Here is a 61,047-nt window from a genome sequence, read left to right as displayed (position 1 = left end):
GTCCATTAGAGTAGAAAAATGCTTGAAAATTTCCAGTGTTGTCTTCTGGACACAGATCTGCACTGAACGTTACATGCAGTAACAGAGGTAAACTAGCAGCAATACGAAGTTTAAAAACCTATCTACCAGTATTATCTAAACATCCCATATATGCTGCCAGCTAAAATCCAGCACTTGTGCACTTTTTGGAACTGACTCTCCATATTTTGCATCCTTAGAGAACTTCAAATTTTTAAATTATTTGTTTTACACAATAAGGCTTTGACTAAAAAGGCATCAGCCTTAGATTTCTAATGAGCAGAACGAACTATTGCGTCCCTTGCTGTCAAAATCTAGCTCTTCTATATGTTTTGTCCATGTAGATTTTACTTTTGTGCCAATACAAAGAGTACAATTTTTGGGGTAATGGTGTTCCCAACTGCCTTGTGCTCACAGCCCTATGAAGAAGAAAGGCTCATCCATCTTATCCTCATCCACCATAAGCAATCTCTCAAATCCCATTGGATCGTATCTCTCACACTGGAACAGATTGTCCAGAGAGGTTGTGGAGTCTCCCTCACCTGAAATAATCAAGAGCCGTCTGGAGCAAACCCGTGCAATATGCTCTGAGATGATCCTGCTTGAGCAGGGAGATTGGACGAGGTGACCTGCTGCAGTGTCTTCCAACCTAACCCATTCTGTGGTTCTGCAACTATGACATTTATTCATCAAAAAAAGAACCAGAGATTACTTGGCCCTATTTAACTGGAGAAAAAAGGGCCAGAATTTAAAATCCATTTTGACAACACTATTGATATTAAATGTCACAGTTACAGCTTCGTTTCCCCAGAAAGCTCTTCATATGGGATAGCTGCAAACTCCAGCCTTGGTGGATTCACATGGGTGAAAATCTGAACAATGCTTAAGCAGCACATGTGCCTTCCCATTTCCAAACCATTTTAGTATAGCCTCAATTAGATGTTTGGACCACATTCTTTATTTGCTTCTTTCCTGAGACATAGATCATGAGTTAAAATCCATTAAAAAAAAGAGTGATGGCCTAATATAAATACTTCGTCTTTCAATACTGATTTTGTAAAGTCTTTTCAACTCCACTAGTTTTCATCTCTGGATGGGAGAAACAGAATTCTCTGCTGCATGTTTGCTATGTTCTCTGCATACACAGAAAAGCAGCCTTCCTTCTTCACAGTTTTTTTTTTTTCATTTACTTTACCATCATCTTGTAGCTATAACGGGAAAGAACTGACTCATTTTTGTTGACAATAAGTTTCTTAAGAAAAAGGTGTCATCTTCCAAGTTCTATCAATTTGTCCTTTCCCAACTCACCTTGGCAAAAGTAATTGATTTCTATTTCTCCATAGCACCATGTACACCTCAAGTAACTCATTGCTCCTGACACTCTGGAGCAAGAGTGGCCCTTTTTAGACATACTTCAGTGTTAGATTTGATTCTGCAGTTGTTTGCAGGAGGAATTTTAGGATGGTTATCTGGAAGCTATAAAAAATAAAAACCTAAAAACTGCTTCAGAATTTGCATTAAAACAAAAAATCATATGGTAAGTGTGACTATTCCCTGACATTAATATCCTGCAGAGAAATCCTTGCAAGGATGAAAAGGTGTCAGGTGTCTATCTTGTATAAATTACTCCTATTTCTCTGTCTCCAGGAAACTCAACCTGAACATTTTTGGTATCAACACATTTAAGAAGCTTGTATTTCTTACATTCATAATTCCCAGGATATGCAGCCCACATGATCTTCACTTCCTGGATTTTGGACCCAACAACAATTTCAGTCAACTCCCCATTCAAACCTTCTGCCATTGAACACAATTCATGCACCACTTCTTATAATGGATAAGAAGTTTTATGCTTTTATATCACTGTTATTGCTGCTCTGCTTCTCTGAATCACTGCTCACATTTTCCCAGTACCTGATTCTTTTGTCTGCAAAATCTGCCCTTTCATGACACAGACAAGTTCAGGCTGAGTTTACACAATTTTCCTGGAATTATTGTTGGAGGCTGTGTATACATACTGGGAAAATTAACTCATACTTGATCTATTTCTTAATTCTTTCTACTAAGCATTGTCTACTGGCCACTACAGTGAGTGAAACACCCAGTCCAAGGTGCAGCTAATACAAGGACAGGTCTGCTGCACCAGCCACATGACTTGCATTTCATGTGCCTAAGGAAGAAATTCACTTTCAGACATGGGCTCTCTTTTAAAAACACATTGGTTTTCCATGAATTTCTTATGCCATAGAGGAGGCAAATACTTCAGACAGGCCTCTCCCACTTTTTGTTCTTCTATGATCACATTGCAAAAAGCTCTCTACTGGCAAGAACAATATTTTGAAGGCATAATATAGTTGAACAGTAAAATATTGTTCAGACAAGCCTCATACAAACCACTGTAATTTTAGTATTGATGTGTTGCTAATATGAATTGTCAATGTTCTTTAAAAATAGATGTATGCAATTCTTTCTTCGCAGTAGTAAAATTTTATTATAATACTAAAAATACCAGCTTTTTATATTGTGTACCTAGAATCCATCACAATACTACTCTTCCTTTATTATAATGAAGATGTCCTGTAGCTACATAGTAATACACAGTCACTAATTCCTCTCTGTTATTCAATTTCACTGCCACATGTGATTAAAAAAAAGAATGAGCAATGATTCTATAAATAACAGCATGTTATGAGGCAGATCTCAATGTATATGCTGGTACCAGATGGCAACGACCTATTGACAGGCAAAATAGTCAGATTTTATACTTATTTATTCATTCTTGTGTATTTATACTTGAGATAGAAATATGAGCAAATAATTAAATAAGTATATTGTCTTCTTTTTATTACATCGCATTGAAAAGCAAAGTTCTAAAGCCTGAAGACAATCACAAAAATCACAGTTGTTTCTTTACTATCTTACTTCCCTTTGCTATTTAATTTTTATAAATGCTATTGTCAATGCTCCTCACATTCTTGAAAATAACTGCATTTTCCAAATATTTTCTTCATTGTAAAAAGTGAGAATAGGGGAAGATAAAGCAGTAATCTAGGTGTCTAACCTTTAGTTATGGATGGGATCTGGAAGGAGTCAGGGGACCATGGATTCTATTCCCAGTTCCTCCATGTTGCTATGAGAACTCAGAACTTCAATGTCTTCATCTGCAAAAGGTCAGAAGTCATACTTATGCACATTTTAATAGACGTTCTGTGCAACAAACAATTTCAAAAAATATTATAAGCAATAAATTACATTTTCTTTGCATTACCTTTACAAACCATTTTTATTTAATGTGCTTAGTTCAGCTAAGATTGTAATAAAAGATACTGTAAGAACACCAAATTTCTGAAGAACTTCTGGACCAGTCACATATGAAAAAATGAACTATCCTGGTTTCCAAGATTACTCACGACATTCAGGTGTGATTACTGACTAGACAATTCCACATTTTGAGAAAATAGGAAAACAGACTAAGATTTATCAAGATTTTTAAGTTTGCTTTTTTGCCACTGTAGTTTCAAGGAAACATTTTTACAATAACATTGTACTTTGTCATATTTACACTGTGGCTTCTTCAAGAACTAAAAAATCCTTATCTGGATGCCCATCTGTATAAAATGACCATATACAGATTCTATCTTGTATCCTATGTACAAAAACAATGAGATTTAAAAAGGATCATGTAGAAAATCATTACAGCAGTTTGTCCTTTTACGTCTTCAAGAGACATAAAACCAAGCAAAAATAGGAACAGAGTGCCAGACTTTCAGTGGTTTTAATAACCTGGTTTAAAGATCATGTCTTTACAGCTAAAATATTCTGTAAGTGGTACAGATTTATTGGATTAATTAAGTTGACACTGATGTCAAGTTGGTTTACAATTCATATTTCTATGAAAAAGTTAGTAAAAGGCTAAATAATAGTCAGAAACCAACCCACAAAAACACTGAAATAATTATTATAAAAGAAAAATCATCTACACACTGCTGAATAGCTCATACGATCTTTAGAACAAGCACTCTTCTGACACCACATCTCAAAGTTATAATAAAATTGAAAAGGTATACACAGAAATGACAGCAACTGATTACTTCCATGAAAGAAATAATTGAATTAATGATTTCTCTTTATTCTAGAAAAGAGACAACCAACATGGCAAAGGTCTACATAAGCCATATGGAAAAATAGCAAAGAGCAAAGGCTTTTTGTATCTTACAATATAAATATTTGCATCAAATGAAACTAGCAGGTGCCAGGTTTGAAAACCAGAAAGGAGATTTATTTACAAACTCTTTACCGCTGGATGCTGTGAATGGTAATAGTCTTTTTACATACTTCCATGAATTCTTGAAAGGATTGGTGTATCTCATCAAGAGAAATACATTGAAAGGTATGAAATTTAAAAAAAAAAAAAAAATCACAGCTGTGTGAGGAATACTCTGGCTCACAGATAAGTGGATATTAAAAGTGTATTCAGACCTGGTTTTTTGGTCTTTTGGAATGCTACTGGTGAGTGCTTCAAGAGACTAGGTGATGCTAGGATCCATGGCCATCACAATAGGATAGTTGGATCTTAAGTCTGATACAGCATTATTAATCTTATATTTCTTATTATTTTGAGTCAGTGAACGCATTTGAGGTGCAGCTTACAGACAGCAGTCTGCAAAAAGAGTTAAGTTTTTGTGAGCACCTCTGGCCGTGGTCAGAGTCCTTAAAGGAAACACTCCTTAAACATTACAACATTCATGCTTCAATAAAAATTATTAATTTACTTTAAAATTAATTTGGGCTACTAAAGTTCTGCACTACCACAAAGTATAAGCAAAACCAACTATGAACCACACACACTGTGGCAGCTATGAATGCCCTACAAATGCTAGCTTTTAGTAATTTTCTGACCTACTCCCATGAGACATACTAGTTTCTGTTCACTCACCAGGAGAATTTTTGCTTCCCTTTTCACATTAAACCCTTTGCTATGTCACACAGTGAAATCAGCACAGATTTGACGTGGCAGAAACACTTGATTTGAATAGGTACTTCTATGACCCCTAAATATCACGTCAAATATCATTGCTTCCAGGGTGGCAGAATCCCTATGAGAAAATGGCAGCACACACATGGGGGTTTGAAAAGTGAAGCAATATTAATGTAATTTTCTACTCATAGCAAAGCAAAATCATATGCAGAACATGTCCATTCAGGAAAATAAAAGGATATAATTTAGAATATTCAAAGTCATTAGTAAACCTAGAATTTTGCATGTAATGTAGTGTGTGAATATTGTATATAGTATCAGAGGGTGTCCAAAAGCAAGGCATTTTACAAGCTCTGAAATGCTGAACATGTTTTCTTAAAAGGCTGATTTATATATCTATGTTTATATGTTTCATTAGATGTCTTTTTAACTTCAAGTCGAGATGCAGGCAGTTCTGCTTTTTCATTGTGTCTGTGAATATAATCTACTTTTTTACAGCTCTTTTTGTGCTGGTAACACTATTCATCTGGTGGAGTGCAAAAGGTACATAGCAAATTGTCAATAGGTAATTAGGTTCATTTGAAAAAAAGCCATGTCTCCGACTGACATTCATACTATCAGAGAAGAGTATTGAGAACAGGAATTTTATTCACAAAAATTACTAAAATTTGGTTTTACATAATGAATGTTGCAAGCCCATTACATAATAGTCTCAAGTCTTTCTCCAGTAGGATTTGGAATGTGAACATGTGTCTGAGAATAAAAATCCATGAAAACTGTAATCAAACTTACCAAACTTTTCATGTAAAGTTTATGTCTGACAAATTATAAAATATTTATGAAAATCATAAAATATTGCCATATTAATTCAGAGAATTTCTTGGAAATCATTCAAGCAAGTTACTTGAGTCCTGAGTTCCTAAATTCAGCTTTTCTAACTTTTCTCTTTATTAGAATTATAGCATAAATCTTTGTATTACATTAGCACACAGAAAAATGCCATGCAAGAATTTTATCTCCATCAAGAACAACTTCAATACTAGAACCTAGTCTTGAGCTTTCCAAAAATGTAGACAACTCACTCTACAGTAAACATAAATTAGAACAAAGGAAAAAACAATCATTGCAAGAAAAGAGAAAAATCCAAAAAAGTGAGTCCCAAGGTTCAACCAGTGAAACAGAAACAAAATGAGTTGCTGGTACATATGGGTTTTGGGTATGTAAAATGTCCATGAAGAAACTGCCATTCTCTGCCATCTCCCTCTGCTAGAAAAGTCACCTGCAGCTGTAAAATGCAGTCAGACTTAAAAATCCTTAGTACTGTAAACTCTACAAGGGCATGCAGACATCCTTAGTACTGGTGTCTTCAAAATCAATCACAAAACACCTTCCATGAGAAGCAGAAAAATCATAGCAGGTAGCTTTTTCTGAATTTAAACAAACCTTTCATTCCGAAACTGACAGCTTCCATCTTTCCCAGCCCTGAGGTAAGATGGAGATTTCTGATCCAGAAAGATGAAATTCCCCAATGAAATTCTTTTAATTAGTGCAAAAGGAAAGGTCCCTATGGAAGGTGCAAGCCTTTGTTCCCCACAGTTTCCCAGAACTTCAGCTAAATAGCTATCCAGGTCACTTTTCAGAACAATTTAAAGAGCAGCTGACAGAGACAGTAAGATATGGTCCTGTTCTTCAACTCAACATCTGAACTGCAAAACTGTGTACAGCAAAAGGGGAAGGGAAGTAGAAAATTCAACAGGATGAAAAAAAAGGTTGAAGCTTCATTTTTATGAAACTCAGTCTACAAACACTGCTAAATACAGATATGTAAGCTTTTATCCCCTTTGTCAAAGCTATTTAAAAGGCAACTATCATTCATAAACTCTTCTGAAATCCTCCCTTCTAATTTCTAAAAAAAACCCAAACCAACAAACTCCACAAAAAATCCAACACGTACAAAGACAACAATTCTAAAACCACCATCTTCTATAAGATGGGCACCATTTCTCTATATGCAAAATCACAAAAGATATAAAAAACTTATCTCCATGAGCACTACAGCAGGCAGCTGTGAACTCAGCAGATCTGCAGAAAATAACCCAAAGTTTTTATCAGATCAAATGCTGAAACTAAGCCAATAAATACTGAATATACTGTATAAAAAGCGAAGGTTAATGCAATATGTAAATTATCCCCATTCAAAGTACTAATAAAGCTTCTTTTAATCTTTTGTGATGTTTTAGTACTTTCCTTCCAGATAGACATTTATAACCTAAAGAAAACATACAGAGCTAGAAAGCATGACCAGTGAAAAATTGGGTAGTTGTTATGGCTAGATGGAAGTTTAGTGAGTGACCTTGTTACAGTTACCAGATAATATGGAAATACATACAAGGGTGTAAAACAGAGAACAATGAATTGTTCAACAGATCATTGAGCTTTAAGACAAAGCATGGCAGTCTTTAAGAGCAATCAGTGTGACTTAGACTGGTGTATAGGAAGCCATGTGTAGCCTTACCATTTCACTGCAGTTATTTAGGCAACATAACCAAACATCCATATTAAGAATGGATGAAGTATGAGTTATCCTGCCCTATATCATGAGGAACAATAAGGAGGCCTTCCTTCCAAATCCTGTCACATCACGTGAAATGTAAAATCAGAGAACAGAAGAGATTAAATAATTTCATTTTACCATACACCAAAAGAAAGATATGTATGTATGTATGTATGTATTCTCCCATGGTGTAACAGATATACATATTTTTAACTACTGCCAACACAAAGCAGTACAGCAACTTGATTTATTACATGCAGATTCTTCTGCATTGTTGCTAAACAGTACACTGGTCCAAAGTTACTAAAATACTTAAAAAACTATACATTATGTAAACAAAACATAAATAAGACAGCATAGTTCTTTGTACATATTATTTAGTACAGGTTTTTAGGAGCTCAGGAATATGTACAGTTCTATACTGTAGATTGCATTTTTACAATGCTTTTTTTTTTTTAAAGAAACAAGTCAAAATTTAATTTAACAAATAAAAAGGAGATATATACTGTCATAAACACACTGGCAAACAGTCTGTAGTGTAAGATGGAACATGTGCAAATGGTGAGAGTCCTCCAAATTGTTAAATGAATTAATTGGTCATCTCTAAGCCTTTTACTAGAGAACTTTCTGAAAACTTCTGACAAACTAAAATTTTTCTTTCTCCACATCCCCACAGGTAAACACGTAAGAACTGTAACCTTGTTAATACTGAGTAAATCAATTGCTTAAAACATTGCAAGAAATTATTCAATAGTTAACAACTTCCAAAGTTTGAAGAATGCCCCAGAATTTCAAAGTGGCTCATTTGCAGTAAATTCAGGGTGCAGCTTTGTCAGGTTTATCAAGGCAAGATGTCTGAGATGCAGGGAAGACTGCAGTAGAACTTCTGCTTGTGGAATTAACAACAGGAAGCAGTGATGAAGACAGGGAAGGAACTTTGGGTGCTGAAGTATTTAGAGAATTCAGTATGGCTCCCTCTGGACTGACCAACAGTTTTTTGATAGAACCATCTAGCTGAAACACTGATGCGTTGCTTGGTAAATGAGAGCTTGGAGGATGAACAGCAGAAACAGAAGATGTAGCTACATTCATGGGAGACTTTGTCACTGAAGATACAGACAGAGTTACTGCAGACAGTGAAGTACATGAGCTAGCTGGAGTACTAAATATCTGGGGTGTTGCATGTACGATGGGTAAAGCATCTGCAGCTCCAAAAGAGTTCACAATTTTTGTAGAGCTTTTCAAAGGATGTTTTGGTACTTGCCAACTTAATGAATGACTTGGTGCTAGGATGATTTTTGAGGTTATTGGATTAACAGCTGGTACACCTTGAGGCTCTTGACCATGGTTAATTGTTAAAGGAGTCTGTTTTGCATTACCGGAGAGAAGAAGAACATGGCTGCCTGCTCCAAGGCCTTGTAGTGGAACAACAAAACGAATACCATTAATCATTATATGAGTTCCAGGTGCCAAAGGCATACAAGTGTTAATGACTATTTTTTGTAGAGTGGAAGGTTCATTCAATGGAATTCCTCCTGTTTTGCTTGTTACAGGGGGTGAAGCTTCAGACATCTGAACGGCAGAAGCACAAGCATAATCATGATTTTGTTTCTCATATGTACTGGGAGGCACCTGCTGGCATTGTAGGGTGGAAAGAGTGGGAAAACTAATTACTTCACCTGTATTTGGTGATGGAGGGGGCAGCACATTCTGAGGTTTGTGAATACATGCATGACTTGACACAGCAGCTGAAATTCCTGGTGACTGAAACTGAACCAGTGTAGGCAACTGTCTTTTTGGTACTGGAAGAGGAGCTGGAACTGCTGCCAACTGAGGAACTGTATGTAACACCTTGTGAGGGGTGGCTGCAGGTCCAGGCAAGCTAATGACTGGAAATTGCAGAGCAGATGTGAAGTTCTGTGGAGATACTGTTGGCTGTGTTGAAATCAGCACAGATGAAGCAAGATGTCCTGTCTTCACAGTTGATATACCCACAGTATTTCCAATAGTTGATGTACAAAGTTGATTACCCAGAACTGGCCTTATTCTTGAGGGATCATTGCAACCAATCAAGACAGTAGGTTGCACCCCAGAGGAAGTTCCACTTGATGTTACTGAAACAGATTCAATTTGTGCATTTGCTGTTGTCATTGTAAAGGCATTTTCAGCTTTTGTTGCAACATCTACAGTTTCATTAGCTGACACAGCAAAACTTGGAACAGGAACCACAGTACTACTTGCCAAGGATGGGGCTAAGGCTGATCTCTTCTTGTCTTCTCCTTTAGAAATGCCAGAGTGCAATATATTAACTGGTACAGCCTCCTGTGCATTGCCTTTAGTATTTACAATGGTCTGACCTATATTTAGTCCAATTTTCACATCTTTTACTTGAGCAATAGTTGGTGATGAGTTTATTCTTATTGGTGCTCCTAGTGTAGATGGGATCAAAACCAACTGTGGTTGCTCTGTGGCATTAACAAAGGTTTTGGTCAGGGAAGAAGGAAGGTTCTGTTTCAATGATTCTGCAACTAGATTGGTAGTTGATGGGCCATTGGCAATTTGTGTGTTAATGAAAACCAGCTTCTGAGCATTAACAGCAGTGGATGCTGGACAGGGTATAATATTGACCCCTGATGCCCCAGGGGGAGACAAAATTGGTGGATTTGTGATTAATGTAAATTTCTGGACTGGAGTACCACTGATTAACTCTCCATTTGTTGCAGAATTTGACTCAGATTGTGTAAAAGATTTTGTTTTCACTTTAGTATCCCCTTGATGCTGCACAGAAGAATTTGGAGTTTTGACAATATTACTTTGTCCAAAGCTAGTCATACTAATAAGGCTGTTTGGAGTTGCTGACACCAAATTGCTAGCTAATGGAATGGAGGATAAAGAAGAAGACACATGGCAGGAGTCCTCTCTTACTCCACACAAAGAGTCCCAAACAGCTGGCTGCTGTAGTGTCAATTTGGTATTTTTCTCCATTGCCTGGGTAAAATCAGCAGAGGAAGCTGGAATGTTAACAAAAGAAGTTGTTGAGGGGGCAAACCCAGAAGGAGATGATTGTTCAACATGTGGGAGACCAGATGTGGCTGCTGCTACAAATGGAAGACTAGAGCATGATACTGCTGTGGTTTTTGGCACAAGAAAGGCCTGAAGTTGAGACACACAAGTAAAATCTGAACTAGGACATAAACTACTAGATGAAATCTGGTCTGGGTTCGTTTGCACTTTAACAATTCCAGTGTTTCCACCTCGTGTTGTGACCAGGATAGATTGTGATTCTCTTACACACACTGTCTTTAGCTCTTGCTTAGTTTCAAGGGAGTCAGTTTGCTGCTGTGATGCTAAACTGTGAGAGGCAGAAGGAGTGTTTGTAGATGCACTTAATGCTGTTGGTGTCAAGGATTGGCTAGCTGTGGAAAGAGTAGGTGAAGCCAAACACACAGGCAATGTAGTAGTCGAAACTGTAGTCTTGAATTTGTCACTTTCACTTTGGCTTACCTTAATTATTGATAAATTATCTGCTGAAGTTACACTAGACAATGGTTGTGTAGTGTTCACGGGACCAGTCACTTGTGATGAGTGGGTAGTATTCTTATTAAAAAATGTAGTGGGTGACTGGATGTCATTTGCAGGGCTTGTCACCAGAACAGGTGTTAAAGAAACACTGACATTTGGCATTTTTGGTAAAGATGTACAGTGCATCTCAAATGACTTTTCTTGTAGTGACTGAATATCCTTGGACACAATTTTTTCCTCCTTCTGCTGAAGAAGAAAATTCTTAGGTAAAATAAGAACTTGTTGCATGACTTTTTCTCCATTTTTAGGGTCAATCATAGCTTGCATTTGAATTTTCACTGAGCTGTTGGGAACATCTATTGGTACGCAGTGGCCATTTGGCATTTTGTATATCATTTGTAAAGGAGTCTTTGAACTGGCCTGGCAGGGCAATGCTGGTTTGATCAGAGATGATTCCAAAGCTGGTAAAGCTGACTTTTCCGAAGTAGATACGTTCATGCCTGCAGGAGGCAACAGTTGATTTGTTAAGGTCACTTTGTTCCCAGTATTCTTGGCAAGCAAGGCCTGGATAGGTTTGGTCCCTTTCAGAAAGTTTGATACTGATGTTGCAGGATCTGTCAAGGAAAGCAACTCTAGAGTTGACCCTTCAAATTGTTTCAGCTCAGTCAAGCAACTATCCAACTGCAGGCTACTTTCTGAACTCTGGACCACAGTCTCATTAGTGCTCAGTTTAACTTTCTTCCTTGGAGAAAGTTCATTAGTGCTTTGATCCAGACAACTATTTTGCTTGAACTGTCGTTTAATGCATTTAGGCAGTGTCTTCTGTATCTCTTTAGAAGCTGATTCTTTTTTCAGAATTCTGTTTTTTCCTGCAGGTAAATTCATCTCTAATAGTTTCATTTCATCTGCAAGGACATTAAAACAGAAACTGTGTTTTACATGTTTGCAACTGATACCCCTATAAAACAGTTTTACAGCGTCTCACTAAAGGCAATACACTAGTTTGCAAGAGTAAAGTTATGTGGAAGGAAATGTCTGATTTTTTTAAGGCATTTAAAAAATGCCTTTGCATTTTGTATAGCAAAGGTTCAAGGACCTTTGCTATACAAAAAGGGGGTAATAAGGAAAGGAGGAAGTAATAAACAAGAACACACATGAACAGAAACCTGACCAGCAATGGGGGACAGTGAGGAAAACCAAGCCTGGTCAGTTAGATTAATTGAATACAGTATGTGAAAGCTTGAAAATGTATATTTTGGCAAGGTTATCTTGAGGGCGAAAAAGGGAAAAGCCAGGAAAAAAATATACAGAGACACAAATCCAACCAAACCAAAATGGAGACAATGTTAAGAAACAACTTCACCAACCACACCAATGAATGGGCTATTAGGAAACTGTAGAGGCCTCTTGCAGGAAGATAATTTTCTGAACCTCATAAAATTATAAAACAGGGTAGATCCTGGAGACGGAGCCAGGATGGGTAAGGGAATTGGTACAGCTGTACAACCCATATAAGCAATGTGTACAGGTAAGGGGAGCTGCAAGGACAGCTGCAAGAGGTTACAGCCTGTGGACCTAGTGCCAGCTGCTGGGGGGTGAGTGTCTGTATCCTCCCCAAATCCAGTGAGTGTGTATTCACTGATAAACTTCAAACTAGACTAGCTGGTGAGTAGGAGGGCCTAACAGGTGGATGTGTGAGTGGGGGATGCCTGTGCGACAAAGATGTGAATGATGTGTTTCATACTGAGCATCAAGCTGGACTAGCCAGTGAGCAGGGGATGCAGGAAGTGGTAAGAGGGCTGAGGAGGGCCAGGTGGACAGAAGGGCCATGTGCTGAGGTTTTCATTGTATGGGGCTGCAGGGGGTCCTCTCTGACGGGGAGAGGCCAGGAACTGCCTTGTGCCAGACACAGCTGGCTCCAAAACAAATCCACTGAAGAACATGGCGGAGTCTGTCAGTCAAGCTGGTGATGTCTCATGGACAATGCTTTGCAGAAGCATGTGACAGAATGGACTGAGGAAAAAATGTAGAAACACAATTCTCTAGACACCAAGGTCAGCAAAGAAGGAGTGGTAAGAGATGCCTTCCAGGCACAGGAATGGATTCCCCTGTAACCCAGTAAGACCCCTAACCTGCTCCCATGGAGAACCATGCTGCAACAGGTATGTACACTGCAGATGCTAGAGGACCCCATTCTACTGCAGGTGAGTAGAATGCCTTGAAGGAAGCTGCAGCCCATGAAGAGCCCACACTGAAGCAGCTTCCTGACAAGAACTGCGGCAAATGGGAGATCCACACTAGTATAGTCTTATGCTGAAAAACTCTAGCCTATGGAGAGGACCCACAATGGTGCAGTTTGCAAAGCCCTGAATTCCTTAGGGGGGACCTCACACTGGAGCAGGGATGAAGAAGGAGCAGAAGGGACTGTTACGAACTGACCTCAATCCCCAGATTCCATCCTTCCTATGATATTTGACAAAGTATGAGGTGGAAGAATTGGGAATGAAGATAAGCCTTGGAAGAAAGTGGATAAGTGAAAGGGAGGGGTTTAGGTTTCGTATTTGTTTCTCACTATTCTACTTTGTTCTTAATTGACAACAAATTAAATTAATTCTCTTGAAGTGAGTCTATTTTGACTGTGACAGCAACTGGTGAGTGATCTCCCTTATCTCTATCTTGTCTGTTAAGCTTTTCCATATTGTTTTCTCTCCCTAGCCTCTTAAGAAAGGGGGAGTGACAGCAGTAGGGCAGGCATCTGGCAGCCAGCCAAGGTCAGAGTAAATTCCCACATAAAAGTAAATTCCACACAGATCTACTATGTTATCACAGATATAGTTAAGCACAAAAAATGGCAAACACTTCAATAAAGCACAATTTTCATCTTGGTCATATTTGCCCTCTTTAAGTCTACATCTGACAGATATGCACCATAAGCCATTTTCATATTATCAGTGGTAGAGTTAAGGTAAAAAGTAGGACTCAAAGTCACATGGAAAAATTAGGTTCCCAAATGAACTCGATTCAGCTCCTGAATCAAGTTCAAGCTACTCAATTCCAGTATATGCTTACCATTGTCAGAGAGATCTTTTTTGGGAACTTCTATATGTTCTGCAGACTCTGATGATTTACCGCATACTACCGCAAAAGATTCTTTGCCAGAATCAACTTCACTTTCATCATTACTCCACAATTCTCTGGAAAATTTATCATGGTCTGGATGTCTTTTAAAGTCATCATAGTCCTTCTTCAATCTAGACCTTAAAAATAACAAAACTAACTTTACTAAAAAAACCACACTTTGAAACATTTTTATTTGTATTTGCTGCCAAACAAAAAGTTGGTGTAGATTGCCTAATTACAGTGTAGCCCTGTCTGCAAGTCTCCAGAAAATGTGAAATGAGAGCAATGTCCCTTTACCAAAGCTGAATTCTATTTCATTAAGTCCTCTAACAATAGCAAAAAGATTTAGTCAAATGACTATCACTGCTTTACTGCATCCATTTGCCTTTCCCTCCTTCATCTTTCATGTGACAAATATACCTGTATGGACTTGAGTGTTAACTGTAAAGTTTGAAGGCAACCCCAAGGAAAGAATTAAGTAAATATAGTTTTTCTTAAAGACATCATGCCTCTGGCTCAGCTATGGGACTGCAACGTAACTTTCTCCTTAAGAACGCTTTCTTATCTCTGGCCCATTAGAACAGCTGTTGCTATCAGTTCCATAGGTTCACACTCCACTAAAGAATGTACGTATGACAGAAATACATAGGTACCTCATTCATTTGAACACCATTTATAAACACATCCACTTACCTTGATAATGCTAACCTGTACATGTTTTCATTGTCTCTTCTTCTAAACCATTGTTTACATAGGATGTAGTGGCTATTTTAGTGTACAAATACATTGAACTTCAGGACTCAGCTGGTGCTAACCAACACAATGCCCAGAAGGATTATTTAGGAAATGAATAAATAGATTATAGCAATTAACACCTTGTGTGGAATAGAATCTAGACTATTCTGGACCTAACCCTTTTGACAGTAACAGTAAGATCTTAAATTTACTCACTGTTCTGCATTAGTATAACAGTTTGCACTGAATGCAGCAATGCTCTCTATGAGATGTAGAGGGAGGAGCCATGAATGATGTCACAGCTGGTAGGGCATGAGCCTCACCAGTCAGCAAGCTATTCCACTCCCCCTGAATGTGGCCACAAGGCAGGTAGGCCTAGGGATAGTAATGGCCTCAAACAAGAGCCCAGATCCACAAGCAAGTTCCTGGTGCTGAGGCAGGTTTGAGATCAAACTGGAAAGTCAATTCAAAGTTTAAGATCAGGATCAGGTGCAGTGATTGCTGCCAGGATCAGGACCCAGCTGAGTGATTTCTGGACAGCTCCAGTGATGCAGGTAGAGGGCAGTCCAGATGAGTAGGCTCCACGGCCAGGAACAGTAACTGCTGGAGTAGAGCTGGAAACTGGCACACCCCCAGCAGAGACTGAAGACTGCAGAATGACCTGAAATGGGATCCTGGGCCCATGGACAGGTGGCATAGATAGAGAGCCAGGTGGGGGTTCTAAGGGTCAGTGAAATCTAGTAATTTACTCCCAGCTTTGACACTCTCACTGAGAGCAGACATTGAAGCCTGTATGAAGATGTAGGGTGGACAATACTTCAACTCTGTCATCAGGATTTTGAGCTTGAAGTCTAGGTGTGGAACAACTATAGGAGCACACTAGGGAACTACTACTGTTTGTGGATGTAATTTCCTTTTTCCTTTGAGGACCTTCTGCTGTAAGAGCAGTGAACAATTGTAATCAGTGGGCACAAGTAACTTTTTCTTTTAAACCTTGCTGCTATTCAAATACAATTCAACATTACACTCTGTCATAATCTTGAAAAGACCAGAAGACCTTTCAGAAGGGAAAGAAAAGGATTTTTATCATAAAGTTTGCTCCTACTAGTTAAAGACAATTACGGAGGAAGGAAGCAAAAGTCCAGACTCTTATTCAATACTGTGGCATCTGGAGGAAGAAGTGTTGCCCAGCCCTTCACAGCTTCGAAATCAAACACTATAATTCAACTAGTAGATGTTAGTACCTCGCCGAGACACCCTGTAGACAGAGCAGCTGCAGTGAGACTTATGGGGGATCTGATGTTTACACCATTGTAGCAAATTTTGCTCAACTGCTTTTTCCCTCCTACATGACACCTTTCTTCACCACCGTCACTGGGTGCTACACAACTGCCTAGCAGCTGCATAATGAATCAGACCAAGACAGTGACCTAGAATCCCCCATCCATCTTTCTTTTCTCCCCCTGATTTGTAAACATCATTCTTCAGATGCACCTGGTCCCTGATATGCTATGTGTATGTCCGAACAGTTATGTCACGGAAATACTTAGGCTTTTCTCATTGAATAAACTAGGGTTACAGACTAAAACATTCATACTAAAAACATGAGTTGAATTCAGTTAATTTCCGAAGTTATCTTGTACTCCAAGTGCATGCTTCTCTAGCTACCAGCACTCACGTACATAAGATCTCAACTACTCTGTTTCAGACTAAAATTTACTCCTATCAATCACAGCTCATATATAGCACTTAACACACTTTGTATGACTGCTCTGTGTTCTATAACCACATTGATGCAACACTGGCAACAAACAGAGGATGGAAGCCACTGTGCTCCTAGAAAGTTATGATCTTTATAAATAAGGGTGGAAACTGGTAACAATGAATGAGGAGAAGGCTGAGGCAATATCGCTTTGCTTCAGTCTTCAAGGGCAACATTTCTTCCCATATCTTCTGAGAGGATGGACAGCAGGATAAGGATTGGGAGAATAAAGTCCTTCCCACTCTTAAGTAAAGATCAGGTTCATCATCACCTGAAGTACGTCAATGTACTGAAGAGAGGGAATTGGCTGATGTATTTGCAAAGCCACTCTCCATGATATTTGAAAAATCTTGGCAGTCAGGTGAAGTCCCAGGTGGCAAGAAAAAGTAAAACATTGTACACATCTTAAAAAAAGGTTGAAAGGAGTACCCTGGGAGCTACTGACCTGTCAGCCTTACCTCTAGTGAGGAAGATCACAGAACAGACCCTTCTAGAACCTGTGCTAAGGCACAGGGAGGTGATTTGGTACAGCCAGTATAGCTGCACCAATGGCAAGTCCTGCCTGACAAATTTAGTGTTCTCCTAGGATGGACTGGGTTCATCAGTGTACAAGGGAATGGCTTCAGTTGTCATTTATCTGGATTTCTGTACAGCCTTTGACATGGTCCCCTACAAGATCCTTGTCTCTTAAATTGGAGAGATTGGGATTTGATAAGCGGACTGTTAGTGGATAAGAAATCGGTTGGATGGTGGCATCCAGAGCATAGTGGTCAATGGACATCAGTGACAAATGTTGTCCCTCAGAGGTCCATACTCAGACCAGAGTTATTTAGTATCATCACTAGTGACACAGACAGAGGGACTGAGGGCCCTCTCAGCAAATCTGCAGATCCACCAAGCTGAGTGGTGTAGCTGACATACTTAGAGGATGGGAAGCCACCCAGAGGGACCTGGGCAAGCCTGAAAAATGGGTCCATGGGAAAATGTCATGTGTTTTATTTAACAAGGCCAAGTGCAAGGTGCTGCATCCAGAGCAGGGTGGGCAGCAGGACCAGGGAGGGGATTCTTCCCCTCTGCTCTGCTGAGACCCCACCTGCAGGGCTGCAGCAGCTCTGGGGTCCCAGTACAGGAAGGACATGGACCTGTTGGAGTGAGTCCAGAGGAGGCCACCAAGCCGATCAGAGGGATGGAGCACCTCACCAGTGCAGAAAGACTGAGAGAGATTGGTCAGCCTGGAAAAGAGACAGCTTTGGGGAAACCTAATTGCAGCCTTCTAGTATGTGAAGGAAGCCTTCAGAAAAGGAAGGGAGAGAGACTTGTTCAAGAACTTATAGTGAGAAGAGGGGCAATGGCTTCAAATTCAAAGAGAGTAGGTTTGGATTAGAAATTGGGAAGAAATTCTGAATGGTGAGGCACTGGAACATGTTGTCCAGAAAAGTTGTTGAAGCCTCATCCCTGGAAGGCCAGATTAGTTGGGGTTTTGTGGAACTTCATTTACAAAAGGTACCCTCACCCAGGGGGATTGGAACTGGATGACCTTTAAGGTCCCTTCTAGTCCAAACCATTCTATGATTCTGTAATTTGACAGACAAGAATACTGAACACCAAACCATTCCACAAAAGAATTTACAAAAAGGGTATAATGGTAAACTTCACATACTGCAAAACTAAATTCTTACTGACAGTAATACTATCTGCCATGTCTCCAGAAGGATTCTAAATTGTGAAAGACAGGAAGAAATTAACAGTTAGACAAAATGAACAGAAAATAGAAGAGAAAGGAATAGGAAAAACCCAAAACTTGTATTTGGGTCCATTACTGAAAATAAAATATTTAACAATATCCCAAATTTCCAAATAAGAATTTTAATTCATAGAAGATATTCAAAAATGAGCTACTGAAGAAGCAATGTAATATCTTTGGTGTTAGGTTTTTGTGTTTTTTTAAACATAACACCTTTTACACTTTCCAGCATAAACTCTGCATCACAATACAGCGTAACTTGCTTCCTTCACACTCAACATTTAAGAAGCCTCTTTTCCTATCCTTTGTCACAGAGTTCAAGCCTCTAATCATTCCTTGCTTTTTAATTGTCTACATGACAAAACTAAGGTACAATTATAGCAACAGCTGTATGGTTAAGAGGTAAGAATGGCACCGAGCTTCAAGACAGTATCTAATCTCTCCATGATTTATAATCAAAGTAGTACCTTCACTGCTACTAGTGCTTGCACTTTACTAGATTTAAACCTGTCACTACTTCACTCATATTCCTCTGACATACTTCTTTCCAGATGCATTTCTGATTTACTGCGTTACAACAACCTCAAAACAATGCTTCAAGAATTGCTCTGTGGAGAATTCATTAATAGTTAATTTAGGTAGTCAGAGTATTCTAAGAAGCCCAATATAAGTTCTCTAGAGAAAGGTTTTCAGCATTTCTTAACCAAATAAGCAGAAACAGAAATCCTAGCTGTCTTTCAATATACTATTGATCAGCATGCTTAAGGATTCTAGAGTGTTTTAGAGGAAAAAAAACACTACCGGGTTAAGCTCAAATTTTTTTGGAGACAGTAAATCTGGAATATAAGATACTTCTTCCAACTAAAGTATTGCCAGGCCTCACTCCTCTCCTCAAAGTATTTTAATTTTATTTATTTAAGAAGCTAACTTATTGATCAGTATTTAGAAGGTAGAATTCGTTCTGTTTTTCATCCCATGCACCACTGTTGAAAAAAAAAGAGCAGGTAATTACCTGTTTCTTTGAAATGCTTTAATTAGCTTTGGTTCCCATGGTAACAGTTCATTAAGCAGTCGTAACAACGTACCATGCAATTCCTTTACTGCTTGCTTCCGGTGGAACCATCTTCCCTGAAAACATAAATTCCATTTATTTATCATTGCATTACACCTAAATTTTGTTATATTGTACTAGTACTACAATAATACTGGTATATGGATATAGCATATGAGGAAAACAACTGGAAGAAAAGATTAGAAACTTCCAGAGTTATATCTACCCTTCCAGAGTTACATCTATCTAGGACATTATTACTATTATTTTAATACTACAGAGAGATAATGTCCTAGTTGGAAAAGTCATACTGCAAGGATGCTCACTTTTTACAGATCAAAATTAAAATTGAAACAGGATTCTACAAATACACCATGTGCTTAAAATTACTTAAATGAGTAATTAACATGGGTAGTAATCCACTCAGTTCAGGGAAATCAACCATCAAGATTTTCAAGGATAAAAATCCCAACGTTTTTCTGCTAGATTTTATTTAAAGTTCTAGAAAAAAGCTTTTTTTAAAAGAGAAGTTTAGCAAATTTGCTTTATGAAGCAAAGCTTTATTCAGCAAAGCCCAATTTTCCAACACAAAATCCTTTAAGCTTTTAATTCAAACATATAAATAAAAGTTTTATTTTTCAAAACTGATATATGTAATCTTATATTCATGTTTTCATAAATCTAGAAAGTCTGAATAAGGAGAGAAGACATTGGGAAATGACAACCATGCTGGCCATGGTGCTGCAGAACACACCTCTTAACACTCACCAATACCCCTTGTACATATTTCTTCCCAAAACTTTATTCTGTAGTTCATTGCATAAAAGACTGAACAATGCATATATATGTAACTGTTATAAAAGAGACGTGGCATAGTACTGCCACTCTACTAACTCTGTGCATTTTGTATAAATGAAGATTTTAGCTCTTGGCTGCTCACAGAAGATGTAAAACAATAAAGATACTATAGTTCTGCAAGAAAAAGAAGCAAGACTTGAGAACTTACTTATTTCACATACATATTTAGCTTTTGATAGTGAACATATCCTTCCCAGCTTGTGGTCTAGCACACCAAGAAAGGCAAGACAGGAAAATCTGGATAAAGCTTGTCACAGCTGCGTTTCAGCAGTCTACAAGCATGATCTTCCTAAGGCCTTTGGACAATTTCTCTCTACAATTTCAGGAGATCTCTCTAATGTACAGTAAGATCACTCAGCTTGCATGCTTGTTTGAAGACAAGGTATCTATTTTTTTTATGGATAATCATTTACATGTTACATAACAAAACAAACAGTTATCTTCACTCTTCAATTACAATGGCAAAGATTTTGTAGGATCATTATGCAACATTACTACATAATGACCGGTGTTGAACACACAGACAGCCAGTAAACTGAATAATTTCCTTCACTTGTGGCCAGTCACATGCATAAAACCTGTCACTAATCACTACAATAAAAAACAGACCTTGTGCATACTGTAGTCTACCAGAACATTTGGTATCATCTCTTAAAGTCAGCAATCAACAGAATTAATTGTTAACATACAAAAGAAGATTGCATGCACAGATTTGTTTTTCTTGTAAGGTAAACAAAACATTTTGCAGAATGTTTTAAAATAATGTATTTATATACTACAGAGCATTAGTGCATTGTCTCAAAACAAAAATCAAATAGCAAAAATAAACAATGCTACTATTATAGTGAAATAGAAATGCAGAATTACTGTACATGCAGTTGATATAGCAAAGAAAATGTGTGAAAATGTAACATTAAAAAGATATGAAAAATCACTGCAAAGTAAAAACCCCAAGAAATTATTAATTTCTGAGCCTAATTTGCTTTAAATAAGGCTAAGATCTTGCCTTAAGCAGGAGAAAAAGAATATTTATGAGAAAGATAAGTATCAGTTGATCACTAAATAAATTTGAAGCAATAACTGCTAGGCAGCCAGCACATGCACAATGTTTAATCAAGAACAGACTTCAACACTTTACTGACTTCATTAATACTTCACAGAAAAACAAATATATTACTTTTCTCTCTGCTTACAAAAACAAACAACATCAGCCAATTCCTGCCCCCTAATTCTACAGGATTAGCAGCTCTAGTTGGAGACCCGTCTCTAGTGGTGTCCCCAAGGGTTCACTACTGGTTCAGTATGGTTTAACTTGTTTATCAGTGACTTGGATGAAGGGGAAGATGCCTCCTCAGTGAGTTCACCAATGACACAAAGCTGTGAGCAGTGGCCAATACCCCAGGGAGCTGTGCTATCCTTCAGAATGACCTCAACAGGGTGGAGAAACAGGCAAAGAGGAACGATATTTCCAAGTAATTTCATTGTTTAAAAAACAGAGATTAATTATTTCCCTTTGTCCCAATTACTTATTTTTCTCAGTGAGGTTTTAGAATTGACAATAAACCTGTTAATGGACACATGAACAAATTTTAGTCATGAGAAGATTTTTTTTTCCTCAGAAGTAGTCACAACATCAGAGTATGGACAAAGAAGGCTGGAACAAAAAAAAAACCAAAACCCTTCTCTTTTAAATTATTGTGGTTTAGTTGATTTTCTGTGCAAACACATAAATGCTAGATGTTATTATACCTTAAATATTAAACAGTAAAAAGAGACATTAAAAACATTTATATAATCTTAAGATCCATCACAACAAAATTTAACATTTCTTTTTGTGTGCAATTTGATTCTCTAACACAGTTTGTCTTTTATTCAGAGGGGAAAGGCAAACCAATAACTGATAAAGCTATGACTTAACTCCCTATTACATAGCTGCCCACTAATTTCTATAGATAATACACTTGTTTTCACAAATATGTGTGTTCTAAATTCTCAAATATACCATATTATATATTATGAGAGTTTAGCTACAAACTGAGGCTTAGGAGGTTCAGGCTGGACCTCCAAAGGCATGTTCATCAGAAACATACAGCACTTGTTCCCTGGGAAAAGACGCCAACCCCCACCCGGCTACACACTCCTTTCAGGCATCTGCGGTCCCTCCTGAGCCTCCTTTTCTTCAGGCTCAACGCCCCCAGCTCCCTCAACTGCTTCTTATAAGATTTATGTTTCAGACATTTCACCAGCTCCACTGCCTTCTGTGGTCTCACTTCAGCACCAAAATGTCCTTCTTGTAGTGAGAGGCCCAGAACTGAACACAGAACTTGAGGTGCACCATTGGCCTTCTTGGCCACCTGGGCCCTGCTGGCTCATGTTCAGCTGCTGTCAGCAGCACCCCCAGCTCCTTTTCCTGTGGGCAGCTTTGCAGCCACTCTGCCCCAGCCTGTGGCACTGCCTGGGGTTGCTGTGACCCCAGGGCAGGAGCCAGCACTGGCCTTGTTGAACCTCACACCCCTGGCCTTGGCCCATGGATCCAGCCTGTCCAGATCCCTCTGCAGAGCCTTCCTGATCTCCAGCAGATCAGCACTCCCATCCAGCTTTGTGCTGTTTGTGAGCTGACTGAGGGTGCCCTTGATCCCTTTGTCCAGATCATGAAAATGATATTAAATAGAATTTAGCCACCATCTTCTTCCAATTACTGACAAACAAGACACTATTTTTTTTTTCTGGAAACAAAATATAAGGTATTAACACAGGAAAATAACAGAAGAATAAAAGGACTAGACAGAGAAGTACAAAATGTGACTTTAGGCTATGCCAAGTTACAAGTAAATTTCAAAAATGCAAACACAATAACAATACATTTTACAAATGGGCTGAATGTTTCCGTTTAAATGCAGAGAGACATTCAACGCATTCAACTGAAAACTTACCTTTTAAAATAAGGTTTCTGACATCCAGAGCAGCCAGGAAATGCTGACTCCACTCTCTGTGATTGATGTCCCAACATACACTACTCTGGCATACTTATAATGGAACCCCAAAGCAGACTGGAGCCAGGATATTGATACATGGGGTAAGGACTGAATTTTTATATGAGTTTTTGTTTTGCTTTTAAATAAACACACACGCACAACACCACAATATTATGCAGTTTTATAAGACTGTCTGTTATCTTTACATTATATCCCAGGGACATAAAGTAAAGAAAATTACCAATCTTATAAAACCATGCAATATTGTTGAAAAGGGGTGGTGGTGGAGGGAGAAAACTTACCCTTAATAGGCCTGCTCCATTTTGCTGCGGGGTTCTGTGGTATGTGTAACATCACCAGTCTAGTGTTTTTTAGTGATGTCACACAGAGAGGGAGTTGGTGATCTCCAGCTGCTTTGGACAACAGATACCTAAAGAAAAGAGACCAGTAACTTTTTCAAATCATATATGGATTAATGTTGAACGTTCTTAATTTATGGGCCAAATACTACAATTTCAGGCACTTCCAATTTTGATTGAATAAGAATGCATTACAAAATCATGTATTCCTACTATGCAAACTCATTATTGAAAGTGTTTTAATTTTGAAAATGCTTAGAGTTATCTTCTACAGTAGAAGCTCCTGAGTCAGTATCTTACATTTTACTTTCAGCAACATCATTCACTATAAACATATAAACATTATGAATGAACATTATAAATATATATCAATAGCTAACCAATCTCTGACATTCTTTGAAGACTGGGATTAAGCAGAGTCAGGAAGAATGACTTGTAGTAAATTATAAAACAAATTCACTTATAACATACCTAAATCAATTTTACCTTTGAGCATTTACCAGCAACTAATGAGAAGTCCTGACTCCAGCATGCACTTCCATGACCTATATATCTGATCATACCAATTATATCCAAAAATGATCTCATACTCTCTTCTTTCTACTATAAGCAAATGAAGTAGAACAAACAAAAAACAACAGCACCAAAACAAAGTGTAAAAAATTTCTTGCTACCAAGACTGTCTTTGTCTCCTGATTTAGTTCATTACCATGAAACGGTTTTTATTCAGATGTTTAGCTACGTTCTATTATTCTTTTGGCAAAATTACTACACAATCATCACAATGTTGATCAATATACCACATTTTGTAGAAAAAATATAAATACACATAAAATCTATAAACCACAAAAACACAAGAGAAAGTTTATTATTAGCATGTGCTTACTGTTGAACCCAGTATAGTGAAATTATCCATCACTGAACTGTCATGTTTTATTCCTCTATTGGAAAAATTTCAAAGTTATCAACTAATACCTCTAGAACTTACAAAGAAAATGAATGTATGTAGTACCTTAAAGTGTTCACAAAACATCTGTGGTTTTTAAGTTGTACTTAACTCCCTCTCATATACCTAAGTATTTTTCTCTTTTTAACTCTGGATATACAAGTGTTTCTGTATTCTTCAGTCAAGTGTCTTAAAAGCAGCTGTTTTGCTAGTACTGTGTGCTGACAGGAATGCCTTGAATTATTTCTTCAAAACAATATACTAACTGACCAAAATCCAAGGCATTGTGAAATGATCTGAATACATAGTAGTATTTCTATGACAAAAATGTATGAGTACACATTCATCTCTGATGCAGAACCCACACTTTCACATTTGGAATTGTAGAAAGGGATGTGGCAAAAGCGGTTTAAAGAAAGCTTCTCCAATAGAATACATTTATTGGAGGTTTAGTCAGTCACACACGGAAAGGCATGAAAGATCAAGAGAAAATAGTTGCGAAAAAAGTAGACAATAAAGACAGAAAACTGGGGAAGCTAAGAAAAACTGAAGACTGTGGAAAAAAATTGAATGCTAGTGAGATAAGCCCAAATTAAAAATATCAGAGAAGACAATCAATTATTGTGGAGAAGATTTCAAAAACTGAAGCTTGAAATTTGCTTTATTCATTTATACTGTACAACTAAATATTACAAATGCTCCATATTTTCAATCTGCCCTCAAAAGTACAAGAAGCTGCATGGATGCAAATGTGTAAATCTCTGTCTCAAAATTCAGTATTTTGGGCTCATTCAAGAGATGCAGGCAATATGTAGAGAAGCAATAACAGTATTTGGAAGTGACGAAAGTACAAATCAAGAGTTCAGGATAAGGATGTAAAAAGAGAGGATGTAAGATACATAACAGATGAAGACACATGCTAACAGATAAACTAAGCTTAAAGTAAAAGAAAATGTTTCCGCTGCAAGACTTGAAGTGTATCTATTAATACCCTTGAACACAAGTATTTATTGGTTTCTCTTTTATTGTAGCTCAATTTACTTGCAGTTAAAACCTGCAAATGGGTGTGCATACACAGATTTCTCAGATTATAGTATTACTGTGTGTACATCTATGTAAATACAGTAATGTTGATGAAAACAAGTAAAACTGAAAACCCTTTACATGCAAAAGTCCCAAGCATGGCACATATTTCATTGGGGAGGAAGGCAGGAATGGGGAGAGGAAGTCAACCTCTGAATAAAATTTAACCCAGTAATAAAAATATTTCCCTAGTCCACAAATGAGAAGACACAGTAGGTTTTTCCACTTCATTGCTTGCAAAGTTGAGGTCTGAATGACTAAAATATTAGTAAGACCCCTGAACTATATTTGATGGTTACACAAGTTCTTGCTGAAGGGAAGTTCTTCAGAAGTACATTCTTGTCTAAACAGTGTTTCCCTGCCAAACATTTTCAAACACATGACAATATTTCCTATTTTTCCCTGAACAGAGAGAGAATATTTTATAACCTTTTAAAATGACCCATTTTACATTATTTTTTCCATGTATTAACATATTTTTTAAAAATAAAATGCAGCAAATCAATGAAAAACTCAGAAAGCAGTTTAGATACTTACACCTCATGAACAAATTTAAGAGCAGCTTATTTGGAGTCTCATTAAAAAACAGACAAGGGAAGTATGTTCCACCCTGGATCAATATATTCCTTTTAACAGCCCCAAAAATTAATTTGTCCGAAGTTGTAACTATTTCTGACCTAAACCAGTGGGTTTTTCACTTTAAACTTTCAGGTGTACTCTGAAATATATATTTTTGCAGGTGACTTAATGCTGCAGAAAACCACTGTTTCCTTTCAGGCCTTTTGACTCACCTGCTGAAACTAACATCAATTTCCCAAGATAGACAAAGGCATCCAACCCCCTGGGACCATCTCATTATAAGCTCCAGAAACAACAGCAGAACACAAAACCTTTAAAAGGGAGGATTTCACTTTTTTAGCTGTTAAGTCAAGAACATCAGGGTGTAACAGACAAACAATAAAGCCTTTTCTCCAAACCACAATTAGTTGTTACCTTGGCTTTGACTAACTAATTCTCCTTCCCTTAACCTTTGTCTGACTTTTCTTTCTCTCTAGGGATGATGCAGTCTCCTTCTCAGGAAGGTACTGCCCATTAATCATTTTAATCTTCTCAGCTTAACTGTGGGAATCCTAGGCTCCAGCCTCCCTTCTCACCCCCTACACAGCTAAGCATTTATCCATCAGACTTAGAAGTCATGAATCAAATCCAATAGTGCTACCAAATAGTCTTGCACTTCAGTAAACAAGAAATCTTTCCATGTTCATGTTAAAAACTCCATTCATTTTACTGCAAATTCAGTTAGCATCTGCAAAAAAGCCCTGAGTTCACTATTATATGCAAGCACCTGCAGTCCTGCCACTTTCATCCTATACAATGTCAAGTAGGGTTTGAAAAAATAATAATAAAAAAATTCTGCTATGATATGCAACAGTTAAGTACATACAACTGATCAACTAAGCAGCTTAATTAACAGTTTCACATTCACCAAAAAAATCCTTCACATCACATGAGAGGCAGATTATCTGAAAGGCAGTAAGAAGATTTCCATTCACACTTTAAGTCCCACTGATTTGACCAGACAGAGAAGACCTAGGGAAAAGTGGGATCCAAAATGCCAGAGACTGATAGTTGTTATCCTGTGTAGAGATCCAACAGAATGCATTACTCTACTGCCTTTTCACATAAAAGAAATTTGCTATGTTAGATTGAAGTCTTTATGTGATCCTAAATATACTAGAAAAATGCTCCCATATCATGTGTGTTTGTCAAAATTATTTTTTCAGAAATACCACTTCAAGTGTGGAATTAAGCTACTTTGCATATGTTGGTCAATTTGCTAGTTATAGAAAATTTCTAGGAGCTCACATTCAACAAATGGCTATGAATATTATATACACAGACTAAATATTCAAAAAAAACAAACAAGAGCTAAAAATTCAATAAAATATCAATAGAATTTTTAGCCAGTATCTCCTCCCACTTCTGCTTTACTGACTACTTGTAATTTTACCCACACCATATTTATGCAAGTATTTGCAACAAAAGAGATCTAATTTCTACTAGTATCTAATTTTCATTGCTGTAAATTCTGGGCTTTTTCTATCGATTCAACCTTTACTCCAGTTTTTAAAATTAATGGATGCAGCTTCACATGTCCTAAGCAATATACAAGAGCTGGAAGACATTCTAGCTTAGATATTCCTTAGGGTATCAGCCTTTTACTAGCACAGATCATTAAACTTTAAGTCTAAGTTCCCTTTCTGCACTTTTCACATTATTTCCTTGTATTTATACTTCCTTCCTTTATTTCCTAATGTTTAAGTCAGATACAATAGCAAACCTGACTGATTTCTCCTCTCCCTCTGGATACATAATATGTGATAAGGAGAGAAATTGTTCAGCAGCTGAAGGAATAGACTTTTTAGAGTACCCCGATAACAATATCACATACAACTTCAAAATCAGTCCCATTTTCTTTTGCCTGCAGATGGACATTTCTATTCTTACAACAACCACTTAACCTGTAGCAGAATATAAGCACAGGTATTTGTGCAACCCCATCATAAATTGCATTAGAAAACTGGTCTGGCTTACAAACAATTCACCGGCACAAATAAGTAGTTAGGTTTATCACAATCTAACTCTCACCATGCAACAGAACAACAGATTTTGCTAGCCTCTAACAGGGGATGGCACAGAAAACAGAAGCTTCCAGAGACACAGGGAGTAGGAACTATTTATTTGGCAGCAGTTTTGGCTTATGTCAGTTGAAAGCATACGTGAAATTACAGCATCACTACAGAACTGCGTCTAGAGTTCAAGAACAGAGTTGAACTCTTCAAAATCAAAGAACTTAGGTCAAATTTAATTTTCTACTCTAAACAGACACAGCAAACTAGCACAAAGCAAATCTCATGTATAACAAACTCACCAGGAATCAAGAAAAAGCGCAAGGCTTTTTGAAAGGAAAAATACTACTCATAGCTAATTTAAAAGACAATACAGGAGTACAAAAGTAGAAAACCAAACTGTTTTAATCAACCAAACAGTGAGAATACTTTCCAACACGTTTATTATTTCATTGTTTTAAAAGAAACTTGTTGAAATGCCCAAACTTAAAATTATCCATTACTTTCTATTACATAACCCTATTCTGATTTTATTTTAATTTGCCAAACAAAAATCTGTCATGTCATTTGTTGTCTCAAGTTGATGCTGTGAAAAGTATCAGATACAACCAGTCCAACTACCTACAAAAAATGAGGGAAAACAGTGTAAGTTTATTCATACTAAAAAGGCCCTGTAGCTCAGCTCTTTCATTATAGTCTCCATTACTTCCAAGTTCTGGAGAAGGAATTCCTTTTACGTACTCTAGAATGGTCTTCAAGGTAACAAAAGGGAGGTTACAACTAAGAAAAGATTATACTTGAAAGTCTTAATTTAAAGTAAAATAACCTGAACTTCTAAAATATGTTAGTATATAATATAACAGTAAAGCTTGCCTTGAAGGTTTTTCTCAGCAGCATGTTCTAGCAACTACTACAACTGAAATTACCAAGGAGGTCAGTTGTGAAGAAGAAAGACTCCTGTGGCTTCATGCAGATCATTATTGCAAACAAAAATCAATATTAAATTACCATGAAGCAGTAAGAACATCACCATTTTTCACTTAAAACAAGAAAGAAGTCAATGAACAGCATGTAAGTGCTATCATTAAAATAGACTTTCACATTAGGTCAAACTTCCATTATCAAATTAGAAAATTGTTTTACTTAACAGAAGATGCACTTCAAAAACAGGACAAACTCATTTCTGTATGCTTCTGATACTGTCACTGTCATTTGGTTAGAGCTGAAGAATGAAAGTCTGCATTTTCTCCAGTTTTTCAGACATCAAACATAATGACACATGGTGTTAGACTTCAAAAATGAAATCCTAAAGACTTTCCTTACAAAGCAAAACTTCATTTTAACAAGTTCAAATTTATGACTATTCACCTAATTTAACACTTTTCTATTTGAATGTTTGAAAGGTAAATATAATACTTTCCTGATAAATATTTTTTTCAATACCAGTATCTCACTTCACTGTTTCCCCGTAACCACTTCTTCAGCAATTAATCCTAACCCTTCCTCTTTACATCAAGTTTCTAACAACACAAGTGTTTAGAGACACAGAATCATGATTTGATAGGTCTATAAAGACACAACAAAAGATTATCCTTACCTCACAACTACTGAATGCTGAATGAATTGTATCTTAATTCCCTGTACTTAACTGTTTGGGTTTTTTAAGATGGTGTAATTAGAACTAAACATAGTATTCCTGCTGAAGTCATGCAACTTACTTAGATAATGACATTATCAGATTTCAGTTTAAAGTGCAATTATGACATATTTAGCATTTGTCTACCCTTGAAGAAGTCATGTTCCTACAGTTTTAATAGCAGACTGAAAGTCTCACCTACACTAAGATTATTGGTATTCTGTAGCATATCAATATACTCTATATGCTATTTTAGCATATATATACTCTAATTTTGGGCTTGTTATCCTATTGCTGACATAGCCCTTCTGATAACTTCTTGGCATTCTTATGCTAAAACCAGTTTACAATTTAGCAACTACAAAATCATTTCAAGATTAGGCTGGTATTATTCCTTTGCCTACATTAACAACTATGCTAATTACAATGATACTTGTCTTTTAGAATCCTAACTTATTTGTCTCTCTTCTACCGCAGCTCTTTCCCCTATTGAAATAACTTCAGAATATATTGATTCTTCATGAGACTATAAATTTTCCCTTGAATTAAAAGCAGCCTGATTTCTAACAGAAAAATCAACACTTCTAACTACTACTTCTTCATAAGAAATGCCACCATAGAAGTGCCTACCAAAGGTTCAATAAACAGAACTACAATGAAAAAAGTAGTAAGAGTTCTGTAGAGTACTATTCATGTATTTAAACTCATCTACCATTTTAATAAGAATCACTGCCTTCTACAAAAGGCATGCTGATTTCTCTTGTCTGTTAGTCCTTTGAGGTTTTCAGTTGCACAGACTCAGTGATCCAGCGTATATTGGTAAAATCTGTATCTCAATCTCTTATCAAAAGCCAGACAGCACGCTTTCTGGTACAAACTCCTTCAATAAATATTAAAGAAAGTAAATTTTAATAACACATGCAAAAAAGAGGAATTAAGAATTTTAGGTCACTAGAAATTCTGATCAACACTGCATAGGCAGATATGAGAATTCTATCCTGTAATTATTTGCTGGTAAGAACTTGCCCTCAGGGCAAAACAGTCACATGTTTAATGGAGATGAACTACTCATGCTAAGGTATTACCACTATCTGTATTTTGTTTTGGCGTGGAGAAGTGCTAACACAGGTACTGAATTCACTAATTATAAAAACATCAATAACATGTTTTTATACACAGGAAAGATTAAGATTACAGTCCCCAGGTATCAACCTTAGGATGTTTCATGCAGTTACTGAAGAGCATAAAAAGTTCATTTGACAGGCCTCAGCAAGTAACTGACACTGTTTCATATCAATACAAGAGAAAGCTTTTAATGTCACATACCGATTTCTTTTTAATGTCCTCCAGATCTTTGAGTTCATTCTCAATCTTTGTGATTAACTCCCTGAGTTCATCAAGATTAGTGCAAATAAGCTAAAAAACAAATGAACACAAACACTTGGTGATGTGGGACTTGGAAAATGTACAGTGATATTACATAAAATTTAAAAGCACATTATTACTTAGTGCCACCATTTGATTTGTATTTCCTTATAGTATCTTCAAGCATAAAAAAAAACCCAAACAAAAATCATGACTTGCTGAGAAAAGGAAAATCTAAGTAGAAAATACTCTTATTCTTCAGACATAAACCATATCTGTAAGCTTCCATTTCAAAATTTAGGTATTTTCTTAAAACTTCTGTGAATGACAACTACCAAATTTCTCTCAAGTACAGTGATGACTTAGAACAGCTTTAGTACCAAACAATTCCCTGGCAAAATAAGTATACTAACTTTGTATACTTATTTTATTTGTAACATAACATATATGTAATTTTATTTGTAACATAACATATATGTAATATGTTATGTTGATAACATATTACACTTGGTACAACTTTTCCTGACCATAGCTTTATATGCTTACACTGAGTATTCCATCCCTGCATATGTTCAAGAGGTATGTGGTTTAGCAGTTTCAGGGTGACAGGGTGGACGGTCAGACTGGATGATATTGAAGGCCTCTTCCAACCTTGATTATTCTGGAAACTTAGTCATCTACCATATCTACCTACTTAATGTATGTTTTGAGAAAATATTATATTCTTCTAATTCCTGTCTTTAGAAATCAGCTTTTTATAATTTTTCCTTTCAGAAAATGGATGCTATTTTCTTGAAAAAATTGTCAAACAAAGGTGATCTGTATATTTTCTCTTACCATCACCTAGGGCAAGTTAAGACTTAAAGAACTAGTAATTATTAAGATGTTAGGTTTTTTTGGATTATGTTGTAATAAGACTTGCTTCTTCTGAACACCCTTAGGTGGACATGTTTTCCTTTCACTGAAAACATGTAGCAATAATTTAAGAAAATTAAATTAAAAAACCCATACAAAACACACCCTCATGAAAATGTTTTAATCAAACAACTGCTAAGTATTTTTACCAAATCAGTAGTTTATAGCAACATAGTTTTACTTCAAATTCAGGTGCAGTTTTTGATTTTCAGGAAATTCATATTCGAAGAAGCACTTTTGCTAGTCTCTATTAAAACACTGAACACTTTTAGCAAAGCAAATTTCAGAAACCTCAAGTGCACATGTGCCATTATTTTCATTACATTGTGTACATTTGCAGCATTGAGGAAACTGAGTGACTCAAATCAAAGTTTACCTTTTTCACATCTATTAAGTTTAGAACAACAAATTAATAAGGAAATTGGCAGTGTCTTGCCACAGTCTGTGTATGCAAAATTTACTTGTGAAAGATATCTTTCTTAACGCAGAAAACAAAATGACTATGGGTAACAGTATGGGTAATTAGGTTCAAAATGCATATCCTGTACTTAAAGTAGTCCAAAATACCAAAAATATAAACTGAAGCCAAATATTGGCTCTGTCTGGCCTGTGAAGAAATCCATGACACTATATTATTAAGCAAAAAAGTACATCACAAAGTCCTTGACAAAAGTCAATAAAGGCATGGATAAAGGTTTTCCCTACACAACCATAATCCATTTTTTTACTATATACCTGACAATTCAGTTATGAAAGTCCATTGTTACTTTTTATTTTCTTCTACTAGACCAATACAAACTACATAATTGTGAAAAACAATGCAAATAAATCAAGTTTAATTGCCTTGGGGCTGGGGCTGAGAGGCAAGAGTAATCAAATCTCTAAGTGATAATTTTGATCATATGAGATGTACATTTGAGGGTCATAACTGTGTGTCAATTACCTACTGATAACATAAGGAAAGTAACAGCAGCTGAGCTTGGAGGATTCATAGTCAAATTAGTTTAGCATTTTAAATACTCCAATACTGAACTGAAAAAAGCACTATAAAAAGGGTTCAAGAAAAAACTTTGATTTTTTAATTCACAGTATGATTTGAGATGACAAAATAAAGACGCACACTGACTGGGAAAAAGCTAATTCTGAAACTTCTCTCGTGTTCAGCTTTTCCTATCTTAGAGAATGAAGCTAGTGTTTTGAAGGAAGAACAAAAAGAACAGTGATGAAAATAACAAAGTGTAGTGTACTTTATTCATTTTGGTATGGACTCTAGATGCTATTTCTCCCAATGAGATTCTTATTTCTATTTCAGTGTTCTTTGCTTATGGCTGGTAATTGGTGGAACTTAGAGATTCAGTTTTCTACAAACAACACTGACTTCTAATTGTTATGCATGTTTTCATGGATAAGTTAACATGAAGGCAAAAAAAAAGATATTAATGTTACAATCTAATAATTTTGTCACATTTTGATAGCTTACTGGTAGTTTCACACGTGGTTCTTGAAGAACATGCCTTCTAATCACCTATCATGAAGAAAATAATATGAAGTGAAAAAATGTTTCCATTTTGAATTATCAGACAGAATGAAAGATTAGCTCCTGTTCTCCAGAACACAGCATAGTGGCTTAAAGATTCAGCCTGTAAATGTTCACATTAATTTAGTCTCATTAGTTGTGTACATGTTACCTGCAAAAAAATCACCATCACATCTGGCATAGTACTTACTACATAGGGACTTATTTATCATAGGCAATAAGCATCCCGTTTTTCATTTGTATACCAATTATGTTTCAATTGAAGTGGAAGCTTCAGATATTCAGTAAAATTTCAAATTCAGTGTTCAACTTTCATGTTATAATGCAACCTCAGATCTCAGTAATCTCTCAAAGACCCTCATTGACTCCTAGGACTTCAAGGAAGAAAGACAAAAAAAATCTGCCCTGAATTTTTAAGGGAAGACAGGGGCTCAAGCTCCATTCCAACTTGGGACTCTCCTGTAATCAACACATAAATGAACTCTCTAGCACTATAGAACCCAGTGTATTTCCCAGACCACTGATGCTCTTTCCTTGCCCCCTTAACTACAGACAAAATTTTTGCAGAATTTTAACGCACTTCAACAGGGTCTCACACTTTGTTTCAAGTTATTTGTGTAATATAATTATAATGTTAATTATAATTGTATTTCCTATGAAGCTGCTCTTTTATCACTGACATCTACATGTGGAAAACATCGAAATAGCCCCTCTTGAGATCTGCATTTAATATAGACCATAGATGATAAAACCAAAATTGTAAAGACACACTGAAAAAGAGCATGCATATTCCTTTTCTCCTTAATTATCATACATGTAGGTCTATACAGCTGTGTGTGAATGTACATGAAGTGAAAGGAGAAAAGACTAAGTGGAACACTAAATGTACTCTTTAACTGGGAAAAAACCCCAAAACACATTAGTGTCTCTTCTGTACAGCACTATAACTACCATTAATTTATTTAAAATGTTAATGAGCAACAGTAACAAGAAGCTCAGAATAAGCAAGAGACAACTAAATAATGATCTATGAAGCTGTAAACTCACTTCTCCAATAATGCTCAAAATATTAAAACCAGGACTTGGTTTTTGTGCATCTTTATTTGGTAAAAAGAATTTAATTTGCATCTGCTTTTGATTTGAGTTTGTTTTGTTGTTTGCAGGGCTTTGGGGATTTTGTTCAAAGCAGGCTTGAGCTATATATTATAAAAATGGTATTCTAAATATTAGATTAAGTAGCACTATTACCTTCTGAATTTTCACTAATAATTGATTTGATTTGTGTCACTGCACATATTAAAAGACTTATTAATACTCATTTACTCAGTTTTAAAGCCAAGTCATGATTTTCAGAAGATCCATACTTAAGTACAGAACCTAATCTTATAAACTAAAGTGCCTGCTGGTTGGGTTTGTGGTTTTTTTTACATTTGTAGGCTACAGGCACATGAAGCATATTATACTTCTTAATTTATTAACTTGCACTCCAAAAGACCTGATATATAGACATGAATAGCAATATTCTTGTGGTTATGCCCTCCATTATATCTCATAGGGCCTGCAAGTTCTAAGCCGTTTTCTAAATATTTAAAAAATATACTTGTACCTTCAACTACTTACATAATTTCATAAAATTTGGCCATTTGTGTATGTGGGGAAGAGTATATTAAAGCATAAATTACTAGACTCTCAGAAGTCTTAGTATTATTCCAAATATAAAATGTTTAATATCTGCAAATTCTTCTTACAGTCATACCGCTTGAATGAGTCAAGTTGTTAAAAAGCTCCCTCATAAGAATAAACTGCTGAATACTAATCAGTTTGAACCTGACCTAAAACAGATATGAGTCCTAGCTTTGACCAAAAGAGTCAAAAGTATTTTGCCACATTTTAATATAAGGTTTTACAGAAGTATACATTTAGATAGATATACATACGTTTTATCTACTAAAGCTAAAAGATTGGGTTAAGTTTTAATAGACTGCTTAAATGCAGCTATTTAATTATGCAAGACATTTTTTTCTAAACTAGCTGTATATATCCATGGCATGCACACAAAGTGCTTCGAAAAAAACAAATTAGACACGTACCTGTTTTCTGGAGCTATTAGAAAACATTTTAGTTATCACCATTACAATATAAATAAAGTCAGTGTGCACTTAAATATCAGTCATCTCTCAACATTAACTGTTACTACCCAATTTTAACACAAGAAATTCTACTAGCTCCATCTGAAACACATGATCATGATGGGATCAACTGATTCAGGGTGAGGGTATTACAATACAGCCATGATTCAATGCAAGCCTACTGGCCAAACTCGCACAGACTGCTTTCTGAAGGAAAAAAAAAAAGACAGCCAAAGGAGAACTTTAATCCAAGCAGCCTTGCATACATAGAGAGCAACTTAGAATTGAAGTATTGTAACACTTCTACTACAGTACCACAAAACCATATTAGCATAATTAATACTCTTGTTACTTTCTGCAGCCTAAGAGGTCCTAGAGGCCTAGAAATCACATGCTGATAAGGAACAACAGTTGCAAGCAGGGTAAGCACAGTTGCCTGTAAAGTTTTTGGAAGTCCTTCAGTGAACTAAGCCAGATTTCAATTCAAGAACCACATTGTCACACCTCATACAAAATCAAGTAATTTTAACCCAAACAGTTATATCTACCATAAAAATATCTTTAACAAGTCCTAGTTTTTACAGGTTTTATAATGTAACAGATATATCTGGAATCATAAACAATACTGAAAATAGTGTTTCAGCTGCACTTCATAAAAATGGTAAAATATTTTCTACCATGAGAAGGTGAAATGTACTTCCAAAAATATCAGTTTAAGCCTTAAAAACTAGAAGCTTCAGTATTTCCAAGGTCTCTACCAGAAACTAAAGGATTTATTTCACAGATATTCAGATTTCAAGTGTCTAAAACAAAGAATAAAATAATTTACCTGAAATTCTGGTATGGTAGACTTTCTGACACCTTTCCTCTTCTTTGTGATTGCTTTTTTAGATAATGATTTTTTTCCTTGTAAGATTAAAAGAGAAAAGCTTCATAATGCTGTTCATTGTACTTTATTAATAAAACTAAATTACATACAGATGTGTAAGTTAAACTGCAGCTAACAGATGGTTTTCAATAAGTCACATAAACATGATGAATCAGAACTAGACAGCAGAAGCAAGCACTGAACAAGTACCTGTGCAATCTTTTGTGTGGAGTGGAAGGAAAAAAAAAAAAAAGAAAAAGCCCACTACAGTTTCAATAATACAGAACCTAAAAATCTAAGTCATAAAAGTAACATTGACGCCACTCTTCTGAAAGAAGTGAAATCCAGAACTTAAGACACAAACATAAGAAACAGAGCCTCTTACCTGCAAGATTTGTTTCTCTAACACTCTAAAGAACCACACATTAGGATCTGGGATATCTGTATGTAATAGTAAAAAAATACCCGGAAACCACAAGTAGTATCTAGAAATCCCTGACTGAACTTATTGAATTTATCAAGGAAATTAGATTGATTTGTTTTCTTTGCCTGTGGCAATACCTAACGTTTTTAGAAGGCAAACAACTTCCTGTAATGCACTTCACATGCAGCTGTGCTATATGCAAACAGATATAACAAAAAATCTAAATCTCTGTGAAGGTAAGGAAGTGCTCTACTGCCTACAGTATAAGAGTTCACAAATCATACACATTTCTCAAATCAAGTAGTTATGCCACCAAGCAAGACAGCAAAGTTTCTTATATGGTTATTTCTACATCCATATGGTAAATTCAAACAAAATCACCTTTAACTTTTTCACTCAGGCCAAAACCATCATTCTATTATTAACACTTGTTCACAATCAGGAGTTCCAAACAATAACTTAAAACCTTAAACAAAAAGAGAGCTTGAAGAAAATAATAATTTAATGTGGAATTTGTTGTCAACTAGCATGATTGCAGGTACTAGGTAATAACACAAGCACAGGCAGTTTCAATATTTAAATTAATGAAAATATCGCACTTAACCTTCTTCCTAACAGATGCTTTAAGTGTGTGCAAATGCGTATGTACGTGTACATACAAATATTCATAGATGCCCATGCATCTATTTTTCCAGTTTATTACACTATGAGTTTCCTGAACATCTTACCTGACTCTGAAACAAACACATTTACGGGACAAGGCACAGGGCTTGAAGAATCTAGATCTGAAACTCCACATAAAATCAAACTATATTAAAATCAATAAAGTAACCTAGAAACTACCCATACCAAACATATTAAAAAATTTAAAGAGCCCTCAAATACCAAAAATAAATACTTACATATTTCACATTAGAGAATAAGTGATAAAACAGAGAAGCTTATTTACTAGAACAATAACCCAAACAGTCTGACAATGGGCAAAAATGTCAGCATTTTTATTATATGCTTTATGAACATAGCTGCATGCTACTACTGAAAACAATGCTATTCATTGAAAGAACTGAAGTAGACACTTAGAAGCTTTCTTGACAAAATGACTCAAAAAGAAGTCTGGTCATATGGTGGCTCCTTTTAAAAAATGTTATCTGGAAATAAAATGAAAAAAGGCAGATAGATTGTCTTGCTTCTTTATAAAAAAGGAAAATTTTAATATGTTTAAAATAGAATTTTCATTTTACTTGAATACTTTCAACATATTTTTCAACAAGTATTTACTTGACTATTTTCAGCATCCAATGCTATATGACGTATGATGCAGTGTAATTCAAGAAGTAACAGTTAAACAGAAGTATTCTCTTTTCCCTAATATATCATCATGAAAGGAGGAAAATTTTTAGAAAGAGTTATAAATAATTAGAAACCCAAATAAAATAAACATTTCTTTCTTCACATCAGCATCTGAAAAGCATGAAGTAGGAAAGATACAGTTACAGACATATCAAGAATTAAAAGAAACCTTCTAGAAGCACAAGAAAATGAGCCTTACTCATTAAATTAAAAATAGAGTCTGACATATCATAAAGCATAGTTGTTGGAATATATGTACCAAAAGATCTACAGAATTGCTGGTAACTGCTGTGAGCTAAGCACACATCTGTATAGAGCAACATTACAGTCTTTGTCCCATTTTTTTGACACCAGACATCCTATGGTGTAGGCATTTTTTGATATCATGTATTAAAAATGAAAAAAAACCCCTACAGATACTTCTGCGATGGGAGGGAATTAATATATACAGCAAACTACTTACAGCAAATTAATCTTCTATCTCGGTAACACCCTTTTAAAATACAAAATTAATATTAGAAAGAAGTTGTAGAGATAGTACTGATAATTGCTCCCTTTTAGAAAAGCTTCTATCTGGTTTTCCAAAAATCCTTTCTCAGCTTTAAACAACCGTAACAGAAACCAAATCTTTCACAATTGGCAGTTATCTGTAATTCATAAGTATTACATAGGTGAAATATATTTTTAGTAAGTACATAAAAACCCAGGTTTGTGACCCAGAGGTGTGATGGTTCTGCGTATATCCCCCTCAGCACCCAGACTTGCAACTGTGTAATAAACTCAAGTATCTTTCCTAAATAATTGGTTAGAAAGACCCAGCTAACGGTGTCTTTTGATAACAAAATCACTGGTGAGAGGCAACTTCTCAAATCACTGAGGTCTGCTAGAGATCTTTTGTCCATAATCCTGGATGAAGAAATTATCTTAAAGGCTTATATTAATTCCTGAGCAGATGAAGTAATGTTTCTGACAGCAGTTAGATCGCAGTGCGTATTGAAACATGGTGCACTGTGTCTTTCCGAGCATACTCAATGTACAAATAAACTTAATTACTGACTAAAAGCAACCAAAAAGAAAAACATTAGAACCTTGGCATAACTTTATTAAACCTTAGTTTGATATTTATAAATTAAGGATCTCATATACATAATCTGCTTAGTTCACCTACTCAATTCAACACAGCCTACTTCCTGTCCACATTTAAAGATATTCCAGTGTAACTTTACATTCACTAACAATTTACTGTGCCCTAATCAATAATTATGTCTCCACACAGTCTTTTCCAAAAGGCTCCATATCTCAGTTTGGTTTTAGTTTAGAGTGGAAGAGACTATGAGGCACCTCACCACAACAGGAGTTCATAGGAAGTCAACACTTTATTAACCAAGAAACCCTTAGCCAGCACTGTGAAAATTCTTAAGAAATTAAACTTAAGTTCAGTAGGTCTAGGGGAAATCTGACTGCCACAGGTTTTCCTTTCAAGCCAAAACAAATTCTACAGACACTGTCAGTGAAAAGCAATTAACAAAGTAATGTAAGTAGGACCTGAACACTAATTATGAGCATCCAAAAACCACACGAGGGAGATTAGATGCAACTAAAACATAAGTCATCTCAAGTTGTTTCTGCCATCTAAGGGTGAAGAAGGAGAAACAAAGAGATAATTCAGATCTCTTCTAGTACTATTTTTGGCATAAAAATGAGACTAATAAAACATGGAGTCCCACAAATGTTCTTGACAGTTGTGAATTACTTCAGCAAGAACAATACAACCTATTTATAACTTCTTCTACATTGGGATCAACATGATTTGAAAACAGAAACATTTTACAAATCTAGTAAAACTTTTTATTATGAACTCTGGTATATGAGTTCTTGTGGCTTCTCCTTGAAGTACAAAAGCAATGTCAATCCATGCTTCAAATTATAATGTGACAACACAGTGCAATTTTGAATTAAAACTTATTTTAATAATTTTTTTTTAAAGACTGCAACTTTTTTCTTGGATATGGTGCAAAGGCTTGTTATCCCAGATGAGGCAATAGATGTTTTTAATATCAAACACTAACTCAGTAGTATTTGTCATGGTAGAATACAGTTAAGTTAGCCCTGTCCAACTGCAAGAATTTCTGTTTTTTTCACTAAATTCTAGCAGCAACTGCAGTGTTATCAAATTAAGTAACAGGCCCTGTTATCTTTCCATTAACAAATTTGCAAGACACACTTTATATCTTTCAAAGTTTTGGCAACTACTGTACATATCCTGTTTCCTTTTAACCTTCTACTCTCCTATCTTGCCCCCAACAGCTCTTCTTTTACAAAATATAACATGATACAATCTGGAAAATGAAGCATTATTATAGAGTTTTGAAGTTTCTATATTGACACAGCACAAACTTTTATATAGTCAGATTAGCTAAATTGGTCTGAACAAGTGCATTAATATTGCTGATTTACAGAACAATGTCCGAAACCCTATAAAACCTGAGTGGTACAGGTTTCTGAAGACAGTGGCACTGAAGCTTAATGCGTGGAGTACATTGTTACTTGCTGGAATATCTCACTTAATGTTTTCAACATGATCAACTGGCTGTTCCTTTATCTACAGGCTAGACCACACAACAAAGCTTTTACAACACTGAAAAGCCTCCAGAAGACTTCTGATTATTAAACTTCCAAGGACAGTAAACCAAGTACTACAAAATTGCTGCCAGACTGTTGAATTAATTTTCTCACATTCAAGCAATGCTTGACTTTATACACAAAATGTAATGGTACTCTAAAGAAATAAAATATGCAGTAAAATGGACTTCAGCAGAATTTTCCAGACCATGAGTATATGGTACAGAATTTATATCCAAGGTTCTTCTAAAATCATGTGCTGAATTGGTGTTTTCTAGACCAACTGGAATAAAAAGAGATTCAATTTGCAATTACTACAACCACTACATCAGGCACATCACAGTTATTTCAAGCAGCCTCTGGTCCCTTCTATTTTCCCAACCCTACAAATGTTCTGAATTTCATCCAATCCCTGTTTCAAACATGCAGTTGTAGGATTCTCACGGTCTTGCGCTGTGCCTTGCACTGAAACTTACCTAACTCCGGTAAGAAAATAGCATTAAAAAATTAATGCATAACATGCAGTTTTTTACAGAACTGCTCTGACTCTGTCTTTCCATTACATTCAGTAATACTCTGTAAATAATTCTGACACAGAACACTGCCCAGTAATAACCATCACCTTGTTTCAAAGACATAGATTCAGTAAAGTGGTCACACCTTTTCATAAATGGTAAGAAAACTTTGTCACTATGGTAAAGGTCATAATATAGCTATATTCTCCAGTAAGTTCCTCTCACAATACTTCTGTGAAGTATTTTCAGATGGAAAAACTGAAATGACCAGTCTATATTCACTATGAGTACCACTGCCACAGCAAGTGAGGAATATGTAAATCATCTCAATAGAAACACAAACTGTGACTCACAGTTCCACTTAGCTGCCTAAGAGAACCAATAGCAGGAAAAAAATAATTTTGTTGAAAAGTAATGAAAAATACTCACTTTTACATTCCTGATGTTCTCTTCTACTTACTGTACTTTTAAATAACATTGTAAAGAGTTTTTATGACTAGGATCAGGTTTAAATCAGCTGTCTTTGGGGACTCAGAAAAAGCTTTACTAAATCACTTTTTCTGCTCTACATTGTAAGGGAATCTTTAAACAAAAGATTTAATTTCAGACAATCTTTAAGAAATACTACTTAGCCTTAAACATTGGGAAACATTACAAAACAACAATATATTTGCACAAATTGAATCCAATCCTATCCATTTCAGCCTAGCAGCTACAGGACCAATGGAGATTTAACAACCATAGGAAGAAAAGTGCTTTCTTGCAATGCCGTAAAGTTATTGCAAAATTTTCTCCAGCAAGGTCAAATCAAGAAGTAGTCAGAATAAGATGGGAAATGCATCAACAAATCAGAAGATAAAGGACAACACTTCTCCAAACTAGAGTCCTTGTTTGCCATTTGGGTTGTTATTCAGTTTGCTTGGTTTTAAGACTGAAAACAGTGACACATGTGGAGAGCTAAGTCACAAAAGTAAATGTAAAATACATTAGTTTTCCTGAATACTACATATATGAACTTCAACTGCAACTCTTGAAACTTCTGTTTAGATGTGGGCAATAAAATATTTTGGAGGGAGGAATTTGCGATTTAAATAGTAAGACAGTTCTTTGGCTGTTATGTGCAAATATTTAGGATCTAAACATTACTTGTTCTCTTAGCTTTAAATTTTGACTTCTAGCTACATGCACTGTCATCAGACCTTGACTAGTTTCTTAACCTTTAGAAGACATTTTTTTGTCACTCAGATTCTTGATTTTGGCTTTCTGCTTTTCAGATGAAATCCAATATTTATCTGTCAGTCTACACTGTTCTGAAAAGCAGCCTGTCACTTCAAAAAATATAATGTTGGAAAGAATCTGCTAAAATCTAGCAGAGATGGCTTAGCTCAGGACTCAAACAGATTAAGCTTTTACGCTGCTTCACATGACATCAAAAATACTACAGCTACCTGAACAATTTGAACTTACTTAAGGTCTTTGTAGCTGTACTCTGCAAATACCTTTGAAATTTTCCAGTGAGTTAACTGAAATCTGGTTTGTGTATCACTTACCTGAAACACTTAACCAGATGTTGCCCAATTCTGTAATAAAAATGTCATCAGCATAAATTCTGATGCATCTTGATTATTGGACCCAGGCCCACAATCAAAGCAGTACTGTTTGGTGACCTAACACTGCACAGTTTCACTATGAATGATTTTAGATTCATCATCTCATGTAATTACTCTGTATTTCTTCATAATTTGGATAAAGTAATATAAAACAGAAAATAGAGAAACATTTTCACAATTGCTATAATATAAGATACCATAAAATGCCTTCAAGTGACACTCTCTGATGCTAACCAGTCAGTTAAATTTATTGTCCTGAATATTTTTTGCAACAAATTAACTCTTGTAATTATGTTCTCTAAAGATACATTCTGCAAATGAATAACAGTGTAATCAAACAATGTTTTATATGCTTGTGTTATCAGGCAGGTAACTTTGACTCTAAAGTTAATATCCAAATTGTCTAAGGCAATAAGGCTGTCCTTTATCACAAAATAAAATGTAACTTATCAACTAAGAAAACAACTTTAAAAAAACATCTCTATCCTCCTAATTTTTACTACAAGTAAAAATGTCAACTTACCGGACTTGTGCTTCTTATGTTTTGCTTTCTTTTTAATTAAAAACAATTTGTTCTGGATCTCAGACTTATAAGATTTGAATGGGTGAAGATGAATCTCACGCTTTCTTTGCAAGTCATCAAATTTTCTCTGTAGATTTTCATTTAGAATATCCTTCAACTTTTTTTTTTTCTTTTTCTTCTTTTTTGCCAGCATCTTATTTAATTTCTTATTATTTTGCAGTAAGGTCTCTAGCACCATTTCTTCAGCAGACTCATGGTAATTTCTGCCTTGGTTTTCATTATAAGTGCCATTGACATGCATTTGGCAAGCTTTCAGTGTGTTCACCTTGAATGGACTCAGCTCAGATCTTACTCTGGCCATTTCAGTGCAACCTTGTCCATTCTCCACATCTGTTATTTCTTCTGAACTTGGGTGACCACCCATATCCACAATCTCTTCTGAAGTAATCAAATTCCTTAAGTTCTCTTTATAACAACCAGGTTTTTTGATGTCACAAACTCTTGAGCCTTTTATTTCACAGTCAACCTTCAGCTCCTCTGTAGCGACTCTAAAGCTGCCTAAACGTGTTCTTTTTTCTGGACAAATAACAATATCCCTACTTTTCTCTCCTTCTGTCTTGGAATGACACAGCAGTTCTCTCCCAGCAGAACTGACCTCCCCATTGTTTTTGCTTCCATATTCATGTTTTACTCTTTCCGATTTAATACGTGGTACTTTTTTAACTTTGATGGGAAGAGATGGGAATTCAGGAGCCCGAAAAGGTTTTTGTTTGTAAATTCGAACATCTGCACCACAGAACTGTGGAAAATGAACATATGCATTTTCCAAGCAGTCATAACCAAGAATTACTTCTCTGCATTCATGGATAGGCTGACCTAGCACTGCATCCTGAACATCCTTTTGTGTTTCATATACGAAGTCACAGAGACCTTTTAGCAGCCATACTTTTTGATAGAATGGCAGCTCATGAAATGGTTTATCCTCCAAGGGATTAACTTCTCCGAGAACTTTGAAAAACTGGGGACACAATCCAAGTTTTTCTGCAGCACCATTAGGATTGTCAGTCTGCCCCACAACAGTATACCAGTGTTGCACTTTCTTTCTGAGTGCTGCTTCCCAAGTCCTGTAGGAAAATGTAGGCCTGCGATGTAATGTAGGTCTGCGATGAGGAGGACTTAACAAAGAAGTCATTATTTTAGATAAAAAAACATTACACTGAGGCATCAGAAGACAACGTTCCAATTCATAGAATACTATTTCAGGTAAATTTAAAATCTGTTGGGCCAAGCACAGAAAATGACCAATAGCTGGAATCTCCCACATTGTCTCCATCCTTGTAGGTGCTGCTTGAGCTAAAAGTGATTTTTCCCATTCTTCTATTTCTTTCTGACTAGCTTCTTCTGCTTCTTTTCTTTCTTGATCTCTCTGCCTATTAAAAGAAATTTCATGAAAATTCAAATAGTAGGTGAACAAAAAGAAATGACAGAGGAAAAAAACCCAGAACTACAGTACATCAAACATACTTATCTCCAAGTTAACAAGAGCACAGTAAAACTGAAGTTTTACTTCAGTTTGTCTTACTTTACAGTGTAGAATGCATCAGCCAAAATGGGAAATTATTGTAATTTTTTTCTATCACCACTAGTTTTAAAAAGGGAAAAAGATAAGAAAAAAGCCTGGCATATATCAATAATTCGAGCTGTTTAGACTTTCAGGCATTTTAAAAATATATATATATTTCCTTCCTCAATATCTTTTAAACAGAATTAAATATTTCCAACAAACTATCCACACAAAAATCTCTGAAACAAATTCCAGGTAAATCTTGTTTTGAAACGGTTGCCCTGTGGCTCATGTCACCTCCCTTTTACCTCCCTTCCTCAGCACACAAGTATACCTGCCTAATTACTAAGTGCTTCATTTACACGCACAAGAGCCATTTTACCTCCCACCCCAAGTTGTGTTACTAGTCAGTTTGCAGTGGTGGTCAAAAAGAAACAAGTATAAGGACACACAAAGAATGTGATGGGAAATAATACCAAAAATAAAATGTTATGCTATTAATTGGTTTGCCCTCACCTGAGAAAATTTATTCAGTTCTGGTCCCCCTATTTAAAAAACAGGATAGAACAGAAATAACATGCATTCGGAGAAAGAAGTTATCAATAACCAGAAGCCTGTAAAAACTTCTGAGTAATCTGGGAATCCACACAAAACACTAGCAAGAGGAAACATGACAGCAGTATGCAAACCTCATATGACAGACTGGGAACTTCTATTTGATTTTATTTGTAAATTCATAATGAAATTTAAGGGCAACACTTTTTGGAAAAAGAAATGCTTTCATTTCATATCATCAATTACATGTAGTTTACCATCTACGACACAAGATATTTCAATCTATATCCAAAGCAGAAAACTGGACATCTGCACGAATCATACAAATATCAAAAGCTACCAACAGAAGTAAATTTTCTTTAACGCTGCTGCACTAGTAAACTAACATTTTTGCGTGAAGACACAACCAGATTCCAAAAGACAGGATTAGGATACAGCTGTACTTACAGAAAATTTTTTTAGAAGTCATCCTAAGCTTCTTTTATCTTCTTCTCTGAAGGTCTATCATTGGTGAAAACTATCACCTGCCTCTAACACAAATGTGACCTGCTACATATACACATCCTTATTTCCAAATTGCAAACCTCCAATTTTATTTCTTCATAAACAAGTTCCAAGTAAATGCCATGTATCTATTCAAAGCATCAATGCCTTCCAAATTCAGCAAAAGAGTAATAATAAATTAAAATATTTCTTTTGACAACATGAAGCTGATAGTTGCTTCTAGCTTGAAGCGCATATATTTCAACCATTAACTATTTACTAGCTATCTCAACAATTAAAAAAGGCAACAAATGTAGTTTTGTTCACATTTTAGTATCGGCACAGGAGAAACAGGCCATGTGTATGAAAAGTAACAAAATACAGTAAGACTTGACTGAATACTTTATATTCTATAATAAAATTAAATATTCTGTGACTTGTTACTATATATTTGTACAAAAATGTTTAATACCACATACATGCATTCTTGTTATTTATATATCTAGTAAATGCAGAAGTACAGACTTACGTAAAACATAAAAGGTAAAAGCAAATAGGTCAGTAAATTCTTAAAATCTGTCTCCCAGTACAGCATTAACTTAAGAATATAAAGACAAAATCCCACTTTTCAGCACAAACTTCTGTTAGCCATTCTTGGTGAACAAACCACTAAATTCAACAATACTACTTGCACATGTGAAGTGGGCATTATTTTTATTCTAATTTATGTTCTATTTAAATGTGCTAATATTGCATTGTTATAATAAATAAAAATAAATTAAATAAATAAAAATAACTAATGCCACAGTGACACAAAGGAAGAAATTATATTATGCAAAAGTGGTCTCAAATATAAATTTCATAGCACTCTTGGATCCCACTCCCTCATTCCTCCTAAACGTAAAACATGCTTCCTAATAACCTCTCGCCTCCAAAAGGTGTGAACTCTATTAATATGGTATGGCAACAAGACTAAACAGTGAGTACATGGTGAGAGGGAACACAGGTAGAAACAACAACATTTCAGTATCATTTAATAAGAAAAAGCAGTAGGCAATCAAAAAATATTGTCTTCACAAGCAGTTTCAACTTCTTACCAAGTAGTAAGTTAAATCAAGGTAGAATTATCAAAATAAATATAATACCCTGGATTCACAGATAGATAGATACCTCTGCTTAGATAAAATTACAATTACTGTATAATTTTTAAGAATGTTTTGAAAGGTTGTTCAAAAAGAAAACTGTGAGTTGTTTCACGTGTAAAAAGTTTGCCTTGTTTTTAAGGTGTTGTTTTATATGTTTTATATGAATGACAATATATGTTGTCATTCTATTATCAGCAGATATTCAAGAAAAAAAATCTAAATAATAGCATAGTTTTACATCTTCATTATGGAGGTCTTCCTGCTTTTGAAGAGTACAGCTTTTTCCTGGGGTAATTTTGAGAGGATAAAGGGAAGTAAAGAGGGCATAGGACACAGGGCAAGGGAGCAAGGGTGAAGGAAGAGAGAAACTGGAGAGAGGGAGGGAAGAGAGACATTTGATACTTTAGTGGTACAGATACCCTTATATTGAGAAATTCTCTGGACATACACATTTGGCTTTCATAATGACAGCAACTGTAAAAAAACTTGTTTCATACTTTTAGTTACATTTACAGAAATATGTTTGCATACATGTACTGGACTTACAGTACTTAGAGTAATTACAGAACTATCCTAAGGTGAAGCTTATTTTCTAGACTAAGAATGGCCATATTTCTAGAACACATCTGCAGCAGTTGTTTTGCAGCTCTTGAGTGGCATCTGATTTCTAAAACTGTGTAAACATGATTCCTAAGTAGAGCTAACACCTGAAACAATGTCCCTGCTCATAACTCCCTACTCTTATAATTTCCCTCCTTATTTAAGGCAGCCAACACATATCACCAGCAAATTTCTTCTTGCTTGCAACAGGAGATTTCTTGGTGAGGAGACAAAGCCCAGATTTTATTTTGTTTTCCCTATTACCACCTCTAACCTACTTAGGTGTTGATTCACAGGTAAAAGGTCAGACACTGGAACTCTTAATGACAAGACACAGGGAACTGCTTTAATTAACAACAACTTGTTTTTACAAACTTGCTCTTAAAAATAAAATAGAAAGTTACATACAGATTAACAATATTATATATTATTCTAAAATAAGCCAAGATTTAGTAGTCAGAAGATACTAAATTTGGAGATGTCCATAAAACCTTATCTCAAATATCTTTAATCATATTATTACATACCCCATATTTTACCACTGGATCCAGATAATTCCATGCTAACACCCTCATAAAAAGCAAAGTTGACTATATAAGCATACCTTATTCCACAATTTCCTTAACTAAATTACTAACTTGCAGCCAGAATTCAATTCTTTGTTTTAATGAACATGTCTGAAACCTATCCCAGGATCATGTTTTCAGAGATGAAAGATAGAGAACTACCTACATAATTTTCAACAAAGCAAACCCATACAGACACTTAATTTCCACCAAAATCAACCAGTCAATTATCTGCCATTCACTGGTGGTTTTAAAAATTTCGGTAGGAATCTTCCTTTATATTTCAGTTTCTAACTAACTAGTCATAATTTCCAATTATAAAATAATGCTACAACTATTGATTGTTCACTAATGTTTAAATTAGTTGATTTGTTAATTACCTAGCATGTAACCAAGCACCTGAATAAACTCATAGAAATGTAATTCATAATTTGAAGAAGATAGTCAATATTCTGAAAATTACAACATTTGAATAAAAGGAATGCTTACAAACAAGAATGACAACAAAAGTAAATCAGATCTTGTCATATAGGTACTTTGGTGGAAAGTGCTTTTGCTGCTGTACAAGAACTGTTAGTTGCAAAATAGTGAATTCAGCTTTGCAACAATATCTTGTCACTTTTTACACGTTGAATCTACCATTATGAATGTGTCACTTGGGAAAAGTTATAAAACATTGCATAAAGAAAAGTTAATCTGATTGCGCAAGACAGGGATAAATTAAAGAGAAAGAGAACTCTCAACAAAGGATAAAAGTGTCTAAAAGATTTGGAGGAGGATTTCCCAGTAGTTAACTACAGAAGAGAAGATAAAAATCCCACTTCAGAATATTCTTCCAAAATATGCAGCTGAAAAAATGCTTGCAAAAACAATGTCAAGGATTTTGTGGGAAAGAAATAATCAAAAAGTATTTTAAGGATTTAATCAACAAATTTAATTTGTATTTTATTTTTATTTCTATACAATATACATCATGATATATATTTTTATGTTTAAGTATTTTAAATTTATTTTTAGTTTAATTTTCATCATAAAATGTCTGTGTCTTATGAAAGTATCTAAATATATAAAGAAAAAAATTATATATAGACTTGGACTTCAACAGGCAATTTCTTTAGATATGATGCTAAGTTTAATAGAAAGGCCCTTGCATTTGCAGTCTCACTTTTCTGGGACTGAAAGTATGTAACTCTTAGACATTCTAAACTAAGATTATTTATGGCTACAAGCATAAATCACAGCTACAAGCACTTTGAGTTGCCTACTAGGTGGTCAGAAACTGAGCCCTTTTTCCATGTTCCTGATAACTCATTTGAAAGATGGGTGAAGAGCAGATGCTGCCTATCCAAATACAACTGATTCGCCAGCACTGTGCGCTCCAACTGAAATACCCAAGGCTGCAGTCTTTCATACTGTTTAGAAAGTATCTCTTCTGTGCCAACCTCAGTGTATTAGATTTCTAAAGAAAACAAAAAAAATGTGGCAGAATGACCATTTTCTCTTCTTAATAATATAATACATACTTTAGCAATAAGCCAAAAGCTTAGAATTTGCAATACATTTTCAAATAAAAATAGTGTTGAAAGTACGTGCATCTATTTGCACACCAATTTGAAAATTTGTATATACTGTAAAATGTGATCTTCACTGGAAATGTGCAACTAACTCTACAGGCCTTCCAACTGCCAAGACCTTTTCATGAAAATACTCAGAAAAGGTACTTCTGGAACATTTTTGGCGAGCTGACAAACAATTGGTACAGAGAAGTACAAATTACTTTAAAAACATGGTGCAATTAAGAAATAAAACTGAGAGAAGAAATCTGAAGCAAAATTACTTAGAGAGGTTAATAGAGTCAAAGAAATATTAAACCAGCTATCTACTGACAGATTTTTTTTTTGCTTAATAGGTGGCACAGTTCAAAATTTTAGGGTGTAAAGAGGCAAGCTAGTTGTGGTCATTTTCTGTTATTGTGGAACAAACATTCAGTAGAATCAACCATCTTTTGTCCAGTATCTGGACTTTTGAGTATATTCAGATACATTGACTTAAAGTTAATGGTGCATCTATTTGCACACCAATTTGAAAATTTGTATATACTGTAAAATGTGATCTTCACTGGAAATGTGCAACTAACTCTACAGGCCTTCCAACTGCCAAGACCTTTTCATGAAAATACTCAGAAAAGGTACTTCTGGAACATTTTTGGCGAGCTGACAAACAATTGGTACAGAGAAGTACAAATTACTTTAAAAACATGGTGCAATTAAGAAATAAAACTGAGAGAAGAAATCTGAAGCAAAATTACTTAGAGAGGTTAATAGAGTCAAAGAAATATTAAACCAGCTATCTACTGACAGATTTTTTTTTTGCTTAATAGGTGGCACAGTTCAAAATTTTAGGGTGTAAAGAGGCAAGCTAGTTGTGGTCATTTTCTGTTATTGTGGAACAAACATTCAGTGGAATCAACCATCTTTTGTCCAGTATCTGGGACTTTTGAATATATTCAGATACACTGACTTAAAGTTAATTACTACAGTTTTGCAGCAATGTACTTAAAACAGGTGTATAAAAGCATAATTTTTATTTTGTTTGGTAAACTGTTCTACTCTAGCAATGAATTAAAATCCAATCAAAATATCCTTTTTCATAACATTGCTATCAAGTTCTAGAACACAGATTTGAGCAAAAAACAAGAAAATTTTACCAAAGAAACAATAACCCTAGTGATTTTTTTTTTCCTTTGGCAAAGTGTGATTAGAAGATCAGTGGATTGGAAGAAAGAAGAAAATTCTACAGAAAAAGGTCCTGTCTAACATAACAAGTAAATTTTACCAAAGAAACAATAACCCTAGTGATTTTTTATTTTTTTTCCTTCGGCAAAGTGTGATTAGAAGATTAGTGGATTGGAAGAAAGAAGAAAGTTCTACAGAAAAAGGTACTGTCTAACACTTAAGTCAGCCATATCTGCTGAAAATTAAGATGACCTGCAAAACTAAAAGCATGCTGGTCACATATGGGTAAAAGTCTACAAAGCTCTAAACTTTGTAAAAAGCTAGAAACATTTTGCTTCCTGAAGCAAAGACTGTCTTACGATTGTGAGCCATGTTTAGACACAGTCACTCAAATTACTGATAAAGTAAACAAACTTCAAAGCTTCATTTTCCTAAAGTAAAACATCAGTGAGAGAAGCAGTGACAAGATCATGGAATTAGACTGTAGTTAAGCATTCTGTTAGTTTTTAATCTAATTATTGCATGAAGAACTGTCCAAGGATACGTATCATAAACCATAATGCACTAGCAGGAAATTACTGTGCATACTTTTAGTTAATATTACAAGTTTTGCTACACTAAAATAAGAGCAGCTGTAATTTAATTAAAAATTTAAATTACCTCAGCAATTTTTCAAGGAAGTGGTAACAACTTTTTGCTTTGTGAATGCACTGTACTGAAGTCATGAACTTGAGACCACAAGAGCGCCACATTTACTTACCTAAAAAAGCTATAAGGAGCTAGCCTCTTTACAAAGCTAGAAAGACAACTATTTAAAACCAAAACTAAATAGTTTTTCTTATTACCTCTTTTCTTCTTTTGCTCTCAGTTGCTCCTCTTGTCTTAGAACTTGAACCATCACAGACTCAAACATGCCTGTTGACAAACCTACTAAACTGCGAGGCGTGGAACGACGTCTTGTAGAAATGCATGCTGCTGTTTTTTCCTCCTCCTGCCCATAGCATCCTCTAGATGTTACTGCTAATGATGTTTTCTCTCTTAAATGCCTAGAAGAAAAAAGCAAGCCAATTCACAACTACAAATTTCTGTACCAGTGGCACCTCAATGCCTAGCCTACCAACCATGGATCAAGCATGCTTACTCAGAAAAAAACAGTTATTTTTTCACCAGCCATTTTTTCTATTTTGAAAATTCCTTTATAAAATTCTAAACTTAAACCCAACACACTAATATGACCTATGTTTTCACACCAGCTAAAAACTGTATATTTACAACAAATTGCCAAATATTATTTGGAGATGGAATTCTTTTAGTCCATAAGTATTTGGAAAGAAAAAACTTCCACAAAACCTAAGACAAGAAAGTATCCTTTTTAGCAGATATGTAAAAATAGGGGGCTGGGTGATGGGGTCTGTTAGTGGGGCAGTTGGGGATCTATTAGTTGGTTTAGCCTGGGAAAGCATATGTTAAATACCAGTTTCATCCTATTTTAAACTACAAAAACTGAAAGACAAAACACTACAAACTTATCTGCAAAGTTACATTTCTTCTTACATTGTTTCAAAAGACTCCATTAAAACTTGAATGACTTTTTCACAACCTGTGAAAACATTAGAGGGACAGCGGAGAAAAATCCAACCTCCATTCAAAAGGAACCTCCATTCTAAGGTAATATTCTGTGGCTTGTAGCATTCAGGAATTGTACAACCAATATGGATTGAATCACTTGAAGGGGATCATTGACCTAAACACTACTCTGTAATAATGTAAGAATGATTGTTCCAAGAAGTAGTTCTTCAATTTCATTTTACAAATAAAATTATGTTAAACATTTCAAACAAATTTGTCTAATTAAAAATTGTAAAAGAACTTTGAGACTTCTAGGTTCCATAATCTTTTATACTTACAGGTCCTAGAAATTTTTATTAAGCTAGTGCACAGAGACATAATGAAAAAATCTTTACAAATCTCTGAAGAGTTAATACAAGACAAATTCACTATATACTGGGGCAGGATTATCTTTAGACAGTTCAGTATTTCCTAATACTTATCTGAAAAAGACTGTCCATTAAATGGAAGAATGACAAAAGCAATTAAATTTATTTTTAGTAAATATCTATATTGCTATTTGAGAACACAAAATCTGCGTAGTTGCATTTAGTTATCTGCCAGCAGTTAATCTATTAAGTAAGCCAGGAATTTATTTTTTTTTTTAAATCAGGTTTTACTTTAGCATACTAGGAACATTCATGGCCCACTATGTTCAGCTCCTTCCTTTCTACTACCAAACTATCCCAAAACTGCCATTACACAGAAACAGTTTCAATTATACTCTGGCTACAGCAGCACTGAATACATTCACTCTGCTTTCAGGTGACTTCCGCACCACTTTCCTGAAGTGTTCTTCCTACACGAGCAACGTTCTTACCAGCTGGCAGTTCACGATGTGTGTCACTAGCAAACATATACGGCTTTACATACAACATCGTTCCTTCTTTACCTTCATCCTTCACGAAAAACACCTCTTCATTTTCACATGCAGAATACTATGTCATTCAGAAACTGTAAGAAGCCACCACGGTTTTCTGATAATGACTAAACTATGACAAGTTCATGAGAAAGCATACACTTCAGTTGTGATTTAAACTGGCCTTTCTACTATACAGCTCGAGAGCTTTCTATGTTTCAGCTGCTTTGGCTGATAAGAAAGCAGTCCCTGCCCAAGACTTGCATTTCAACTTACCATGATTTCCATTTTGCCATTTAAGACTATCGTATGGCAAGCATTGTGTCTCATTATATGATTATGATTACTGTTTCAAAGCAGGTCATTTCGGCTTAGTATTTTATTCCTACATATTTTAAGGGCGGTAAAAATTTCACAGATTATAAAAATAACAATTTCAAATAGCCAAATATTCATACAGAGTTTAGCCCAGTTTCACGACAGAATAAAATAAAGAAAAAGCATTTGACATCTTGTGTAAACAAGTGTCTCTCCATGTTCACAAAAGGCTTCTTTCAGAGGGAAAATCTTAGTCAGGAAATGCTGTGCTCTATTTGGCATTTTGAGGTTTGGAATTCCAAAGCATTTTGAATTAAGATTTGAATAGTTCCCAGTAGGAAACGTTAATCTTACTGAAATTACTGGAAGTTCCAGTGTTCCTTCTGTTGTCGGTTTTGTTCGACGCTTCTTTTCTTTTAACGGAATTTCAAGAAGCACACCCTCCTGTTCTACTTTATGTAAAGAACACGCGGCACGGCCCCTACAGTTTTCTACACCTACCGGGACAGCAGCGCCAACTTCTGTTCCAGCATCATCTCCAGCTTCTGGGCCTGTTTGGAGAGCCAGTGATCCACACCGTGCAGCCGATAGCAAGTCTCCAGCATGAGCCGGAAGTCACACACGAAATCTGCTATCCCTGTGTACTGCCCACTGGAAAATTTCTCTTCCATTTTCAATAGCCATATTCCAGCGGGCAACTGCTGCAAGGACTGGCTGCTCTTACGGCCCAAGAGGGAGCCAGAGCCTTCTTCCCCGAAAAATGCCTGATCCGCGAGGGGCTCCAGGAACGGCGCCGTCAGAGGCCGGTACTTCTCCAGCAGGAACTCGCGCAGGATGCGGTACCCCTGCTGCAGCTCGGGATTCAGGCTCTGCTGCCAGGCAGCCTTCCCTCCCTCATCATCTGCCTCCTTCTCAGCTTCCTCCATCCCACTCCGAAGGGCCGAGGGCCGATCCGCCGGCACGTCCCCGCCGGGCTCCATGTCTCCGGCCCCAGGCTCGTTCTCCGGCACCTGCCGGGGAGCTCGGCGCTGCGCCTCGCCCGGCCGCCGCATCCGCACCGGGCTCACCTGCGCACACAGACACCGCTCAGCGCCCCGCCGGCCCGGGGGGCGGGACGCGGCCGCCGGGGGCGCCTCCGCGCCGCTGGCGCCGCCCCGCGGGGCTGCGCTGCCTGTGCTGCGGCTGAGGGGAGCGTGCCGCCCGACGGGTCTGTCGTCTCTCGTCAGAAGTGTGCCACCACAAGTGTTCAGCCGCCGAAGCGAGGCAGCAGCTCACAGAAGCACTCAGTTCTGCACTCGGTTCTGCACGATTTGCCTTAGGAGTTGGTGCCTTGTGAGGGGAGGCTGCTACTGACGGCGCTGTCCTGGCCTGGGGTGCGCTTGTAGTCCTCTCACGTTTGCCCTCACGTTTCCTCCAGTCCTTCTCACCCCGTAAGAGATCCTAAGGGACACCAGGAAGCCAGGGAACTCCACAGTTGTAATGGTCTCCACAGCACTGCAAAGCACTTGGAGACACACCTCTGTGTATGACTTTGGTTTTATCCTCTTCACGTTCCTAAAGATATGAAAAGCTGAGGGCGCCCTGCTGAGGGAGAGAGAGGGGAAGAGAATGAATGTAAGGGAGCAGGGGAAAAAAACCCTCTACTTCTGTATGGGCATTCTTGTTCTTCAGAGATCTTGCTCGTAATTGAGTTCCCTTAATGGGAATAAATGCCTCCACACTGCAGGAAGGTGAACCTGCTTGGAAGGATCATTGTGCATTAAGACTGTAGTGATCCATGCAGTAGTTAACTCAAGTGTCTGTGTTCTGCTGGGCGTATCCCACGGCCACAGGATAAATTCAAGTAGCACACTGCTGTGGGCAGGTCCCACGCTGTACTGGCATCTCCATAGTCTTTCCTCTATCTAAAACTGCAGAAACTTGGGATTTGTAAAGGAAATCTTCTTATAGCTTGGATGACCACCATGGGATAGCCCTTCCACAGACAGAGTCTTCATGATGCACCCTCATTACAGATTCTTTTGATGCTGCACTGCTTATGGTTTGTGAAATGCTGTAGGATAACCATTTTCTCTTTTCTTATAATGTTAACTCTAAGAAATTGCATTTGCAATGATACTTTGTAGAGTCTGAATGCCTTTCTTGTACTGGGACCATAAAGACCAGTATGTCCTGTTGCAAAAAGGAGGGAATGCTGTGTTGTGTTTTCTTCAGTAACTGATCTCAGGAATAGTGTTCATCTTGTCTAAGTCCCACTCCAAGCTGAAGGTGGAAAGTCATCATCAGAGGGACAGGAGTGGTGGAGGGATTCCAGCAACATGTGTGGAGGTTAAATCAACTGTAGGAAAAACATAACTGAGGAAAGCAGCCATTCAAGTAACAGTGGGAATTTCTAGTGTAGATTAAATAAAACTAGATGAGCCTGGCAGCTCTTTTAGAAGTTTTGTGCCTGTTGGATGTCTGACCTGCAACACTCACTTCCTGGCTCATTTATCCTCTCTGCAACAATAGTAGCAGTAGCTTAATAGAAGTTTTTGCTTCTTGCTATATGTGTGGCCTTGCTTTGAGACTATGAGAACTTGTAGTCATAATTCTGCATACAATTCATAGGCTGAGTAGCCACAAAACGTGTTCAGAGATTTTGGTGTGATAAAATCTCAGCTATATTCAGATCTCCTGTCAAAAATTGAAATTTATGGTGATGAAAGAAGTTGAGATATTGAGTCAACACACTGAAATTAAATTTTAGTGAAGAACAGCCTGCATATGACAAAACAAGATAATATGCTTTATTGGGAGCTCTGACTTGTATCACAAAGTATTTGAAAGAGAATATTTTTTCTAGGTATGCAATCAAAGTAGGCTAAAAAATAATTTTAAAAAAAGGATTGTACCAGGAAACATCATTGTATCAATCTATAAGAACTTTTTTGTATTTTCTTATGTAATAAGGAAAATATATTGTATTCGAGGAGTTCTGTGATATATTATCTATGTACTTCCCGAGTCTTGCCACACGAGTGCACTGTTGAATAAACGCCCTGCACGATTCCTGCCTTAGATCAGAGGTAACACTCCCATCTTAATGTAATGAGGGTAGAACTGCTGAAGCAGAGGCAAACATTTTGGAAAACCGAATTTGAAAAATTTGGGGTTTCGTTTTACCTACTCGGTGTTAATAGGAGCTACCCCAAAAAAAAACACCCAAACCCAAAAGTTTTCAGAATAAATAGACCTGATAAATATTCTTACAATTTCTCTCCATACATCTGAATTGGATATACAATTTTTGCAAAATGGTGTGATAGAGATTTGCATGCATTTTAAGCATGCAAGTTTGGATAATATGCATGATTGTTTCAAAGAATATTACACCAAGTGAGCGCCTCTGCCTTGATGCTATCTCAAAGACAGCAAGAAATGTTGTTCTAATATCACCCCCAGTGTCTTTGGTGTGCACAGAACAATGCAAATGTCAAGTGGATAAACATACACCATAAGAAAGAAATGTGAGATATGCTTGGCAGAGAGTAATCTTCCATATACAGTTCACAAAGGAAAGGATGATCTAGCCAAGGAAGAGAGACAACTGTCAGATGTAACCAGTATCCTTCACATCTGATGTGAATTTTGAGTGACAGAGAATCAGCAGGTCATAAAAGTCATATTCAAGGATGTAAAGTAAAGAGAGTATCTCAGCCTGACCATGAAAGCACCCATAACTTCTACATACATACGATGATGTAAATAATTAGTCTCTTCCTAAACTTTGATTTGGATATAAGTTTTTATCATATGCCCTAACCAGATACTTTGTCTTTACATTTGCTTTCAAGCTGAAATCAGTGTTATTAAACTACAAAGAAATTACAAATACTGTATAGATTAAGATGATGAATAGCTAAGCAAACTTCAGCTGTTTTAAATCCCTGAGTTACTTGTGGCCATTTTTACACTTACCAAAATTTTATATGTGCATTTTTAGAGATTTATATATAACTCTCACAGAATATGTAAAATATATACAAAAAGAATATTTAAATCCAAAGTTCTAAAATCCAAAGGCCCTTTGGTCATTTTCTATCCTATAGACAAGAGAACTGTAGCATTTTTGTAAAAGAAGATATTACCACCCTCTAATAATTGTTTAGACTGGTGGAATTATAATATTCATATTAGGGCACTGAAGGGTTGTTTTCTAACAGGTCAGAGCTGCCTGTTACAGGATGTAGAATGAAAAAAGAAGAATGGTTTCTGTAGCAGCAGGACAGAATGTTTAGGAAGATAAGTAAAATTGACTCTTTCCTTCTGTGAAGGCCTGAATTCCTGTACTTTGAAATCACATTCTCTGCTTCAGGAGTAGTAAAGGAAGGTTAAAAAGTACCTTCCATCTTCAACTTTAGGTTACGCTTCACAAGTCAGAAATAACCCTTTTTTTATATAATACACATTCACTCAGTGTATAATTTTCTTCTTCTCCTAACAGTGTCATAAATAGTGACTGAGTGTCTCCCATTTTCCTTCATTCTGCTTCTTCTATTTCATACATTAAAGCCAGGGGTCCAAAGTGCAGGTTTCTGCTGCTGCTGACCTCCATGGTGACATAGAATATAGCCCACATTAGGGGTCCTTGAACTCTTCTGTGAGGTGAGTGGATTAACATTGCCACCAGAGTCATTCAAACTGTATGCTCAAGTAGTTATATGTTCCTTCTGCTTACATATGGTAAATAAAATGAACACCAAACTCTAGAAAACACTAACAATGTGCTTTCCATTTGCAGGTCTGCCACCTGAAGTTTTCTTTTATGAGATGCACAAAAATTCTTGGGGAAAGAAACAGGGGCTCTGAATTGTGAAGAAAATAATCAACCTCTGAAATGTTTCATATGAGTTATTCTGCTGACCTTTTTCATCCTGTCTCATGTTCCACCACCTCTAATTGCATCTTTCTCCCTTTTAAGGATACAATGCTACTTTCTAGTGCCAGTGATGTCCTCATTGCCAATTGGAATACAAACAGACAGAAAACAAAGAAACTGTCTTTGAATTATACACTGTAGAGACATTACTCCTTTTTTGAGTCCTCAAAGCTGTAAGCTGTTTTACATTCAAGCTTCTGAAGCATATAGTACTGAAAAAGTACAGTTCTCCTTAAAATAAGTAATTCTCAGCAAATTGAAGCAGAATTAAAATTTTATTATGTTTTACAATGCATCAAAAATCCATTCTCTAAGAAAGACCATGAATAAGTATTTTTTAATTAACATGTTATGATCCAAATTTCTGTTATGAAGTCTTTTTAGAATTAGAGAAAGAATAAAGCAATTGAACACATTCAAATGTTTTTTTCTTGATTCTACATGGCCTTTGGACCATGCATGAGAACTTCTGGAGATGAATGCTGTAGGATGCCCAGGGACTTTGAGCACTAATGCCTAACACAGCAGGCTGCTTCAGGAAGTGGCACAGCAGGAATCAATGTGATTTCCTGCCCAACCATGCCAGACTACCAGCAGAGATCTTCCTTCAGAGAGCACAGGTTTAGAGCTAGGACTGTGACACAAGGGAATGATAATCAAGTAGGGTAAAGCATCTAATCTTTTTGTTTCTGTGATAAACTCCAGAGTTCACCTCCCTTGTTGACTGCCATTTACACTTGACAGCTGGACATTCAGGCTGATAACTAGGTCCTTAGCCAAGCTGGAAGAATAACTGATGAGATCAGGCTGCAGTATTTCATTTAGCAATGTTTGTCAGTCTGACTGCTGCTCAGCTGCTGATGTTCACAGAATTTTAAAAAATGTGTATTTTTTTCAACTAGGCTTCCTCCTTCCACACCCTTTCCAAACTAGTCAAAATTATCCAGCAGATTAAAAATTGGCTGGAGAGGACAGACAGACAACACAATTACATATGCCTCAGTCCTTAGAAAACTAGTAGCAGTAATTTAGTAATCTCCAGTTACTGTTTATTTTCACTCTGCTCTCTCTAATTGCGCAACACAGGAAAGGCAACAAAATTCCTTCATACAGACCTAACATTTATTTATGTGAAAGGTTTTGCAATTTTACTTTATTGTGTCTAATTACAGACCTGAGGCTTTTAAAAGAATGTTTGTGGTATTATAGGAATGGCAGGTATTTCCTCTTCCCAATGCTGGAGAGTGGAGATAAAATACAAGGACATAATTTTCATATTAAAGAGAGGTTTTGAGAATGATTAGGTGCAGAGATTAAAATACACAGAGAGCCAATATTTGGATGACTTAAACATCTTTCCCATTCACTGCCCATTCAGTTCCTTTATAATCATTAACTGTAAAGACTGTGTTATACAGTATCAAGAGAAGACAAACCAGGGCAAGGACTAAAACTATAGTCACACAGATATGAATGTCTTCTTCTGACAGGGGAAAAGAGAACTCCTCCAAATATGTTCATGATATCTACAGTTTGTGTTGTATGTTGCTGTTCCTGGTGGATGGTATGAAAGAATCTGTGGCAATGCATAGTCACCTTACATATAGACACACTTTGCACATAGAGCACACCTCAAGACAACTCTTACATGCTATTGAACCAGTCTATCAATGAGGAATATTGGAAAGACTGGGCAATATTTGAAACCCATAAATGAAAAGGATTGTCTGTACAAACACCAACTCTTGTTCTGAAGTGTTGTCACAAAAGTTACAGGAATCTATCAGCAAAATTTGATGAAAATGTAACAGTCTTTTGTCTCATGCAGCCATACCTGTTCTGTACATCTGGTTTTATTCTACAT

General features: G+C 36.2%; 1 protein-coding gene across 5 annotated transcripts; it reads right to left on the bottom strand.

The window, feature by feature from the left end:
- Positions 1-7,783: 7,783 nt before the first annotated feature.
- Positions 7,784-55,895, bottom strand: KIAA2026 (KIAA2026 ortholog). 5 transcript variants are annotated; one of them, XM_039729906.1, is made up of 9 exons: positions 54,764-55,895; positions 52,323-52,523; positions 43,830-45,259; positions 37,938-38,000; positions 36,747-36,823; positions 31,298-31,387; positions 19,446-19,561; positions 14,142-14,329; positions 7,784-11,977 (listed from the first exon to the last, which is right to left on the bottom strand). In XM_039729906.1, the coding sequence occupies exons 1-9, from the start codon at positions 55,312-55,314 to the stop codon at positions 8,367-8,369; spliced, it is 6,327 nt and encodes a 2,108-aa protein (XP_039585840.1). In that variant the 5' UTR covers positions 55,315-55,895; the 3' UTR covers positions 7,784-8,366. The 5 variants fall into 5 exon arrangements, with proteins under 5 accessions (XP_039585840.1, XP_039585841.1, XP_039585842.1 ...); XM_039729907.1 differs by lacking the exon at positions 37,938-38,000 and adding an exon at positions 33,732-33,776 and having other exon boundaries at positions 54,764-55,894; XM_039729908.1 differs by lacking the exon at positions 37,938-38,000 and having other exon boundaries at positions 54,764-55,893.
- Positions 55,896-61,047: the final 5,152 nt, after the last annotated feature.

The sequence above is a fragment of the Passer montanus genome, unplaced genomic scaffold, assembly GCF_014805655.1.
Source record: "Passer montanus isolate IOZ18808 unplaced genomic scaffold, ASM1480565v1 scaffold7, whole genome shotgun sequence".
NCBI lineage: Eukaryota > Metazoa > Chordata > Aves > Passeriformes > Passeridae > Passer > Passer montanus.
Note: the sequence above shows the minus strand (reverse complement) of the source record. Positions and strands in the feature narration are given on the sequence as shown.

Excerpts from the sequence above, each read along its gene's own strand:
- KIAA2026 (XM_039729906.1), bottom strand. The coding sequence starts at position 55,314 with ATGCGGCGGCCGGGCGAGGCGCAGCGCCGAGCTCCCCGGCAGGTGCCG. Across the intron at positions 38,001-43,829 it reads ACATAAGAAGCACAAGTCCG|TTTCAGATCTAGATTCTTCA; the intron begins GTAAGTTGACAT and ends TTTTATGTGGAG. Across the intron at positions 19,562-31,297 it reads AGGACATTAAAAAGAAATCG|GGAAGATGGTTCCACCGGAA; the intron begins GTATGTGACATT and ends TTATGTTTTCAG.